Below are 72,089 nucleotides of genomic sequence, written 5' to 3' on the forward strand. Positions count from 1 at the left end.
CCCTGCTTCTCCCTCTCCAAAGTAAGTGTCTTAGTTAGGGTCTCTGTTGTTGTGAAGAGACCCCATGACCACAGCAACTCATACAAAGGAACACATTTAATTGGGGCAGGCTTACAGTTCAGAGGTTCAGTCCATTATCACCATGGTGGGACATGGCAGCGTGCAGGCAGACACGGTGCTGTAAAGTTAGCTGAGAGTTCTACATCTTGTTCAGTCAACAAGAAGTGAACTGAGACACTGGCTGTGGCTTGAGCATAGATATCTCAAAGCCCGCTGCCACAGTGATGTGCTTCCTCCAAAAAGGCCACATATATTCCAACAAGGCCACACCTCCTACTAGTGCCACTCCCTTTGGGTAACATTTTCTTTTCACAGTAAGCAATTTTATCAGTTGTTCTTGCTTTCTTCAGAGATGCTTTATATCTTTACAAGCAAATGTTCATCTCTAGCCATCTATTCTGTCATCAATCTCTTTAGTATATAAATAGTGGCACACAGTTCTTTTCTTTATTTTTTTACTTATTTATATGGTATTTTGAGACTGTTTCTTTGTATAGCCCTGGCTGTCCTGGAACTTGCTCTATAGACCAAGCTGGCCTCTGCCTCCCTTCTATGCAGACACTACACAACTTAAGGGGCTTGAGCCCCTAAGGACATTTGGCTATTCAAGAAGTTCCTGAAACCAAACTCCCCAAAAACAGCAGGGGTGCTATCACTAAGTTGTTTAACTGGAAGTCTTTATCAGTGCACCTTCAAGGGGTGTGCAATTCAACTACTAAAGACACTGTGCTATGTAAACTTACAAACAGAACCCAGACAATTTTGAATGAGCAACTGTTCTTGCTCAGAGATCATCAGGCATTGCAAACAGAGGGAGTATTCTGCTGTCTAAAGTAAGGAATGATAAAGCGGTGGTGCACATCCAAAATCCCTGTGTGTGTGTGTGTGTGTGTGTGTGTGTGTGTGTGTGAGTGTGTGTGTGTGTACAAGCACATGTGTTCACATGCAATGTGAAAGGCAGAGGTCAACCTCTGATAGCATTTCTCAGGTGCCATTTACTTTTTGAGACTGGGTATCTCATTGGCTTGGAGTGCTGGTTAATGAGCCCCAGCAATCCACCTGCATTTGTCTGCCCACTGTGGAAGTTGCAAGTACATACCACCACATCTGGCTTTTTCACTGGGTCCTAGGGGTCAAACAGAGGTCACCATGCTTGTGTGGCAAACAATCTACCAACTGAGACATTTCCCCAGCCCAAGAAGACAGAAAGTTTGAAACCATCCTGAGTTATATAGTGAGACCGTATAGAAATAAATTTAAAGATAAAGGGAAATTATTCTACAGGGCCAGAAAAGACAGGATTGGCTTTCAATTGGCTGGGGCTTTGGAGGAAGAGGTATGATGAGTGTAAAGAATGTGATCTGCAGGAGGGAAAATCACAGAATGATTCATTTAGGAAAACATTAAGTTACATTTTGAATGTAGCTCAGTGGGAGAACATTTGCCTAGATTATGCCAGGCCCTGGGTTGGATTCTCAGCACAGAAAAAAAAATTAAGTTACACTGAACTATGTATCCAATATAGGGTACAGGGAGGTGAGTTATTGCTTCAATTAAATGCCTTCTAGCTTAAAGATTAAAGTATTAAAAAGGCATTATATATACTGCTTGACTAGTAATGTATTAGGCACTCCAAAATAGATAATATTGCAAAATATGACCCAGTTCTTTGAAACACAGACCATAAAACATTGTGCAATGGAGCAAAAAAAAGAAAGAAAGAAAGAAAGAAAAAAAGAAAGAAAGAAAAAATCCACATCAAATCTCTTGCCTCTGAAGATTGGGTTTAAAGACAACATTCCTCCTTAGTATTTATCATTAAGATGAGCTTGTCATTTCTTGGGGACTATTGCTGGATTTTTGGTTCCCTTCTTCATTGGCAGAGCAATGTAAAATGCAGCAAAGAGAGCAAAGTCCCCCATGAGCAGGAAGTGGAGGTCTGACATCCTTCCAGATTGCACTAGATGCCCTGAATTATTAAGCAGGGCATGGAATATATTTCTCAGTGTGAGAGATTATAGTTAGTTTTCTGTACTGACAATTTGAGCTTTGGGCCATCACAAGTTTAAAGATTAATTTGTAATGATAGGATTTCTTCTCTATTTGTTTGGGGGAAGCCATACCTGTAACAAAGATAGCAAATCATTTTAAAACTTACCCGGAAAGGTTAAAAGACAATTAGATCTGGAAACATTGCTACATATAAGAACTGGAAAAACAGCACCATCTATTTCTAACTTCTGGTACTTTCATTTCCAGGTTCAATCTTCCAGAAACCTTGTTCAAATTGTACTGGGAAAGGCTTGGCTTCTAGCATTGGCCAGGACTGAGTCCAAATCTAGATTTAGGCAAACTATTGTAAAATGCAAAAATTTGTTCGGTTATTAAAATTTTATGCAGACTTTTAAATAGATGGTGCTGCAGCATTTCATGTAAATAAATGCAAAATGTCAGAAGCATTTTACATGTCTGTGAAAGTAGGTTTGGGAAAAAAAATCCAAATTATTGGCATTATCTTGTGAACCGACTGGAGCCATTTCTGTCTGGCACACATGAACCACCCTTGCAGCCACCATTAGTCTGAGATAGGTTGCCTACTTATTCCTTACCTTGCCTCTCAGTTCCAATGAAAGCAGGTACCTGGACCAATCCATCCACATATATATAAACAAGCAGGTACAGCTACAGCTTTACAAGCTCTTCCTGGACTCAGAGAACTCAACTGTCTAACTGGGGCTGTGGCTACAGTGTTATTATTGGGGCAGTGGCTACAGTGTTATTATTGGGGCAGTGACTACAGTGTTGTACAAATAGGACACTTTTAGCCTTTCAAGTTGCATCAGAAAACTAGAATGTCCAAATTAATGGTTGGACAAAGAAGCAATTTGACATTTTGTTTCATATTTGGCTTCTCCTGAAACCAAGCTGCCCCCAGACACACCATCCTTCTGGCAAGAGCTGTCAAACCTGGAACCCCATCACAGATCCAGGTTTAGGTGTCACTTAGCACATACTACATGCCAGTCTAGATTCAACTACCCTGTCCATGTAAAAGTAAGGTGGTGTATGTCTAAAAGAGTGCAGCATGTTTCTCAATTTAACAATAAGCTGTTTGCTTGCTTGTGGTGGTGAAGACAGAGCCCAGAGCAATGTACAGCTAGGAAAGTACTCTAGCACCAGTGTGCTCCCAGCCTAAGAAGTGCTAACTTCTAGGAGGCATTGGGCAGATTAACCTATGATCAGTGTCAAAACATCTATTGTGGTTGGGAGAAAAACTGTGGCATTAGAAGAGACTGGGGAGATGGCTCTGGAATGATGTTTGCTGTAGATGCATGGAGAGGACCAGGGTTGGATGCTCAGATGGAGTGGCCTGCTCTTCAGAAGGATCCCTGGAGCTTGCTGGCCAGCCAGCCTAGCCAAAACCCAGCAAGTTCCAGGTTCAGTGTGACAACCTATCTCAAGATAATTAAGGGGGACATTTGGGATCTCAATAAATGACAGAGTGACAATAAATAAAAACAGTATATAATTAGCTAAAGGAAATTTATTTACCACTTCCTAAAGAAATTCTCAAGAGAAAAATGAGCGTTGGAACCTTTCAAAGAATATTGTTTTCACACAGGCTAACATCTGGCTGGGGCTGGAATTACAGATGTGAGCCACCACATCTGGCTTTTTAATTTGGGTTCATGGGATAGAACTCAGATCATCAGAGTTGCATGGCAATTGCTTTTACCTGCTGAGACTTCTCACTAGCAAATGGAGTAAGAAGTATTCAGAAAAGCAGAAAAAGGGGTTATTAATGTCCTGTTGTTCGCTGACGCACACAAAATTAAACATACATAAATATACTTATATATAAAATATATATACACACAAATATATTACCCTAAAACTAGGTAACTAATGGTATGTAAGTTTCTGTGAAGAATAACAAACTGGGGTGAAAAGGTCTGGGGATTTGTTGTTGTTGTTTATTTTTATTTAATTTTTATGTTGTGTGATCCCAGTGGTTCTGAGGTTGAACCCCCATCCTGTTTAGGCAATCACTCTACTACCCCAAGCCCCTGAGAGGGTGGCATAAACTAAGTAACATATACCATATTGACTGTACTTAAACACATTTCTATGGCTGTCAGGAACGTTGGCAGGAAAAGCTTAAGAGGCACAGCACCAACCGAAGCTCCCAAGACAAACTTCCGGGGGGTGTGGGGCGGAAGCTTGTGCAGGGCACCAAGCCTCTGAGGTATAGGAAGTTTCTAGGTTGTGAAGCTCAAAAAGCTTCTGAGGGGCTCAATGTCCCCAAGAGTGGGAAGTTCCTGAGATTCGACGTCCACAAAGCTTCTGAGTCACAAAGCATCTGAAGGGCTCAGAGTTCATGAGGCAAAGATGGTTGCTGTGCTCAGTTGTAGCACTCTTGTCCTTGGAGTATCAGAAAGCCCCTGGGGGGAATGTCTGAATGAGCTTCTAAGTCATCCACCCCTCTTCCCCCTACTGGAGGCAAGGCAGTTAGTTGTTCCTTATTCCTTCCACCAGCCAAAACTCATGAATGAAGACTTCAGGAAACTTGCGAAATCTCAATCGCTACCGTCTATGTCTCCCCAGCGTGAGTTATCAAGGGGGCACACTAAAAAAGGAAGACCCAGCCAAACAAAAGAGGAAAAGGAAACATTAAATTATGTCACGTTTTAGCACCAAAAACGGGAGAGGAGAGAGAGAGAGAGAGAGAGAGAGAGAGAGAGAGAGAGAGAGAGAGACCCTGAGAAGCAGAAAGTAGCATGACCAGACCAAGGAACCTAGAGAGGGCCTGAGCAAGAACGCCCAGGAAGCCCAGCTGTTTGGAGCTATCTATGGGGCTGCCAAAGCCAACAACAAATACATTTTTGCAGAGCAAAGAAACCGATTAGGCCCTGAGTCCAAGTTGGATGGTATCATTCAACACACCCAAAGGGTGAAAGGCTTGGATTTTGCTGTCCTTGAAAAAAAACAGAAGAATTTGCCATCAAAGAATGAGAAATAGGAGCTGATATAAAGAGTGGAAACTAGCCAGGCGTTGGTGGCACAAACCTTTAATCCCAGCACTCAGGAGGCAGAGGCAGGCAGATCTATCTCTGTGAGTTCTAGACCAGTGGATCTCTGTGAGTTCGAGACCAGCCTGGTCTATAGAGCGAGTTTCAGGACAGCCTCCAAAGCCACAGAGAAACCCTGTCTCGAAAAACAAAAACAAGGAAAAAAAAAAAAAAAAGAGTGGAAAGTCAGAGAGATAAGATTTCTGAAAATAAGAATAAATTTAAAACATGCCTAGGCTGCAACATTTACCAAGTGCTTTCAGAGAATAAGACATGTAAACTGAATGACTGCATGATTTATGTGCTAAACTTTAAAGATGCTAACACTGATATCACCATCAATACAGCAAGAATGACTGTGCTTGAAGGTTCATAGCACACTAACTCACAATGACATTGTCATCAGCAAGCTCATACAGGTCCTGGCATGCCTAAGACAGAGACCTAATCAAGAAAGATAAAGTGGGAGAGGAGAACTTTCCAAAAAAGCCAACATGGATATCCTTGAAAACAGAAATACGTACTTTCCACCACCAAGATACCTCAGTATCAGAGCTACCAGGAGCCAGAGCATCACAGGAAGAGATACAGATGCTGGCACAAGAGTGGGAATGAGGGCCAGACTTCCAGATAAAAGAGGCACGGCTGTTCTGAGAAATCAAAAGTGGATGGTTAAGTCCCTGGTTGTTGACAAAGGATCTGGTGCTGTCTAGGAGCTCAAGGGCATCAATTAAAAAGTCTGCTCTTTCAGCCAGCTGCAAAAGCAAATTATTGCCAGAAGACAACACTTACCTGGGGTGCTATGCAGCCACAGGGGTTAATGAAACTAGATAGCAAGAAAGGAAGCATAGTGAAATGGTTCAGGGCAAAAACAAGGGCTCCTTACTATACTGAGACTTAAATAGCCAGGAAGAAAACAACAGATATGTGAAAAACAAGGTTTTGTTCACATCTGCTTTCCCATGTGGTGTCCACATGCCTGAAGGATGGAAAACCAGGTACTCCAAGGAAAGTAGTGACTCAGACAAGCTTTCTTTCTCGTGGAAGATTCATGCTGTCATGGGGGGGGGGAGGTGAAAGTGACAAAACAAAGCCTAGCCTCCAGTTCCAGCTGGAGAAGCTCTACAGAAGGGTATGCTCTCAACGGAAGGGTATGCTCTCAACGGAAGGGTATGCTCTCAACGGAAGGGAATGCTCTCAACGGAAGGGTATGCTCTCAACGGAAGGGTATGCTCTCAACGGAAGGGTATGCTCTCAAGGGAAGGGAATGCTCTCAACGGAAGGGTATGCTCTCAACGGAAGGGTATGCTCTCAATGGCTTGCTTTCTATAATTTCCAGCAAGGTTGCAAGGACTGTGCTCATGTATGCATGCATGTGTAATTTTACTATATGATCATTTGGTTCTGCTAAAACTGGTTATTTTGAAAATAACAAATTACAGGAACCATAACAGGGACAACGGAATCCTACATAATTATTTACAAAAGAATAAGATGCAAGGAGCTAGAGAGATGTCTTAGTGGTTAAGAGCACTGTGGCTCTTGTAAAAAACAAGACAAAACAAAAAACCCTGGGTTCTGTTCCTAGCACCCACATGGTGGCTCACAACGATCTGCAACTCCAGTTTCAGGGGATCCAACACCCTCTTCTGACCTCCTTGGGCACCAGGCATGCACATACATACAGGCAAGACACTCACACTTGCAAAATGAGAATCTAAAAAAAACTTATTTTTTACAACAGTAGAAAAAATAAGATATATCTATACTTTTTGTTGTGGTACAATAATCAAAAGTTTTTAAAGTAAAATAAACAATATGGAGGAAGTCTAGACAGATACAGATTTTTTTTTTCCCGAGACAGGGTTTCTCTGTATTGCTTTAGAACCTGGCCTGGAACTCGCTCTATAGACCAGGCTGGCCTCGAACTTACAGAGATCTGCCTGCCCCTGCCTCCCAAGTGCTGGGATTAAAGGCATGCACCACCACCGCCAGGCCGGATACAGGTCTTAATGTTACTTCTTGAGAGTGTTATTATGGAAAAGACAAGAAACTATGTTTTTATAAATACTTTAAACTGTGGTAGTGGTTCATTGGTAGAGTACTTACTTGTATGCATAAGCCCTGTGTTCCATACCCAATATTTAAAAAAATAGAGAAAGAGAGAAGCATAAAAAAGAAAAAATAGCACTTAAGTGATATATAAGAATTTTTACCAAATTATTTGCATTAGCTATGAAAAAATTATTATCTTTTTAACTATTCACATGTATGAAACCTCCTCCTAGTGGCAAATTGAATTTTCCCAAAACTGCTATGTTAATGATATTGCAGAAGAATGTAGTGGGATGTTTATAGACCTATTCGTAGGGGAAATTACATTGGGTGTGGTTATATAAAGTATAAGAACTATTCACTTCTTATCTACATGCAAGGCCTTATGGCACATTGTATTTTCCAAAATAGCCATGCTGACTGGAAATATAGTTCAGTGGTAGAACACTTATCTCAGATGCACGAGGCACTGAATTCTATCTCCAGCACTACCAAAGAAGAAGAAAAAAGGTATAGTCCTTACTTAAATGAAGTCTCAGAAGAATGCCATGAAATGTTTATAACTACACTGTTGCGTAAAATAGTATTGAGCATTATTACATTTTATATTGTTATATTGGATTATGGAAATTATAAAGGAAAATAATAAGTTATATATATTATTAACCATTATCTAATTACCCCCTGTGGTAGATCATTTTTCCCCCAAAAGACATATTAGTTGGGATATAGATCAGTGGTAGAGTACTTACCTAGTATGTGTGAGATCCTGAGTGTGACCCCCCAGCACCATTTTTAAAAAAAAACACAACAGTGTAAATGAAAGTCAGCCATACTGACATATAGCACAACTCATAGGCTCTCATGAGAGAGACCCCATAGCTTTAAAAGAGGATGAAATAACCCCTTACTGCCTTTTTGTTTTTTTCTTGATATACTTCCAACTCTATGGGTTAGTGAGATGGCTCCATGGGCCAAAGTGCTTGCCATGCAATTCTCACTGAGTTCCATTCCCAGAGTCCAAGCAAAAGAACCAGATATGGTGGCTCATGTCTGCAGTCCTGGCCCTGGGAGGCAGAGCCAAAACAATCTGCTGGAAGCTCGAATGTCCCACCTAGCAGTAGAAATAACAAGAGATACCCTGCCCCAAATCCCAGATGGAAGGAGAGAAGTGACTCTCAAAAAGTGGCCCTATGATTCCACATGGCATGTGTGCACGCACGCGCACACACACACACACACACACACACACAGTAAAATAAACAAGACTTTTTAAAAGACACCCTTATGTACCTGATAGGGGATGTCCTTATATATGCTGTGAATATATGTTTCTCTTATTGGTTGATGAATAAAGCTGTTTTGGCCAATGGACAGGCAGGATTTAGCCAGGCAGGAAATCCAAACAGGGATAGAGAAAGATAGTAGGCAGAGTCTGGGAGATTCCATGTAGCTGCTGAGGAAGCAAGACCTGGGCATCACTAATAAGCCAAGACTTTGCAGAGATACACAGATTAATAGAAATGGATTAATAATTAAGAGAGAGCTAGCCAATAAGAAGCCTGAGCAATAGGCCAAACTGTTATAATTAATATAATCTTCTGTGTGTTTATTTCAGACTAAACAGCTGCTGTACCAGGAGGGACAGAAACTTCTGTCTATATGTGCCTACATAATGGTGATCAAGACTGTATCTAAGAATAAGTGCTCAGTGGATAAGTATTATTTTAAGCATTTTACCCATATTAACTCATTCAACCCTCATGCAACCTATGGAATCCACACCCTTCCTTCTCTGCTCTAGTTTATAGATGAGAAAATTGAACACTGAAGGGTAACTTGTCCAAGGTCCCACAGGCAGTTCAGTGTGCTGCATCTATATCTTATAAGGTATTTACAAAGACACACCTTTACAAACACACCTGCTAGATACCATTGGATCCTGCCTGTGCAGAGTCCCCTTTTTATTAATGCCTTATGGTGAACAAATGAGTCACTTGCAACAAAATTGCATCTGACCCAGTCCAGCATATGTAGGCCATTTCAGTTCAGTCAAGTTTGGTATGTGTACATTTAACATGAAATACATATAAAAACAATGTGTTAGTTGTGGGAAATATTGGGATAGCTCTAGCTCCAAATGTCACTACAGGTCACTGAGTCTTCTAGGATTGAGATTTACCTGCTGGTGTTATACTTGCCTGTGGACAAGAAGCAGGGAGGTAATTCTCAGACTAAGAGCATTCATCTCCAAGCAGAGGCAAGTTCAGAAGCAGAACATGGAAGGGAATGAAGCAAAACTCAAGCTGGGGACTGGAGAGCTAGCTCAGCAGTTAAGAGCACTTGCTGAGCTTCCAGAGATTCCCAGTTCATTTCCTAGAACCCAGGTCAGGTGGCTCATGATGGCTTTTAACTGGCTTTTTAACACACATGGTATACAGACATATACAAAAATAAAAATAAAATTAAATCTTATTTTAAAAAAAATACTATAATTGGTCTGGCGCCAGCCAAGGCTACATACCAAGACCCTGTCTCAAAAACAAACAAACAAAAGCAAGATACAGCATCATCAAAGCCTGCCAGTTGGATTCCAGTTGGCATTAGGCAAAAACAGAAATTATTTAAATAAAGTGTGGACTTTAGTTAATGTGTGAATATTGGTTGGTTGTCCATGATTAATGGACACATATTAATGGATACATACTACTCTTGCAGAGGAACAGAGTTCAATTCCCAACACTCAGGTCAAGCTGCTCAGAATTGCCTGTAACTTGAACTCTAGGGGATCTGATGCCCTTTTTCTGGCCCCTGTGAAGACTTGCATGCATGCTGTGGAAACACACACACACACACACACACACATGCACGCACGCACTCACGCATGCACACACGCACGCATGCACACACGCACGCATACTCACACACCTCCCTGCTGGATCCCCTCTCCTAGTTCTCACTGTAACCCGAGGTCTGTGCAGGGGCAATGTGAACTAGGGCAACACATGACAAGCTCCAAGTTTCCCCTTCCCCTTTCCTAATGTCCAAGAGTAGCTAGTGTAAGGTATCCCCCACAAGCTCAGACGCAGGGTTCCTGGTGTGGCCCTCCTGAGAGGGTAAAGGAGGAGGTGTGGGGATCAGAGAGGTTTTTTTTTTTCCAATACATTATCATGATCACAGAGGTGATAGGCAGAGAGACCACAGGTTTCCTGATGCTGCAGATAGGTTGATAATGAACAATTCACACTCCTTAGTGAGTCCCTCAAGTGAGTCCTATCTTTTAACATTGACTGGTGAGATTGTCATCTACACATTTCATGTTCCAGAGTCACACAATCAAGATATAGGAAAAGAAATTACTACCACCACTACACCTCCACCCTCCCAAGTCTCATTTTAGGGGAGTTTACAATTTTGTGTTGGGTTGCATTCATGTTTGTCCTGGGGCACATGGAGGTCGGCCGCCACAGGATGAACATGCTCCACAGAGACGTCCCCCTTTCGGCCAGCAGTGCAGATATACAGCAGCTAAGCGTATGTTCTCCCAAGACAAGAAGACTGGGTGTGTCAGATCCTGTGGCAATGGGGGTTAGTTTTGGGCCTCTTCTTACAGTAAAATCAAGCACTAGGTGTGAGTCAAAGAGCTTTAACAACCTTGAGGTCAGGCTTAAAGTACGTTTTAAGTGTTACAACTTTTGCTTATAGGATGTTCGGATGTTTGTGAAAGCCTGTGGCTGATAAGCTGAATTTCACTGTCCCTGAAAGAATGCAAGGCAGAGAGTATAGTCACCTAAGGAGGACAGTTAAAAATTGAGAGACTACAATGCAGAGAATCCCATAGAGGCAATAATTAGAAGCCAACCTTTGTCCACTGTACCTGCCTAGCTGGGAAGCTGGGAAGCACGAGACAACTATTAAAAGTACACAATGGCTGCCACAACGTCTGCTCTTAAGGCAGAAAGTGGTTGTTAAAGGTTAACAGTGGCTGTCAGCCTTGTTTCTTTTTAATGTGTTTGGGCTAATAATTTTATATTTCTATATTCCTGGACCCTTCACAAAACAAACAAGCAAACAGCCTGGCCGGTAAATCACTGATTTTCCTTCTCACTACATGACTTCTTTTGCATGTTTCCTACCTCTGTGATGCCAGCCTCATAAAGCTTTCAGCAGAGGCTGAATAGTGGGGCTCTTCCATCCAGGACTTGTAGCTTCTAAAACTATATGCTATATAAATCTGTTTTCTTCATGCTCAGCGTAGAGCATCTTGTTACAGGAATAGAAAGCAAAGGCACTTGACTATCAGACTGATTTCCTATTTGACATACTAACAGAAACACCCACTCATTCATTCCTTTGTTCTTTCTTACCTCTTCAGATAGAACATACATTTTAGCTTAGTTTCCAAAGATTCTGCTCTGAGTTATCAGGACCAGCATTCAGAGTACATTGCAAACACACAATATTGTATGATGAGTGTGCACACTTTGTAACCATGTGAATTTAGATATGCTCATCCTATATGCAAAAAAACCTGGGTGGGTGTTGGTGGCCCACACCTTTATTCCCATTACTCAGGAGGCAGAGGCAGGAGGATCTCTGTGAGTTCCAGGCCAGTCTGATCTACAGGGCTAGTTCCAGGATAGGCTCCAAAGTCACAGAGAAACCCTGCCTCGAAAAAGCAAAACAAAATGAAAACAAACAACAACAACAAAAATCACATGGTAAAATGCATAAATATTTTTTCTTATTGTGCTGGGGATGAAATCTAGAGCTTTGAGGATGCTTAGACGAGTGCTTTTCCACTAAGTTACATACTCAGCCACAATACACGCAAATCTTAGGCAAAGAACTTTTGCCTTTGCCATGTGTATCCCCCATGTGACCACCATTCATATGAAAATACAGAAAATTTCTAGTACCCCAGCAAATTCCCTTGTTCCCTTTCCAGGTCTGCCTGAGTTAGCCTCAAAAGCAGTGAATATTATATTGTCATAGTGGATTGATTCATATTATGTGCGTGTGTGTATGCGTGTGCACGCACGTGTGTAGAACCATTCCAAAACTATGAGAATTAACATCCAGTGGCTCAATTAGATGATACAGCCATGAAAACTCATGTGAGATTACCTTCTGCCTTAGTTGAGGTAGAATCAGGAAACAAAACATTTCAGGAAGAAAGATTGCAGGTTGAGAATTGAAGTTGCTGAAGAGATCGCTGCAAGGGCCAGAGGAGCAGAAGTTAAGGGACTGTCTCTGATTTCAAAATCGCAGGGATTCAGCTGCAGTCCAAAGATTAGGAAGCTGGGGGTGTGGTTGGATGAAAATGAGGACATGACCATTCCTAGGTGTGGTTGAAGGAGAAGGGTTTTATTATAGGCACGAGGGAAGAGTACAGCCAGAGGCATCTGGAAGAGTCCAGACTGAACATAGCCAGCAGAACAGACCGGGGCCATGAGATGAGAGAGATGGGGAGAGAAAGAGAGGAAGAAGAGAGAAAAGAGGGCCAAGAAGACTAAAAGAGGACATGGAAGCCAAGAGGCCAAGAGAGAGCCAAGATGGCTGGTTTATATAGGAAAGGGATGGGGGAAGGGAAGATGAAGCCCAGCCCCTGGGCTGGAGAGATTTAGGGTGGGGGCCAGGTGAGAAGTGCTGGGAGGAGCCACATATACTGAATGAGACTATCAAAGGAACTGGACAATGGTGTCTGTAACCTTTGCCTCATCCTGTTAGCCAGTATCACAACAGCAGGAGCATGGCTTTTGTCTTGCTTTTGCTTCCCAAAACACCACACACACATACACACACACACACACACACACACACACACACACAAATGCATCACAACACTGAAAGTCAAACCATAGCTGGAAACCTCCAGTGAAAAGGAGTCTGGGTAGTATAGTTTTTAACTTTCCAGCCTGAGATATGAGAGAAAAAAATAGGTGGGGGTTGACAATGGATACTGAGTGTCACACACCTTGCAAGTACTAATTTATGCGCAAGGTCTGTCTTAGCTGTTCCTTGGATGTGTTTCATTTTTCAGAGTTTAAAAAATTAAAGTATGTGCATCGTACCATAGATACATATTCAGGATCTCAGTGGCCAACTTCTTTGAGTTCTGTAAAGGCTGAATCTGTAATTACACATTAGTCAGAAGTTATGGCCATTATGGGAATGCCTATGCAAATTAAGACTGACAATGCTCCAGTATATGTCTCTAGTAAAATGAAACAATTTTTTGTATATTACAACATAAAACATTCTACAAACATATTGCACAATCCTACAGGGTAAGAAGTTATAGAAAGATCTAATTGAACTCTACAAGATAAGCTTAATAGACAGAAATGCGAGCCCGGAGGTGGTGGTACACATCTTTAATCCCAGTACTGGGGAGGGAAGGAAGTAGGAAGGAAGGGAGGGAGGGAGGAAAAGGGTGTTAATAAGGACCCCCAGAGATAGATTACACAATACTTTATCAACTTTAAATTTTTTAAATGCTAATGAGAAAAGAATGAGAAGAGACATTGGATTATAGAAAAAAAAACTGCTGAATGAAATTAGTCTGTATACTTCAAGGATGTGTTGACCTCAAAATGGAAACAAGGATATGTGTTATGTTAAGGAAGAGGTATTGTTTTTGTTTCCACAGAAGAAAGGGTGAAAATACCATTAAAGTTGATAAAGGCTAGATTCAAACAGGAGAGACCTCTTGACTAGGAAAGGTAATAGTTCATCAAACAGTGTGGTCATTCAATCAAAACTAACTTATAAGACTAACAAATGTTTTTCATTTGATCAGATATAACACATCACAAAGGGAAACTCCCCAAAGCTAGGGTTGAGGCAGGGTTTTGTTTCTGTCTTTCCAGGAGAATAAAAGCATCCAACTAAGGAATCTGAAGACCACTGGACAAATGAGACATCTGAAGGAGAAGGGAGAATTATCCAGAGGAAATGTCCCAAGAAAAAGAATAAATTGGCATAATGGTATAGCACATTTCCAATAGGTAAAATCTCATAAATCTTCCTAGATATTTGTTTCTGCTGTTCCCTACAGACATATAAGGCAAATGATGTTTTTGTAATCCCAATTCAATTGAAAATTAAAGCTCACTTTGTAGTTGGAGCATGGACCTCTTCTTCTCTAAACCCAAGCATGCTTGTTAAAGGAAAATCCAAAATCTCTGTCTCATGTCAGAAGAACCCCATGGTGTGGAACAGAAGAAAAACCAAAATGAAGGAAGTATTCTATTGCCACTAACCTCATAATCCTTTGGTTTTATTTTGACTCTTTAAAACTTTTCCTAAGGTATAAATATATCAAATTTTATAAGGTTAATATATACATATATATTTAAACTTTCTGTCATATTAATGGTCATATAGAGTACTAACTAATTCTAGAAACAGGCTTCATCTACCTTCCTGTACATGATTTCAGGTTTGAGTCTGCAGCAGGTAACTAGGTATTCACAAGTGTATGGAGGTGTCTTCGGATGCTAAAACAAGGCATCAGTGACCCCAGAGCCTGATGTGGGTATTAGGAACCAATCCTATCTCTGGTCCTCTGCAAACTTTCTTAACTGCTAAGTCATCTTTCCAGTCTCGGCCTTAGAGTGTTGAAAGGCATCTTTGTTTCCTGTCTTCCCTTAGGACATGAGTGGGTGGCTCTCTGGCCTTGGTTGAAGCATAGTTGTTGCTATTGATTAGGTGGAGGGTTTCTTGTAAGATATTGTCCTGCCACATTTCCACCTCTAAATATTTCCATGCACATCACCAGTTCTTTAGTAAAATTACTAAAGAGCACTACAAATTCAGTGAGGGTGTTGTGTTCATAAGCAGAACTGCTGGTGAGGCATTATGTGACCTTGAGGACATTTGCCCTCCCCTAGGTTTCAACATCTCCTTCTGTGCCACAAAGAGAAGGCTTCCTAGTACAGTGTTTATCTTTCTGAATTCTAATGTCTCTTTGATACCTCAGCTAAAAAGAGGCCTTTCATGTAAAAGACTTACAAGTTTTTAAAAAAAGATATTTCTCAAGACAATGAAAGAGTGAAGTTGACATTGGTGTGTTATTTTATATTCTAATCTGCTTATTGAATTTTTTCTATTTATCCAACTAAAATAAATCATAATGTTCCAGAATCCTCTTTTTTTTTGTTTGTTTGTTTTGGTTTTGTTTTTGTTTGAGTCATGGTTTCTCTGTGTAGCCTTGGCTGTCCTAGAACTCACTCTGTAGATCAGGCTGGCCTTGAATTTACATAGATCTCCTGAGTGCTGGGATTAAAGGTTTACACCACCACCACCTGAAGAGAATTCTTTTAAGAGCAGAAAAGAGTGTATGTTTCTTTAGGTTGACATTGTGAAAACTCTGTTGCATTTTCCTTGATTCTGTCTGTAAAGAAGACTCATTTGGATACATTCTTGCAGGGCCACCTGCTCAAACCTCTTCTCCAACATGCCAGAGATAGACAAAGAATGGAACTTAAGTTGGCATGCACAGAAGTGACTTTATGTTAAATTATTTTTTTTATTTATCTATTTTGTGGTGTGTGTGTGAGTGAGTGTGTGTGTAGGTTAGAAGACAACTTTCAGGTGTTGGTTCTAGCCTCCAACCTTCTTGGAGCAGGCTCTCTCTTGTCTCTGATACTATGCTGTGTAGTCCAGTCTAGCTGGCCCTGAACTTCCAGATAATTCTCACATCTCTGTCTGCTATTTTTACACATATTGGTTCGGGAATCAAACTTAGGTTTTCAGGCTTTCACAGCTAGTGCCTTCACCAGTTGAGTCATCTCCCTGGCCCTTAGGGAAAAAAACAATTTTTTTTTTTCTTTTCTTTTCATCCCAGACAGGGTTTCTCTGTGTAGCCCTGGCTGTCCTGGAACTCACTCTGTAGACCAGGCTGGCTTCAAACTCACAGAGCTCTTCCTGCCTCTGCCTCCTGAGTGCTGGGATTAAAGGCTTGCACCACCACCTCCTGGCACAAAAAAAAAGATTTTTTTAACACAGTTTGTGTTTTGAAAATTAGCTGCTTTAGATATGTTGGTTCCAATATAATAATTTTACATTCCTAATAGAAAAACACACACCCCTTCAGATTTCTTTAAAGTCACATTTGTGCAAATTCTGTTTGACAAAAACACAAAATTGTGAGTTGAGTTTCCTGAGGCTGAGTGAGGAAATCCGGGCTGCACTATAAATTCAGAGTGGCTTTGGTAAACAGTGCTTTCTAGAAACTGCATTTTAAGGATTTGGGGAGTGTACTTCTGATTCCAGTTCTTAGGTTAGCGAAGTTGTACCTGGAAAACTGGAGGTGTTGAAATTAGTTTTGTTCCCCTTCACTGAATTCCAAGAAGAAACCAGTCTGTAAACAGAATCAGTGAGCCTTTCCCCGATGCCTTACTTGTGTACATTGAACCACCTTCAATGGCTCCCCATTTGTACTGAATGAATTGTAGTTCTTCTGTATACAAGCCAAGATCCTAAAGAAAAAAAAATTCTAGCTGAGGTATAGCTCAGTGGTAGAACACTTGCCTAGACTATGCAAAGCTCTGGGACTCCATTCCCAGAATTAAAAAAAAAAAAAAAAAAAAAAAAAAAACCTAAAATTTAACCTAAAATTTAAGCTCTGTTCTTTCTTTCTTTCTTTATTTTTTTGTCAAACTAAACAGTTAAGGGCATTCTTCCATATATACTACACTTTTTCATTAACTGGATCTTTTCACACCCTTCACTTACATATTAAATCATATTGGTCTTTCAAGGTCATTATCTGGAGCATTGTTTTCTAACCACAGATGCTGGACAGTGGCACTTCTTGCCTTACATCATAGATAAGAGCCCACAAGGTGTGGGAAGAGACGATCCTGGTCTAATTCTTATGTCTAGCCCTCATATAGCCTTCTTGAGCACTTGCTCAGATTAGAAAAACCAAAGGAGGAATGGATGAAGTAATTAATATTCTGTCGGATCACTCCTTGTAGATGGCAGTGCTTGGGGGCAGGGTTGTTCGACACAGCAAGACTGGTTCATAGAGAAAGACTGGACAGCCAAGGCTACAAAAAGAAACCCTGTTTCGAAAAAACAACAACAAAAAATCGAAACTGAATACCTAGTTGTGTTTGACTTTCAGACAATAGATACTTATTTTAGTATACATGAAACAAATAATGCAGATACACTAAAACATTCTTTATGTACAACTCAAATTCAAGAACGAGTCCTGTTTAAGCAGCACCTCTACTTGGCGGACAGGGGTGCCCCCCCCCCCCCCGGCGACAGGCTTCCTCCCAGCAGGTGCTCAATGTCTGTGGAGCAAAACCTAAGCTGGCCCAGAGCTTGCCACAGCTGTCATTGGCAGTGAAGGGAGGAGGCACAAGATCGGGAAAGACAGACACACGGGTTGAAGATCGTCACCCGAGGCTGGACAAAGGGTCCACACCTGGGAGGTAGCGTCACAGTGGGTTCGCGCGAACCTGCAACCGGTGGGGCCACCTGCTCTTACTGCTGGCCCTACCCTTCATCTCGTGACCGGTCATTGTGGGCCGGCGGGGCGGGACCGCCCAACTCTTAAAATCGTTGATTCCTATTGGCAGAGAATTCCACTCATCACATTAGGCCCTGCCCCAATCGCTGACGTTCCCCCGGCTACGTCTCTCCCGTGTAGCGGCGTAGTTGACGATTGGCCAAGCCCTAGTCTTGGAGCGGCTAAAGGGGAGGGGCCTAGGAATCGGAACCTTCGGGAGCGCGTCACCCGGTCGGGCTGCGGTGCTCCCTCGAGTCCCAGCGTCCCTTTTCGCATAGCCCATCTCGGCTTAGCTGCCGTGGTACCATGGTTGTGTTCGTCGCTCTCCTGTCCTTGCTGGTGACGGGTGAGCAGCCAGAGCATACTGCGGGAGGCCGTGGAACGTGGGGACCCTGGGCGGGCGCGGCTGCGGGCGGGGGCCGCAGTGGGGGCGGCCTGGGCTAGGCGGCCCTCTTCGGGGCTCCGGTCTGTGATCTGGCCCGGGCGGCGTGGCCTCGTGGTCTCCGCAGCCCGGCAGGGCCATCTGGGAGGCTCCGGAGCCAGCATGAGCCTTTTGAGGGAAGGAGCGTCGCTGGATGGGACCCTGTCCTCCCATCTGCCAGGTCACTTCTTCCCGGTTCAAGGCCCTTCAGAGGACTGGTTGCGTTTCTCAATACACTGTTGAATCGCAGCCCACTACCAAGAAGGGAAGGTCGGCCAACGACTTAGCCGCCACCGGCTGCTGTCTCGTCTCACCCCCTTCCCCCTCCCCCCCCCCCGTTTCTAATGATGTTATTAACAATGGATGGAACCTTGCACCCCTCATATTTGCCTCCATCGTATATCGTATATGTACATTTCAGGATGCAAAGTTGAATACTCGTTTTTTATGATTGTTTCTTCAGGTGAACACAGGCAAGCTCTCAATATTGATCTCAGTTCCTAATTTGAAGGATTCGGAGACTAGGGTGTGAGTCATGCGTTTAGGGTCACATGTCAAATTGTAGCTTTCTTAGTGGAACCTAGGTTCTCTAACATGGAACAAGAAGAATGGAAATGAGCTAACATTTGGCCTGTGGCTTGCGAATCATGTGGTAATGTGTTTCTTTTTACAGTAATCCTGAGAAGAGAGTTTCCTCATTTTGCAGTTTTAAGCTGGTATGACACGGGTAGTGTGTAGTAACAAAGCTGGATTTGAAGGCAGATCAGTTGAGTTCCAAGTACTGAGTATATTTTCACTGTGTGTGTTATGGCACAGCGAATGCTGTGTGACAACTTGGGAGTAGTGGGGCTGAGACTGGGGTTGCAGATAGTAGGAAACAAGAAGTCAAGAGGAACCAGGGGTAAATGGCTCATAACTTTAGTCCCAGAAGTCTGGAGACAGAGGTAGGCAGATTGAGCGCTGAGTTCGAGGCCAGCCAGGTCTACAGAGTGAGTTCCAGGACAACCACACAGAGAAACCCTGTCTCGAAAAACCAAAAACAGGAAAAAAAAAAAAAAAAAAAAAGTCAAATGGAAAACAACTAGAAGGAATGGGTGTTTTGTGGCAAGGATACTTCATGCCTGTGCTATGTGAGATTCTAGGAGGTCCTACCTTTGGAATAGCAGTTGAATGGGAAAAGACTAGTGATGTTTTTGAAAACCAAAGCTCTCCGCCCCTGGAGGTGCCCAGTATTCTGTGTTAATAGTTGTAATTATTTCCAGGCCTCCAAAGTCTTGGGGTCTTTTTCATTACTGTTGTCGGCTCTTGACAGGCCATTCTGATTTATTTATCAAGGTATTTGGGGAATTTTCGAAGCCCTTGCTGAGTGTTTGCCACCAAAGCATGAGGGCATGAGTTTGAACCCCCCAGCACTCATATAAAAAAGCTGGGTATAGTGATGTGAATTTATAATCTCAGGGAGTGGAGATGGAGGGGTGTTAGTAGAAGTTCCTTGCTGGCCACTGTAAGCCTACTGTATGAACTTCATGTCTCAATGAGAGATCCTGTCTGAAAAACAAGGCGGACAGTTTCTAAGGAAAGGCATTGGAGGTTCACACACACACACATACACACACACACACACACACACACACACACACACACACGTTGGAAGAATTCTTTTGTTTTAATTCAGTTTTCAAAGTTAAAAAGTTAAAAAGCAAAATCTTCCCATTGACATTGTGGTTTAGCTGGGCATCTGTTTAAATTTCATGTTTTAATATCATGCCTGACATTTTTTGAAATCCAGGTTTGCCTTGAACTCAGAGATCTGCCTGTCTCTGCCTTCTGAGTGCCACTATGTTAAGCTCTATGGCATTTTTGAGTCAGTAAGGTTTAGGGTTTTGGTTTAGTTTTTGTCTGAGATAAAATAATTGCTTCTCTACATGGTTTGGGCATGCTGTCCTTGCTAAAATGGTCTATCTAGTTCATATAACCATCTAGGCTTCTGCATTGCTGGGTCTTGTCAGGTGAGTATACAGTATTATTTTCCACAATGACTAAGTGTGATTTAGTGGAAAACATCTTTAAGAGCTCTGATTTCACTGTTCACTTCAAAGCAGTTTAAGGGAACTAGAGAGAACTAGGGAACTTGGACTATGAGTATCATGTTCTGAGGTACATTTGAAAAAGTTCAGATATTTTGCCTGGAGAACAAGGACCAAGAGCTAACACATGGGGTTTGTAGAGATGGGATGTAAAGGAGGGAACTGGTTTGGGTAACTGATGTCCTCAAGGACAGATGTAAGTCTCCACCCCTTTTTAAAATCGGTTGTTTCCAGCCACCATTTATAGAAGCTCACTGCCCAAGACAGTGGGGTTCTCTAAGGGGGGCACTAATTCTCAAACCCAAACTGGAGAGGCTTAAGAAACTTTCTCAAGGGAGGTGCCGCCCAAGAAAAATATGTGAAAGGTTGAGGTAGGGAAAGTAATTGAGGCAGAAGAGCTTGTCCATGGGAGCACAGAGTGATGAGAGCTGGAGAGCAGACAGTTTGTTGAGATCTCAGAAATCAGGTGAGTGAGATGTCCAGGGGACAGTTTGCATTTTCCAGCTAGGCCCTAGGAGGTGAGCACAGACATTTAAGCAGTGGGTGAATAAACAGATTTGTATTTTGAAAATATGAAGAGAAAGCTGGATCTGAGGGTGGTATGACAGGGTAAGAGGCAGCCATCTGTTGCAAACCTGGTGAGGGACAGATGTGGTGGAGGGGGGGGATTCAGGAAATAGTTACGGAAAAGAGCAGCCAAAAGCAGCGGCTGATTGCTGTGGTGCTGCAGAAGGATTTAAAGAGATTCAAGCAGCTGGGTGGAAGAGACAGCAGAAGTCTGGAAACTCGTGAATCCAGGTTCAAAGCAACTGTGTAAGAGTTGAAAGGGACAGTGAGACCTAGAAGGAAATGTCAATAGAATGTTGAGTGTGTAGGCCTAAGACTGGGGGAGATCTAGAGTGGGAACACAAATCTGGGAGCTGGAAGTATTTGCAGCCTCAGGGGTATATGGGCTGCAGTCAGGGAGCGTGGCGCAGAAATGGGTCCTCTGATCTTTCAAGTGGACTGTGCTGCAAGATTCAGTTGAATACTGGGAGAATGTACTAGAATTTCCATGTATGTCTTTTTTTTAATCCTTTTATCTTAAATAGGAATGGTCATGTTTTAAGTTTGGGTTTGTATCCTGATTACATTGGGAAGAACGTTATAAGTTGCTTTCTATGCGTGTTTGGAATACAGCACAGATTGGTAACCAATTATCGTACACACGTACCGTATGTATTATATAGACAGGTAGATGTGTGGGCTACTTTCCACTTTGATGTTGACAGAGCTGATCTCCAAAGCCTGGCACCACAACTGTAAAGAAGGAACAGAACACAGCAGCAGTCAAAGGAATTGGAAGACCAGGGGCATTGTTTTTATCAAGGTTATGACAGGATTTCAAGGAGGGCAGGGCTGATAATTGTGTCTTAGGGTTTGGCACGCTGTTTCAGTGCTGTGGGCAGAGACTGGGGGCCAAAGCAGATGAGGTAGAACAACAGAGGAGTAAACGGTACAGTTCCTGTGTTCCTCCCCTGAAGGGAAACATTTGATTTAGAGATGGTTTTGTTTTGCCAAGACACTGGTAGGGGTTTGGTGGTTCTAGGTTCAGAATGGCAGCACCTAGGACTCATTTTTATGCTCTTGAGCGGGGTAAATTGGTAGTTCCAGTTGTGGCTTCACTCACTCGTCAACTCAATAGCATTTACCGAGCTCTCCTCAGCCCTGGGAACGTATGAACAAGACACACTGACATCCCCGCCTTCCAGTAGCTTAGGTAATACAGGAACACGTTGTTATGCCTTCCTCTGTGTAGTCACTTATCTGTTGATACATATCTATCAAAAAGCTGAATTAATAAATGGTAAGTGAACAATTTCTTAGGTGGATGAATGAAAGTCTGGAGGAAAGCTGAACAGAAGATTGTGTTAGACTAGGTATTCTTTTCTCATGACTAGAGGTGAAGAGATTTGGCTTTTGATGAGGAGAACAAGCAGGTAGCCTCTAGGCTTTCTCTCTGAAGCTGGGGTTATCTGGAGACTCGCTACAAGGATCGAAGCCTAGGAAGCTGGAGGTTAAGAAGCCCAGTTCAGTTCAGGACAAGGGAAGGTTTTTCAAAGAACAAGAATGCTAGGACAATGGAGCTGACCTCATTGAGGTGGCATTCACCCATCACTGGTGGCACTGGAGAAGGACAGCTGTCTGCCAGGCATCCCTGAGATGTGATGCCTGCAGTGTTCAGAAGTTTGGACAAGATCACCTTTCTTGTGATCCCGACTAAGGCTTTCTGAGCAGTGGGCTAGTAAAGGATGTGATGCCTGCAGTGTTCGGAAGTTTGGACAAGATCACCTTTCTTGTGATCCCGACTAAGGCTTTCTGAGCAGTGGGCTAGTAAAGGATGTGATGCCTGCAGTGTTCAGAAGTTTGGACAAGATCACCTTTCTTGTGATCCTGACTAAGGCTTTCTGAGCAGTGGGCTAGTAAAGGAGTATTGTGCAGCTGCTATGACTCTAACCACAAAGGTGGAGCCGTTATATCATAGCAGCCCATGAGGGTTGAAGGCATGGGGCCACATCTAAGAACAAGGCTACCTCCAAGACCAGATAGATTCCTCAAAGGTGTGCATGCTTGGGAAGTCTCTGCTTCTTGCCTATTTCCCAGCCATTCCAGACTAAGGCTGCTGTCAAGGTGCCTGAGGTGTTACATTTTGAATTTGCCCTGAGGGCTCTGTGCAATATTGCTACTGGGTAACAGACCAAGATGTCTGTTGGTTACAGACACCATTCCATTCTGCTAAGTTTTTTTTCACTTGCCTTCAGCTGAAAGTTTAGAAAACCTTGCTCTGGCCCTGGGCTGAACTGAAAGTCCTAACTGGCCCTACTGCATGTGTTCCAGCCTGGGGCCTTTTATGTACTGTCAACACTGCAAAACCAAAACATTGACTGTTGTTGCTTCCTAGTTCACTCACACAGCATAGGCTCAAGCATGTCTTTCTTTCTTTTTGTTTTTTGAGACAGGGTTTCTCTGTATTGCTTTGGAGCATGACCTGAAACTCACTCTGTAGACCAGGCTGGTCTCAAACTCACAGAGATCCACCTGCCTCTGCCTCCCAAGTGCTGGGACTAAAGGTATGCGCCACAAGCATGTCTTTCTTGAAGTCAAGGGAGTAACACTGATGCTTTACCAGAGTCTCTTTTTCCATGGTAGGCAGGCCTGGCCAAGATTGCTTTTGGACTTGGAACTCACTCCCCCGCTCAGGAACCCAAAAGTTTCCCTTAGCTACTTGCTCTGGGGGTGTGGCTCAGAAGTGGGCTGCTTGCCTTAGCACAAACTTCAAGCTTTGGATTCCATCCCCAGCACCAGGAAGACAGAACAGCACTCAAACATTGGTGAAGAAGCAAATACTCCATCCTTAGGGGAGGCCGTTAAAGCAGCCCCTTTTCTTCTGGTCCTTGACTTTTAGCTATAGATGCCGTACACTCTCAGTAGTTAGTAGCGTACTTTTGTTTACCTACCTCACGTGACAACTGAAAACACTATCCCTGATCCCTGGATTTAGTGATAGTGCACTTTCTGAGACTGAACCGTTTTATGTCCCAACTGGTAGGTAACACATGCGCGCACATACACATCCTTGACAATCCTCATTTTACTAAGTTGCCTATGAAGCGTAAGGAAACACTGTATCCTAAAATATGCTAACCTGGAAAGATGTACTGGTCTGTCTTGTAGTGAAATAGGAATGTCATACATTTGCATATTATAGAAAAGTCTAGGCAGAATAACTCAAAGATTTCAGGTTCCCTTCCTTTTTAATACCAGGACTTTGGCTTTTTAAAAAAATTTTCAATTCCAGAGAACTGTCGCTGAAAACTAATTCTTGTTAAACTGTTACGTTCCCTTGTTAAGGGCCATCTGATGAAGGAGGTTACCTACATCATTAGTAAAGCCCTTTCTCACTCCTCCAAGGCTCAAGGAACATTATGGAAGGGAGGGCAGAAAGCATGTGAGAGCCCAGGGCTGGAGAGAAACTCAGCAGTTAAGAGCACTGACTGCTCTTTCAGAGGACCTGGGTTCAGTTCCCAATACCTACATGATGGCTCACAGCCATCTGAAACCCCAGTTCTAGGGGATCTGATACCTTTTATTGACCTGAAGGCACCAAACACAAACATGCATTCAGGCCAATACTCATACATGTATAATAAACAAATATATATTAATAACATAAGAGCCAGCAGAAGGGCTGTTGTGGAACACTGTCTTCCACACATAACATGATCATGGCAGTCTTGAACTCACAGCAGCTGTAATTAGATGCACAAGATTGGGCCCATCAACTTCCTGCCATGTACTGTGGAGGGTCATGAGGTCTCACTGTTCCCTGAGGATTTAGTGGCAGTTGGCAGGAGCTGGGGGAGGGAGTCTCATGAGGCTCCGCCCATCCCTGAGGCGCTGTAAGCAGTTAATGGTTGCAGGGGCAGGGGATTTTCTTGGTGTAGCCACTGGTAAGGTACCCATACACCTGTAAATAGTCCTTTGCTCATGCTCCAGCCTGCAGACATTATTAAATTCATTGGTGCTTCACTTCACCCCAAAAGACATGAAAATGGAAGGAAAAGAGTTAAAAAGAATCAGGAAGAGGGTCAGTGGGAATGGGGGAGGTGAGAGAATAATGGGTAAATATGATCAAAATTCACCGTGTATCTATAAAAATGAAAGTTATTGTTATACAGAAAGAGCTAATATTTGCTAATTTAAACTTTTAAGAGAGAAAATCCTCTTGCACAGACACCCTATTCTAACAGAACAGATGTACTTAGATTCTCAGAGTGATACTTTGGGGGAAATTGTATTTGGGGTATAGCTCCAGTCTGGGACTAGCTGTTTCATGTCTGCCGAAGCACGTGTGCCTGTGCCATGAAGACTTGGCGTTGCCTCCCTAGCATCCTGCCCCAGATTTCTCCATGTTTATGATTCAGTATTTTGTCCAAACATAATTTAGCATGCTCAGCCAGTGAAGAATGGGGGAAATGTGTTATGTTTAATAAACTTCGAGGTGGCTATGAAAGATTTATAATGTTGATACTTCACTCACCTATGTGTTTTCTCCTCAGGTGTTTTAGGGAATGAATTTAGCATATTAAGATCACCAGGGTCTGTTGTTTTCCGAAATGGAAATTGGCCTATACCAGGAGATCGAATCCCAGACGTGGCTGCACTGTCCATGGGCTTTTCTGTGAAAGAAGTATGTGTGCTTAAAAATGATTGTAACTGCTTCTAAAACATTTTAGTTGATTTCTTCCTGTAGTCAAAGGGAGCAACAAGCACACAGGTACATTTGCCACAGATTACAAAACTTTAAAGGCTCATTGGTATGTGGGGTAATCGTAGGTAAATGCTTCTGAAACCAAATCTCCATACATCGTTATCAATATAACTATGCATTCATCATTGTAAGAACCTTTATGTGTAAGGATGCATCTACTTAGTATGTCAAGTTTATTTTTAGTTTATATTGACATGTAGTACTTTACATATTAGACATATGCTGCTATTAATGGGCTGTGTCATTTTTTAGTGCAGGAAATAGATTTGCTACAAATGCTAAAGTACCTACATATCTTATCTGAGGGTAGAATAATGCAGCCAGTGGCTATTTTCCTAGAATGACACTCTGGCCTGTGGCAGCCCCTGACTACTGATGGAACTGTAGTGGAGGGGCCTGGATCCATTCACTCTGAGAGGCCTCAAGCACAGAGGAGGAGAGGCTACTTGCTATGTCTTGTTGTTATACTCTCTTGCCACTCCAAGTTGGCTGCTGATGTCATCAGTCACTTCTAGACTCCAAGAACTCTCAAAACCCACAGCTTTGCTTGGCCACTGCTTGGCTTTGGGCTGCCGGTACAGCCCATGCGCTCCAGTTCCTTTGGACAACCAGGGTGCACAGGATTGGTTGTTTACACTGAAGGGTGAAATTTGTACCTAGTTCTCTACAAGCTTAAATTTGACCACAAATGGCTGTTAGATTAAGCTTCATAAATAATTACTAGTAAAGCAGCACAAGTCACTGTTAAAGGAATTTGATGTGTAACTTCATTTTGACAGTTCTTGCTGGCAGTGCAAGGTAAAAATGATGCTGTGCAGAAAGGAAAAAGTGATGCAGGAGAAGGGAACAATAGTCACAGTCTGGAAAATGCAAAGCACGTGGGTTTTGTTCACTCACTTGCTTTTCACACACAAGTTGTGAGTGAACTTTCTGATAAGTATAATTTAAGGAAGTGAAGAAGGCAGACATTCATGCAGCTGCTTAGGAGATTGTAGCTGTGGCTTCAATACGATGTTTATTTCCCCTTTGAATGTCCCAGCCAATGTCATCCCAGAACCCCTTCACTCTGTTGTTAGATGTTACTGGGAAGACACTTTCCAGACTTGAGAATTAAGCACTGTTTTGTGCTTTTCAAAATTTAGGACCTCTCGTGGCCAGGGCTTGCCGTGGGTAACCTATTCCACCGGCCACGGGCTACCATTATGGTGATGGTGAAGGGAGTGGACAGACTGGCTCTCCCCACGGGCAGTGTCATCTCCTACCCTTTGGAGAACGTGAGTATTTCTTATATAAACTGGGATATTAGAAACTTTCTCTGTCAACATGAATGCAAATGATCTCTGCCTAGTAGTTTAGACAGCTCCCAGGATTAGTCTTATTTTTCTCTTGCCTATTAACTCAATATTACCTATGCAGTCTTATCGCGCAGTATCTCCATTGAGTGTGTGTGTGTGTGTGTGTGTGTGTAATTTCAGTCTCTGTATCCTTTGAACTGGCTCTACTATCTTGCTTGTCTTCTCATTTTTAAAAAAAAATGAAGCATATTCTAAACACAACTCTTTTTTTTCTCAAAAACTTTTCTAGAACATAATTTCCTTTTAAATTCTTTTGAAAGTATCTTTTTACAAACAAAAAATTCCATGGTGGTTCTCCGCTTACTGGAAGTTGGCCATGCACTTTGTAGAAGAGTTCTAAGTTAAGACATACACCTCTTGTTACTTTTCTATTGTTATGATAGACTTCCACAACCACGTGTACTCATAGAAGGGAAGGTTGGGGGCTATGGTTCCAGAGGGATGAGTTCATGATGTCAGGGCAGAGACATGTGGCTGCAGCAGGAAGCTGAGGGCTTACATTTTCAAACCAAGAGTTAAAGCAGAGTGAGCAGGTGCAGAAAGGCCCAAGTCTTAGCTGTCCAAGGCCACTCCAGTGACATACCATTTCCAGCAGGGTGCCAAAGAGGAAGTGCCATGAGCAGGAGTTGCCACTGAAATTTTACTCTCTGCACAAGGCTAGAGGCCATAAAATAAATGCTTCCTTCCATTTGCTCTTGGGAAGACTGATAAAACTCCAGCTGCCTCAGAAGGGCTAGCTTGCCATTCTTGATAGCGAGGCCCCAAAGGGTCACTTGAAAAAAGTCAGAATTACAGGGTTAGAGAGGTTCCTTCCAAACTCAAAACTACCTTTGTTAGGGAGGGGAACCTCTACAACCAGGGCTCCTGTGGTTGAAAATTGAAGGTGAGCTGGGCATGGTGATGCATGCCTTTAATCTCAACACTCAAGAGGCAAACACAGGCAGATCCATGAGTTGAGGCCAGCCTGGTCTACAGAGCTAGTTCCAGGACAAGCTCCAAAGCAATACAGAAAAACCTTGCCTTGAAAAAACACAAAACACACAAGAGAGAGAGAGAGAGAGAGAGGAGAGAGAGAGAAAGAGAAATTTGCGTATGTATTAACGTTGAAGATGTGTAATGGTGTAGCCTAGGTCCCATCCCCAGCACTGCAAAAATGACAATAAAAGACATACATAAAAACTGTGGAAATTAAAGAGAAAAAAGGTTTACCATGAAGCAATTATAGGACATTTTTGAAGGTGGTATTTTTGTTTATATTTTAATTCAATTTATATTTAAATTAATTAACTTGTAATTTAATTTATAATGTAGATTGTGATTCTTTAACTCATTTGTTAGCCATATTTTTCATTGCCAAATGTGTGAGTCCTTTTTCAATAATTACTGTTTTAATTTCTAATTGCATTATATTGTAAGATGATCTGTATGATGCTCACTTTGGGAAAATTTTTTCAGACTTTGCTGTGATCCTGTTTCCAAGTACATGTGGCATGCTTACAGAAACAAAATGATGTGGGCTGGAAATGGATTCATGGCTCAGTCGTAGAGTGCTTACCTAGCATGCATGAAGCTTAGGTCCAATTCCCAGCTCTACACACACACACACACACACACACACACACACACACACACATACACACACACACACACACACACGGCCATGAACTCAACCACAAGGCAAACCTGAGCATGCCATAAAAACCAGTGTCTATATAATCATAGCCTTGGACAGCTGAGGCAGGAGGAGCGCTGCAAATTTGAGCCCAACCTGGGCTACATAGTGAGTTTGAGGCAAGTGTGGGTGGCATAATGAGACCCTGTCTCAAAAACACCAAAACCCCGTGTATTTGGGTCAGCATTTCCTTTCCCTGTTCACTTCCCCCTCAGTCCTGATAACACACCATCCTGCTTCTGACTTGTGTGAAATCAACTTCCTTAGATCCCACACATCAGTGAGATTATGTTGTTTGTTCGGCACCGGGATTAGTTCACTTAACATAATGTTCTGACTTACCCATGTCACAAAAGACAAGTCTTGCTGTGTGTCATCCACCCTGACTTCCTGTGGCCCTTTGAGAGTTAATGGTATTTCTATTGTGTATATGTGTTGCTGCTTCTCTCTCTCTCCTGTTTCGGTACTGGGTTAGAAGCTAGGATGGCTTCTACACTAGACAAATACTCTGCCGCTGACGTGAAGCCCCAGTCCTAGGACATTTCCTTTAGCTGTTTTGTAAAGACTCTGTTTGATCTCATATCTTCACTATGTGTTTAATGCTGCAGTGAACACAGGTGTATAGTAGATTTCTTTAGCATATTGATTTCTCCTTCCTTTAGATATGCACCAAGTGGGCTAGAGAGATGGCTCGGGGCTTAAGAGCATTTGCTGCTCCTGCAGAGGACTGGCTTCATTTCTCCCAGCATTCACAACAGCTTACAACTCCAGTTCTACATGATCCTATACCCTCGTCTGGCTTTGTCAGGCACCTACCTGTACACACATGTTAGACGCACATACATTCGGGCCTCTCCCCCTCATACACATAAAATTTAAAAACATAATAATAGACCTTTAGATATATCCCTAGACGTACCATTACTGGAACATGCTTGAGTGATGTAATGCCAAGAATGAGGGTGACTATAATAAACAAAAATATCGTTTGGTTTGCTTTCTATTACAGTGATAAATACCATGACCAAAAACAATTTGGGGAGGAGCGGACTTATTTCATCTTATAGCTTACAATCAATCCATCATGAGCCTTGGCAAGAGCTAAAGCAGAGAGAGCCTGGGCAACACTGCTTCCATGGCTTGCTCAGCTTGTTTTGTTTATACAATCCAGGCCAGCCTATCCAGGGGTGGTACTGCCCATAGTAAGCTCGGCCCTCTCACATGAATCATTAATCAAGAAAATGCCCTACAGGCATGCCTATAGGCCAATCTGATAGCAGCATTTCTTTTCGACCAAGGTTCTCTCTTCCCAGATGGCACTGGGAACGGTCATTGGTTTAATGCAGACTCCGTCAAGAACTGGTGTAACTGTTGGAGGTGGGTGGAGTGATTGAAACAACATGGATGGGGCAGGGAGTGGGCCGTGGTTGGTGATATGGGACAAGCTAACTTCATGTTTTGGTAGTGGATGGTAAATGGATGATGCCCAAGCTGGAAAATCAAGATGAAGTAATGAAAATGTTTTATTTGGAGAGATGGTGATAAAAACAAAAGGAGACCATTGAAGGGATGTGAAAATGAATGCCTCTGAGAAATGAGAAAGGAGGAGCCAGGCAAACATTTTTTTTCATGAAAAGTTTCAAAGTACTATTTCTCTTTAAACCACACTCAAGCAGCCATTTTTAAACCAGGAAAACGTAATTGCAATACACTCTTAAATATTTGATGAGTTGAAGAGGAAGGAAATCACCAGAAATTTCTAAATTACTTAGAACTGAATAATGATAAATGTTCAGTATGTTTTAAAACTGCAGGGTGCAGTTGAAGTGGTCCAAAGCGGAGCTTATAGCCGGGAACGCGTGAACTTGCATTTAGATTTCTAAGTTTGGACATTAATGAGCTAAAGAAAGCAAAAAAGTGTTGAGAGTAAATGCAAGTAAAGTGAAAGAGAGAACAATAAAGATCAAATAGCAGATTCTTTTCTCAAGGACTATTTCTGAAATTATGTAATTTCTGTGAAGATCACCATGTATTTCATGTATTCATAAATGAAAATCCAGAACACCATTTTAAACTTACAGCATAGATAAAATACCAAATTTGTTTTTTGAGACAAGATCTCATGTAGCCCAGGTTGGCCTTGAACTCTGTGTTGCCAAGGCACGATCCAGCAGTGGGTGTGGAGCTAAGGATTGAACCCAGGTCTTCATGTATAATAGTGTATAATTAACACCCTACCAACTGAGCCCTATCCACACTAAACATTTTGAAGCAGACCAGCCTCACTTTACACGAGAGGGAGCTATGACAAGAGCTCACTTTATTGATTGATCTTGAGTTTCTTGGAAGAAAAGGGGGAAAGAGATAGAAGGCTCAGAGAACAAAGCCCTCACAAAAATCTAAAGGCAGAACTACCTTTGAATTCTACTTGGCAAGGCTTCCTTTTGTCAGCTAGCTCTTGCAGTTTCAAGTGATACTGATGGAGAAACTTTTGGACAGACATGTATAGTTGTCTAAAACAGTGTGGGAAAACAGTCACACCATGTTCCGGCCACCCAGGATTTTCACCCTTTGAACTTAGCAGTCTATATAATTCTTTTTCTTTCCCCATCTGATATTTAACTCATTCATTAGCTTCTTCTCCAGGTTGATTGCTCTGGGCATATCCTTCAGTCTTTAACTTTCCTCACCTAAGTGCTACTCCACTAAATCAGTGTTTTTCAACCTCTGGGTCTCCACCCCTTTTGGAGGTTGAATGACCTTTTCACAGGGATCACCTAAGACTATTGGGAAACACAGATATTTACATTATGATGTATAACAGTAGCAAAATTACAGTTGTGAAGTAGCAGTGAAATTTCATGGTTGGGGGTCATCGCAACATGAGGAACTGTACTAAAGGGTCACAGCATTAGGAAGGTTGAGGACCACTGCACTAGGTGAAATGAGGTAGGCAAGTTTGCATCATTGTGTTTCCACCCAAGCCTGAGGAGGTGAACAGGAGTGTTCACAAAAGGCAGGGACTTGCAGAGGCTGGTGACAACATGCTTTTGCAAGCTTGATTGCTCTTTCTCCTCTCTAGTTTCCTGTGACCTCATTTTAGAAGTTTGGGAAGAGTTAATATGCATCCTGAATAAGATAAAAGCAATATGTCTGTTCTAGTCCTAGAATCCTGAAATTGATGCTTCGTTTGGATACTGGTATTTCATCCGTAAGGTTTCTTTACTTAGTACCTTCATTTCTGCCTATACTGCTTTGGCATTCATTTGCTGCTTATAGACAGTAATCTTTAAGTAGTAAACGAAACTACTGGAAGAAGAGTCTCCAAGATCTCTCCATTAAAACAAAAATACACTGGGTACAGTGTAATTCAAACACTTGAGAAGCAGAGGCAGGAGGTTCACAAGTTTGAGACCATATAAGGAAGCTATATAAAAAGTTTGATGCCAGTTTGAGCTACTGCATATTTTAAAGGATACTACTGCTTTTAAAAACTCTTTGAGTGTATTGTCTGCATGTGTGCATCATGCGCATGCCTGGTGCCTGCGGAGGTCAGAGGAGAATGTCAGCTGCATGTGGATTCTGGTAATCAAACCTGAGTCCTCTGGGAGAGCTAGTACTTTCTTTCTAGCCTCTTCTTATTTTAATCCTGCACTATCACAAGTTCTGGGGCTAAAGGTGTGTGCCACCACTGCCTGGCTTGGAATATCAGATGTAAAATACGTTTTGAGAGAAAATTTTTTGAATGTACTTTTTAAAACATAGTATAGAACAGAACAAATGTAGCGTAGCATAGACATCCCCATTTTGGTTACCCCTAAGGGTAAAGGTGGGTACTTTGGGTCACTGCTAGTATTCTGTGTCTTAATCTAGTTGGGTTAGGAGAGTTCACCCATTTGTAAATGTTTGTCAATCTCCTTACCCCGGATTTTATATACTGTATTATATGTATATTGCACTTTAATATATTCAAGGGGCTAGAGAAATGACTCAGCAATTAAGAGCACTAGCTGCTTTTGCAAAGGGCCTGGGTTTGATTCCCAGTACCTACATGGCAGCCTGCTCACAATCATCTGTAATTCCATATTCAATGCCCTTCCTCTGGTTTACTCCAGCATCAGGCACACAAATGGTACACAGACAAAATACCTATACACATTCAATAATAAAATAAAATAAAAATGTTAATTTCAAATTAAAAAGTAGCTCTTGGGGCCAGCAAAAAAGGTTTAGTGAACAATGGCACTTTGCCTTGCAAGCCTGGCAACCCGAGTTTGAACCTCAGAACCCATGTAAAGGTGGATGGAGAGAACTGACTCCACAAAATTCTCAGGCTTCTCTATATATGTCATAGCATATGCATACATACAAGTAATAATTTTTAAAAGTCTTTTGATAGGGCTGGGGAGGTGGCTTAGTAGGTAAAGGTTTAAGAGAGAAATACCATAAAGTTGGATGGGTAGCAAGGTGAATACAGTTTGGGGAGAGGGAAAAACAAGATCAAAATATATTGCATGAAAAAAACATCACAAAAAAATTGCTGGTGGTTTAGTGGTGCCATAAAGAAGGATGAAAAATCATGCCAGTTGCAGAAAAAGATGAGCAGAACAAGCCAGACTGGGAAAGGAAACTATTACATGTTTTCTCTCACGTAGAAAGCAGACTTCTAAAAGACAGCTAAAAAAAAAACAAACAAACAAAAAAAAAAAAAAACCAGTAGAGACCCTGGGCAAGGAAGAAAGAGAAAATGAAAGATGGTAAGATGATAGAAGATGTATATGGAAGCATGGGCATCATGATGAAACCTACTAGTATACATAGTCACTATATACCGATAGCAATGTAAAATGCTGGTTCCTCCTGCGAGCTCTCCTCGGACTTCTTGCTTATACTATCTGTATGATTTTTCTTTCCACTTTGTTTCAAACAATAATTGCAGTTTTACTCTTGCCTTTCAGGCGGTTCCTTTTAGTCTTGACAGTGTTGCAAATTCCATTCACTCCTTATTTTCTGAAGAGACTCCTGTAGTTTTGCAGTTGGCTCCCAGTGAGGAAGTAAGTAACAAAGTTTTTATTTAAGATCCTTATAAAGAAGTGTTATTTAATGACAAATTTTAATGTAATTATATGAAAAAAAAAAAAGCTATGCAAAGCCTGTAGGTTGGAGTGAATCCACAGCAGGCAGTTAACCTGGAGTTCTGGATTCTTCTTGTAGAGAGTGTATATGGTGGGGAAAGCAAACTCCGTTTTTGAAGATCTTTCAGTCACTTTACGGCAGCTTCGTAATCGTCTGTTTCAAGAAAACTCCGTTCTCAACTCTCTTCCCCTCAATTCTCTGAGTAGGAATAATGAAGTAAGTGGTTCAGTTGTTGAGTGGATAAGTGAATGTCATTATTAAATTCCTATTCCATAACACTACTTACAACTTCAGCAAGACTGAAAGTTATAGAAAATGAAACCCTGGTCACATTTACTGCTGGGTACATTCTTCAAGAATGAACACCTTTGCTGAGTTGCACTTTTTTTTTTTGGTGGGGGGGGGTTGGTTTTTTTCGAGACAGGGTTTCTCTGTGTAGCCCTGGCTGTCCTGTCACTCACTCTGTAGACCAAGCTGGCCTCAAACTCACAGAGATCCTCCTGCCTCTGCCTCCTGAGTGCTGGGATCAAAGGCATGCGTGACCAACGCCCTGCCTGAATTGCACTTTAGTAAATACTTTTAGATTCCCGGTTGATCCAGAAAAGCCACAAACCAGTCAGTCTTCTTAGTGGCTGGTTAAGCTGTGTAGGCCTGGTGACCCGATGACGTTATTCATAGCTGTTGCTAATATGGAATCACATTTTTTCCCCAGGGTGTTGCAGTAGAGAGAGACATTCCTACCTGGTCAGGAACTTACTGTGTAGATGAGGCTGACCTCAAACTCACAGACATCTTCCTGCCAACTCTTGGGTCCTGAGGTTAAAAGGGCATGTACCACCACGCCTGACAGCCATCCCTACTTGTGGCTCTTGTCTTTTGTAACTATTGTGGGTGGCTAGCAGCCACTGTTCTTAATTCTCTGCTTTGGAAAGTATGCAAGGCAAGTTAGTAAACTCTAGTATAGGGTCCCTTGGTCCCCTGAGGGCAAACCACAGTAGGGTTCTATCAGAAGTTGAGCTGGCTGTCAAGTGGTGGTCACTGTACTAGGTAGTGGCCATCACCTGTTTGTTAGGAAATGTTTTATGTGTATGTTTTCCTGATGCTGGGCCTTGAGCCCAGGGCCTTGCACACATTAAGTACCACTTACCACTGAGCTGCCTCAAGTTTCAATTACAGTAAATCTGCCAAAGGGAGGAAAGTAATATAAATTTACTTGATTAGTATTATTCGTATTATGTTGTACTTTACTTGCTAAATGGCAGTACAGATCTCTATTGTGTATTTCAAGTAATGCCCACTTTCTGGTTTCTGAAGGCTGACCTGCTCTTTCTTTCTGAACTGCAAGTGCTACATGATATTTCGAGTTTGGTAAGTAGGCTGCTCAAGCTTTCAAGTTCTGTCTGTTTTGATTCCTAGAAAATTTTTCAATGACAATGAGGCCAGTTGAAAAGTTTAAGCATGCCCCCGATTTATGATCCCATGAAAACTGAGAAAATGGTGGTGGTGGTGGTGGTGGTGATGGCAATTCTGGATTCTGTCTCATGTTAGTAGCCATTTCTTTTGCATAGTTGTGCCTTTAGGAGAGGCTATAAATCCTCAAAGAGCATAGTCCAAAGAATAAAACTACCCTGCTGGAGTTGCAGTTTGGCCACCCATTCCTTGTCAGACATTGAGACTTAATTCCTATATCTGTAGCTGTGTGTCAAAAATAGGAACAATAGTTTGGATGATTGATAGCATTAACCAGGTTGAAAAGGAAAAAAAAAAATCTATCTGCAAGTTATCATTTGGTGAATGCTTTTTAAAATCACCATCAGGACTGCAATAGGTTTTCTCTGTTGTCTGCTAGCTTCTGGGAGGCCATGCAGGGGGAAGACTCTGATGGTTCGTGAACTCCTGGCATTATATTGGTCCAACCAGTTATTATTGCTTCATGCCTTGTCTCATATCCAAGTTTTTCTTTGTTTTGTTTTGTTTTTGTTTTGGCTTTGGGTTTTTTTCAAGACAGGGTTTCTCTGTGTAGCCCTAGGTGTCCTAGAACTCATTCTGTAGACCAGGCTGTCCTTGAACTCATAGATTTTCCTGCCTTTGCCTCCCAAGTGCTGGGATCACATCTGAGTTTTTACAATTAAAGCAATGAGATTTATATTGGATTTATTGGTTGTATTTAGCATCTCATTTCTGTTATCCGTTCTAAGTTGTCTCGTCATAAGCATCTAGCCAAGGATCATTCTCCTGACTTGTATTCACTGGAGCTGGCGGGTTTGGATGAACTTGGGAAGCGCTATGGGGAAGACTCTGACCAATTCAGGGATGCTTCTAGGATCCTTGTGGATGCTCTCCAAAAGGTAAATTCCAATGGTACCAGTATAAGAGAGTTTGGTGTGTTACCGTTTTAGTCTCTTTATGGAAAAATCTTTTGTGGAATGCTGTTGATTGAAATCTTTTCTTTTCCCTCTATGCAAGGGTGGAACTCTGGGACTCACACATGCTAATCAAGCAAGCGGTCTACCGCTGAGCCACACCCCCTGTCAAGTTTTACTTGACTTGTTTTGAAGGTTTTCTAATTATTATGTCTAAGAATAATGTAGGAGGTAGGGTTGGAAGTATAGCTCAGGGTTAGAGTGCTTGCCTAGCATGCATGAAAACTGAAGTTCAATTCCCAACACCACCACCATCATAACAAAAGAATGGTATAGGGCCAGAGGTATGTATTGGGAGAAGGGAGAAAGTGTGGTGGCAGTCTGTAATCCTAGCACTTGGAGGGGAAGGTGGGGAATCTGAGGCCTCCCTGAGCTACATGGTAAGACCCTGTCTCACAAGATCAAAGTCAACCAGTCCTCAGTAACAACAAAACAATAGTGTGTGTGTGTGCGTGTCTGTGTGTGTTGGGAATCTCTTTCCAATGCTAGCAGTGGCAGCATTATGCATTTGTGGATTCTGACTATATATATATATATATATGTATATATATATATATATATATCATAAAGCATACCATTTTAACCACTTTTAAATCTACCTCAGTGGTGTTAAGTATATTTGTACATTGCCGGGCGTTGGTGGCACACACCTTTAGTCCCCTTGGGACAGGCAGGCAGATCTCTGTGAGTTTGAGGCCAGCCTGGTCTATAGAGCTAGTTCCAGGACAGGCTTCAAAGCAATACAGAGAAACCCTGTCTCAAAAAACAAACAAAAAGTGTATTTATACATTGTGCAAAACCATCACCAGTGTCCATCTCTAGAATGTTTTCCTCATCCCCATCTGAAATTCTCATTCAGCACTATGAGCTAATGAAGTTGCACATTAGCACAGTAGCCTTCACACAGTTGATTTGTAATAAGTAGGAGTTTATTAATAAATGAAAATTATAGCTCTTTATCGAGGCCTCATTCATAAACCTCTGTAAGGTCCACAAGTAACAAAATACCACTTGGACAGATTTCTTCATTTCTCCATTCTGCTTTCATCCCCAAATTTATATGCCATCGAGTTCAGTCTCCAGTTTGATTTAAATATTTGAATATATATTAAGGCTTAACTCTTTACTGAATACTTTAACATAAGCAAACCAGCAAAGCTTTCCTATTTTAGACACTGTGCATTAAAGCTTATACATATTTGTATTAATGTATATTAATATTACATGCTATGTAATTATTTGTAAAACTACAAATAATTGTAACATATTTGACCAGACATAAAAATGATCAGTTGATGGGAGATGTCATTCTGTAAATATGTTTCTCTTATTGGTTTATGAATAAAGCACTGTTGGCCAATAGGAAAGCAAGAGAGGAGGGACTAGGAGACAAGGAGGAGAAAGGAAGTAGTAAGGAGGGGTCAAGATGGAGAGACCAGGGAGAGCACAACGCCAGCCCATTCCCCGGTAAGAAGAAACCACGTGGAAATATTTAGATTAACAAAAATGGGTTAATACTTAAGACAGAGCTAGCCGATAAGAAACTAGTATCTGGCCAACAGCATTAATATCAAATACAGGGTCTCAGTGTGTTAATTGGGGCTGGCGCGGCGGTGGGACAAGACCAGCGGTGGGAGGAAAAACCTTACTCCTTACAATCAGTATGTGAGATAGTGTATATGTTAACTAGCTAATTTATCCATTCCACGATGTATATGTATTTTGAAACAATACCTTGTATATGAGTTTTATATCCATAATTCTTGATGCTAGTCCCTAGTCAGTATAGTATAACAACTATCCACACAGCATTTCAATAATGTTAAATGGCATATATCTTCTAGAGATGATTTAGGATATACAGGATGCTACCCATAGGCTCTATGCAAATAATATGCCATTTCATAAAGAGTATAGAGTTTATAATCTGTAGAAATTCTAGAACCAGTGCCCTGTGGATACCAAGGAAGAGTTTTATAAAATTTTTGTTAACCCAAATTACAAATGTAAACAAAATGTATGTATTTTGCCATTCATCATAACGCTAATTGCTAAATTTCAGTTTGCAGATGACATGTACAGCCTCTATGGTGGGAACGCAGTGGTAGAGTTAGTGACCGTCAAGTCATTTGACACATCCCTTGTGAGGAAGTCAAGAACCATCCTTGAGGCAAAACAAGAGGTGAGTATGTTTTTAGACCCTGTTTTAAAACTGTGAGATTGACCTACTTTAAAGAATAAAAACTCTGCCGGCACTGGTGGCTCACGTCTTTAACCCCAGCACTCAGGAGGCAGAGGCAGGTGAATCCCTGTGAGTTCGAGGCCAGCCTGGTCTACAGAGCTAGTTCCAGGACAGCCAAGGCTACACAGAGAAAAATAACACAAAACAAAAAGAGTAAAACCCAGGGCTGGAGAAGTGGCTCAGAGGTTAAGAGTACCAGCTGCTCATCCAGAGGTCCTGAGTTCAATTCCCAGCAACCACGTGGTGGCTACAACCATCTATCATGAGATCTGGTGCCCTCTTCTGGTGTGCAGGCAGAATACTATATATGTAGTAAATAAATCTTTTGGAAAAAAAAAAGTAAAACCCTGGGCTACTGGCAAGATTGCTCATGATAGAAGGAGACAAAGGAACTCTTAGTTGTCCTCTGACCTCCACATCCCCACACTTGCTAATATACACCAACAAAATAAATGAAGTGTAATTAAAATATTAGAAATCCTGAAGCTGAATGAGGTGGTGTAGGCCTATAATCATAGCACTTAGGAGGTAAAGACAGGAGGCTCAGGAGTTCAAGGTCATCCTTGATTACATAATGAGTTTGCGGTCAGCCTGGTCGATGAGGTCCTGTCTCGGTAACCTGCCTACAAGAGAAAAAAAAGCAGAAAAACAAAGAATGAAACTCTATATTACCTATAGGTGACATTAATGAGTATTTAGCACATCAGAAAGAATTTCGGTGATAACCCAGGTTTCCTGTTCACATAGGTTTGTATTTTTGCCAGTGCTACTAGGTTCCCTGGGCTTGCCATTAGGGAATCTAAATACAAATTCTTGAGCTGGGAGTGCAAGTGAAGCTGTCAGTGCTGGTAAGATTATTAAGGTTAAAGAGCCATGAGAAGTTATTGCAAGGGAATAAATAATATGCCTCTCTCAGCCTATAAATTCTGCTTTTCTAGAGAGATTATTTTTGTGACCCAGTCCCTCTTCTTCTGGGACCCTCTACACCTCTTTAGAATTTTGATTTAGCTCATCAGTATTTCAATATGGATCATGCTTTGACTAAAAGTATATAAGATAGAGCTTCGGTTCTCAACCTGAGTCACAACCCCTTTGAGACCATCAGAAAACACAGATACTTACATTAGAATTCATAACAGTAGCAAAATGACAGTTAAGAAGTAGCAAGGAAAATAATTTTTGGTGGGGGTGCCCCACAGCATGAGGAACTGTATTTAAAGGTTTCGGCATTAGGAAAGTCGAGAGCCACTAGCATAGAGGGTCAGAGAGAAACTCAGTGGCCATGGTAAAATGTGCCTGGCTCTCACACATACAGTGTCAGCACACTTGACAGTGCTGGGAGAATGGTGCAGGTGCTCCGTAGCAGCACCAGTTAAGAATGTTACTGGAGGGGTTGGAGAGATGGCTCAGAGGTTTAGAGCACTGATTGATCCATCTTCCAGGGGTCCTGAGTTCAATTCCCAGCAAATACATGGTGGTTCACAACCATCTGTAATGGGGTCTGGTGCCCTCCTCTGTCTTGCAGAACATGGTATACATAATAAACAAATCCTTAAAAAAAATCTTTAAAAAAAAAAAAGAATGTTACTGGACTGGCGGTCCACACCTATATAATCCCAGCACTTGGGAGGCAGAAGCAGGAGGATCAAGGACTGAAAAGCCACCCTTGGCCACAGAGTAGGTTGGAAGCTAAGCTGGGCTGGGCTACATGAGACTTTGTCTAAGAAAAGTGAAGATTACTTATGGTTAGCCCCACCACTTGCTGCCAGCAGATACCCAGCTGAGTGTATGCCTTCCCCTGTAGATCCATTTACAAGGCCCTCCATGCTCAATCGTAAGGATCGGTGTGGGAGTTGGAGTATAAAGGCTGTAGCCAGATCTGATTGTCTAGAGCTGCCAGCTGGAGATTGTTGCCTTCCAGATTGAACTCAGATGGAAGGGTATCTGTTTAAGACAGTATTTCAGAATCAGGTGTGATGGCAGAAAGCTGAGTCCGGAGGATTGGTGTGAGTTCAACAGCAAGACTGTGTTTCAAAAAAAACAAAAAGTCCAAGCCACTTTGTAGTCCTGGACTCCTTCCTTCCTCCTCCTCCAGTTTCCACAAAAAAAAAAAAAAAAAAAAAAAAAAAACTCTAGAAACACTAGATTAAAAACTAAATTGTTTCGGGCTGGAGAGATAGCTCAGCAGTCAAGAGCACTGACTGCTTTTCCACAGGACCCAGGTTCAATTCCCAACACCCACATGGCAGCTCACAGCTGTCTGTAATCCAGCTCCAAGTGATTTGTCAGCTTCATTCAGATAGACATGCAGGCAAAAACAGCAATGCGCACACACACAAAAACAGTAGTTTCCAATGTGTAGCTCGGCTCTGAGATAAATAAGGGATTCCCACAAAGAGGAGGAACCTGTAGTTAATAGTTGGGGCTTCCCAATTGGCTCTCTGTGAGATTGAACCAATACTTCTTTATGAAGCTGGGGAGCAAGAAAGTCTGTCTGCACCCCAGTAAAAGGGAACAGTGATAGTTTACCAGCCAGCAAAGAGAAACAGAAAGATACTCTATGGTGCATGCATGTGTTGGGATAGAGCTGTTTCCCAGGGCATTGGTAACCCAGGACTCTCTTTGTATGGATTTGAGAATTATATTTATATGGCCTAGAAAGCCTCCAAGCACGAAGTTAACAGAAAAGCTGCTCCCAGCTGAAGTAAATGTAAAAGCTCTGCTCTGCCAGGCCATGCCCTCAGTGCATGAAGTGCAAAGGGAATCCCCACTACTCCCCCAAATACAGACTCAAAAATGTATTAAAACACAGGCAGGACTAATTGACCGTGGAGTTCAATATAGCTAAAGCAACAAACATCAAAATTAGACCCCAAGAGCATCAAATACCATGGGTGTAACCATAAGGTAACACTTAGAACTAATTAACAAGATTGCGTGTATTTGGGGTATGAAACATTCCCTGGGATATCATTTCAGTCTGGTTGGGCATCTGCCATCCTCACCCATCACTCTCCTGCATTTACAGTGCCCTAACACTGCTGTCCTACTTCACAGAGGACAAGAGGCCCCTGTGTAAGGTTTCTTCCCAGTGTGTGATGATTTCAGATTAGGTTGTTGTGAGGATTGAGCAATTCTGTGCCATACATAAGCACTCAAAATGGATGCAAAAAGGAACCGATTTCGTAAATCCAGGAAAGAGGTGCTTGATGATGTGAAGCCCTTTGTCAACTGAGCCTCCCACAGGAAAATGCACCTGTCTGTGAGCCCATTGTCTCCTCTCTTCCAGTTGAAATCTGTTTTTTTTTTTTTTTTTTTTTCACTTCAGGCAATGGCAGGAGTTGAGAGCACACAATTATAATCCCAGACTGTAAAGTCCAGGCCAGCTAGGGTTGTATGGATCACTTGCCAAGTGTACAGGGGCTCTGGGTTTGTCCCCTAGCACAGGAAAATAAAAATAAAAGGAGCAACAGCAACTTAGGCTTGTGTGCCACGTCCACACAGCTGCGGGAGCTGTTGGAACACTGCCAGACATGTCTCCCACCTTATCTCTGCTTTCCACCTGGCCCTTTCCACGTCATCCTCTCATTGCCATCGTTGTCTTTGGTTTTGCTTTCAGTCAGGGTCTCTCTGTATAGCCGTGGCTGGCTTGGAACTCACAGAGAACCGCCTGCCTCTGCCTCCTAAGTACTGGGACTAAAGGCGTGCACCACACCTTTATTTATAAGGTAGATCTGATCTTGTCACTTATTTCCTGCCTATAATTGGTCAGTGGTGTCTCATCGCTTATGGGTTTGAGTTCCAGATGCGCTTCCCTAGTTCCAGCTTCATCTCCTGCCATTGTCCTGATTTTGAGATTTTTTTCTAGCCAGAATGAATGTCCCGAATGATGTCTTTTGTTCCCAGAATAAATCTAGCTTTTCAGATATCATAAACAAGGAATTGACCCTCATCCCCTAAGGCCTGGCATGTATACCATTTTAACATGGAAAATACAGTAGAAACAGCATGTCTTTTCCACTTTAAGTAGACCATACCTACATTCTTCCCCCCCACCATCTAGACATGTTACATAACCTACATCCTTAAGTAGGTAACCTTTAATATAATTAAAGGATAAAATATTAATACTATATCATTTGCAAGAATGCTTGTTCTTGGCAGGTCCCCTTATCTGCCCTCTCCTGTACAGAGGGGAATTTTTCTCCTGAGTTTGCCTCCTTCCCTATTTTTAAGTGGTGCTGGAGATGGAACCAGACCTTCAGGCATTGTAGGCAAGCTTCTACCGCTGAGCCACCCCCTTAACCTGCTATCCTCAGTATTTATGTGATTCCCTTGCTTTATAGTTTGACTGTGTGTGTATGTATGTATGTATGTATGTTTGTATGTATGTATGTATGTATTTGTAACAAGGTCTCTCTATCCTGGAACTCACCATTGTAGACCAGGCTGGCCTCGAACTGGTAGAGATCCTCCTGCTTCTGTCTCATGAGTGCTAGGATTAAAGGTATGCTCCACCATTCCCACACTGTCTAGTCTTAAACAGTGCTTCATTTGACCCAGGTTTGAATTCTGTACACATGGAACCACGCTGCATGAATGTTTTGATGTTCTTTGCTCCATGTTGTCTTTTAAAATAGTGCTAGAATGGAGTCATTTTACTGCTCTGTGTCCTATTGTGTGAACATGCCACAGCTGTCCATTCTGTTGAAGATATTCTTGTACATGTCTCTTGGCACAAATAGAGATGTTTTGTTAGGGTTAGTGGACCACAGGATCTGCAAACCTTCAGTTGCATTGGTTACCACTGAATCTTTGCTTGAAGTTGGACCTTCTGCTTTTAGCAGCAATGTCTTCTCCAGGAAGGGACCGGTTCCTGCCCCCTTCAAGGGTAGAAAGGTAGCTTTTACTCCGCATAGGAATCCCTAAGTATCTGTTAGACAGCAAATCATAGCCATTAAATCGGAATAATTTTTTTTGTATTCTTAAAATTCTTTCCTCTTTTTTTCCTTTCTTCATTGTAGACCTCCCAAAGTCCCTATAACCTTGCATATAAGTACAATTTGGAATATTCGGTGGTTTTCAACTTGGTACTGTGGATTATGATCGGCTTGGCCTTGGCTGTGATTATCACCTCTTACAACATTTGGAATATGGATCCTGGATATGATAGCATCATTTACAGGATGACAAACCAGAAGATTCGAATGGATTGAGTTTTCCTTATGCTACACTTAGACAGCAGGTTTGGGAATTTCTGTTAAAGTATATCTTTTAGTGTAGTTTAAAGTAGACAGTATACCTTAAATTTATTTTAAAGAAAACATATTTTGTTCTCTATTTTGTGTGTGCCTGTGGTTTCTTTAGAGTGATTTGTAGTGTTGACACAAATTGAATTGTGATATAGATTCTATAGTATGCTTAAATGTTGTTGACATAACCATTTAATAATGAAATTTCATTCCATTTAATACATTTGGAAATATGCACTGAAAGAAATGTAAACCACTTAGAATAGTTGTGTTATTCACATTGGAGAATGCACTGGGGTTCTTAGAGAAGCTTTCAAATGCTCGAGTTCCTTGCACAGGATAGATAAATTCTAGTGCAGCTGTTATTCACTATGAACCATTTGTAAATGTCTTAATCTGATGTAAATATCTCTGAGACAAGAGGCAAGGTTTTAACTAAGAGTAGCCCAAAAACTGGATATGCTTATACAATCGCTTAGTTTTGGAAGTGTGTGATTGGCAGGCTAACTGTTTTTAATCTCTTCTGCAAGCTTGGTGATCTATGTGGTTTAGTAGAGATATTAAAAATATTAAAAATACTGTGTTGATTTCAGAAGAGAATAGCTTTGTGAAGTATAGATGCTTGTAATTAGATATACAAAAACAAATCTGTGGGGGATATCTTGAAGCATGAATATAAAATATTTTTATTTCCCTAACTTTTCCCCCTGTGAAGTTACTCTGGTTTGTGTATGGTACAGCTTCATTCTATAGAATATTAAGTAGAAGTGGATGATTGCTACTGTTCATGTGGAAATGGACCAATATCTATATAGAGTGACAAATAAAGTTAATGATTCAAAATCTGTGTCATTGCAATTCCAAATTTATATTATGAAAACCTAATTAAACAGGCTGTTACTTCACCAGAACGGGCTGTTTTATTATACAAAGGGTTCATACTGTTTTCTACATTTGCTTATTCTCTCGTTGCCTCCTGGGACTTTGTACCAATGTACAGAGGGTATTTTAATTCCATTCTTGTTGTTTAATTTGTGCAGTATACATGATGAATTCCTACTTGGCTATGTAGGAAAGATTTAAATTTTCCTGTAGCATTTTAAAAGATGAACAAGCAATTGGTTAAAAAATAAAGAGCTTTCTAAGGTGAGGAATTATGGTTACAATTTTGTTTCCTAAAACATGTATTTGAGATTTTAATTTCATGTTTGTATTATGTAGTAGAACCTCCCAGAAACCTTCCTTAGTAAGTTGTAGCTGACTCTGCATCTTTGGAAACAATCACCATCACAGTTCTAGACAACATTGAGCATGGCAACTTTAAAAAGGGACAGTATTTATTTTATTTTCTATCACTTAACCGCCAGATGTTTTTAACAGTGTATATTAAATTTCCATGCAGTGAAGGAAATATTTTTCTTCTTGCCCTTTTGTCAAAGTTAAGCAAGAGTAAGTTGATAGTGTCATGGGGAAGAAGTCAACGCTGTTCTAAAAGTACACACACGCTCTGCATGCTTAGTCCTCTCCAGGTTTACGAGAATAAGAGTCATTCAGTTCCCACTCTGACAGGACCTGTGGACAGAAGCAAGGTTCTCAGAGTCCATTTTTCTTTCACAAGTATCTGCCATAAACTTTACCATGGAAGTTAGACTGTTCCGATTAAATACAAAGTAAACCAATGTCTTCGGCACTTAAAACTGATGAGACTAAGTTCTAGGGGAAGAAAAATGAATTACATGACAGCACTTATCCTTATAGGGTAAATGGCATCAACATCCCTCTATCCACATTAGGCAGAAAGCAATTAATTAAAATAAATGTTCTGCCAAGATTATTATACCTGTTGCTGATGATTTGCTCTGAAATTAAGTCTAATTTGTTCAGGAACATAAATCACGGTGTGAGAGGCAAGGCAGGAAAGGCAGGCAGACTCATGCTGTCTCACTTCCCATTGTGTTGATATCTGAGATTCCACTTGTAGTAAATATCATTGACCCAACCCCAAGGAATATCAGAGAATCAATTTCAATTTTCTGCAGCTATGAGTTTTTCTTTCACCCCCACTCTGATTGGTTGGAAGCCACAAACCATTTTTTTTTTCTGAGATATGCTCTCATTATGTAACCTATGCTGGATTATATGATCCAGGCTCAGCCTCCTGCTTTAGCCTCCTGGGTGCTGGGACTGCTAGCGAGTGAGTGCTGCCACCATGGCCAGCTCATGAGCTTTTTTGTCATGTAGATCAAGTTGGCTTTCAAACTTGCTAAATATAGCAGTGGCTAGCCTTGAACTCCTAATCTTCCTGTCCCCACACTCACACCCAGCTGCATAAATTTACTTTTTGGCCAACAACTCAGCAGTTCTTTATTTTCTTGCACTTCTGGGAATTGAAGCCTGGGCCTGACACATACTAGGCAAGTACTTTAGCTTTGTCTGTGATCTGTAAACTTCCTAATGGTTGTGAGCAAAGGCACAAACTTCCCTATAGCTTTGTCCTAATGTTTTCCTCCTAGGTTGAGGTCCAGTCCAGGAGCTATTTAGTTGTCATGTCTGCTTAGTCATCTTTAATCTGGGACACATGACTGTTTTTGAGAATAGGCCAGTTATTTCAGAGAATGCCTACAATTTGGGGTTGATGTTTGCTCATGATTAAATTGAAGATATGGGGCTGGAGAACTGGAAAAGGTGTTTGCTGCCAAGCCTGACCACCTGAGTGCATGCAGCCGGGTGATCTAGATTGTGGTAGGAGAGAACTGACAACTGTAGGTTGTCCTCTGACCACTATACATGTGCAATGGCCCACATGCCTGCATGCATACACAAACTTTTAAAAATGTAAAAAGCCTAATGTTGATATTTTTCTCCCTGTTGGGAGGAGGGTGTAAACAGTGTATACCTCCCTCATGAGTTTCCAGTAATAAAACAAAGTTTGATTCCACCAATGTTCACCCTGGGCTTACTTACAAAACATGGAGCCAGGTGGTGGTAGTACATGCCTTTAATCCCAGTACTTGGGAGACAGGCAAGCAGACCTCTGTGAGGTCAAGGCCAACCTGGGCTACAGAGGGAAACCCTGTCTCAAAAAAAAACAAACAAAAAATAAAAACAAAACCAAGAAAAAGCCCAAATGGGAAAGGGGCTGCCTACAGGACCATGAGTGACCCCTAAGTAGTCCCATTGGAAAATCTTCACCCAGCACGGAAGATGGTTTCGCTAAAGATGCTTTCATGGAACCCCCTTCATCTAGTCTTCCTCAGTCTATTACTCTAGCACTTCCCTAGAGCCCCCAAGGCCATGTTAGAAAGAGTTGCATACAACTGACTTGGGATGGCTGCCATGAACTGCTTCCTCTCCTTCTATGAGGGAATGTCAACAGTCAACAAGCCCAGCTGGGAGGATCTTCTGCAAGCAGACATAGCTGGTCTCAAGAAGATAGTGACTGTTTGGCTCAAACCTTCAGCCATTCATTGGGGCATCAGCATCCATCACTGACTTTTGCCTGACACTTCTATGGTGTTTTCCAAATGACGATTTTCTATTTCCATCATTCTTTCAAAATATTAATTTTAATTGTATAAAAAATGAACTTTCCTTTCCCCTCCATTAATTAATTTTAGTCTTCATATTGGTATGACCCCAGGAAATCTGTTTTAGTCTCTCCATTGAAATCTGTTATCATAATTTTATTTTGTGATTCAGTTGTCTAAGATTTTAGACTAAAATGCAAAAAGAAACAGGCAAATAAAAACAGGGGAAAAAACAGAAAACCCATACAAGGCATAAACACACACACAAAAACAAAGCCCATAAAAACACAAAATCAGAAACCATAATGTACAATCGAAAGATCAATAAGACAAAACATGCCCAAACATAGTGCTATGAGACCAAAAACTCTACAAAAATACCTTGAGTTTGTTTTGTGCTGGCATGGGGTCTCTATCCATAAGTGTGGTTAATAAACCCCGAGACTCCATGGAAGAAAATTAATGTTTCTTTTGCAGGCAGATGTTAACTGGAGACAGCTTGCTTCTTGGTTAGTGGTGAGGTCCTGTATTCACTTCCCTTTCTTAGCACTGTGACTCCGTCTTGGCTTGAATCTGTTCATGCCTTGTACATGAATAGTCTCTGTTCTGCCAACAGTCTCTGAGTTCATATGTACATCAGTCCTGTTGTATCTTGGGAATACAATTTTGTCCTTGAAGTTATACATCCCCTTTGGCTGTTAGAATGTTCCTGCTTCCCTGAGCCATAAGAGAAGGAATTTTGATGAAGACTTCCCATTTAGGACTGGGTGTTCCAAATCTCTCACATTCTGTACACTGTCCAGTCTCTTTGTTAGTTGCCATCTCTTACAAGAGGAAGCTTCTCTGATGATGGCTGAGTGAGGCACTGATCTCTGGGTATAGCAGAATGTCATTAGGAGTCATTTTATTACTATGCTCCTTAAACAGAACAATAGTAGTTTTCTCCCATGGCCTGTCTGTCTAATCTCAGGTTCTTGGCCATGCTAGCAGCATCAGGCTTGGGTTCCATCTTGTAGAGTAGGCCATAAATCTAATCAGAGAGTAGTTGGTTACTCCCACATTTGTGCCAGTACTGCACTAGCATATCAGATAGGCAGGTCACCACTGTAGATTGCAGGACTTGTAGCTGGGTTGGTGTTTTGCTTTCTCCTCTGGTAGAGTACCTTCCAGTACCATGAACACTAGTCAGTAGGGGTGAAGCCTCTAGTTAGATACCAGCTAAATTTCTCTGTGTTCAATGAGATATGTAAGTGTTACCTTCAGCAACAGAGACATACCACGCATTTTTGAAGAGCAACCAATAGCTTTGGCAATAGCCTGATATGTTTGGGGATTTCCATGGGACCCCTTTGGCCAATGAATCAACTAGATGTAACCCATTCCTGGTACTGGAGGTTTCATTTGGCAAAAGATGTCTAGTTGGGGCACCATTTCCCCTGTTATTTGGTGACTTTGTTTACATTTCTTTCTTATATGTATATATTTTAAGAAGCTTCTACAGTAATAGGTTTCCATATGATACCTCAAATGGCCCTTAATTTTAGTTGTCCTTCCCCATTATTCCCTCTCTTACCCTTCTCTTCCAGCCCCCTCCCCACTTAAAAAATCTTCCCACTCTAGTCTCTCCACATCTCTCTATAGCTATATATTCTATTTCCCATTCCTTGGGATATCCTACTTACCCCCAGTCACTTACTCTTACTCTATACCTAATCTCTGTGGTTATATGAATTATAGCATGCCTTTTGAAGGCTTAAAAGCTAATAGCCACATATAAATGAAAACATAACAGTATTTGTCTCTTTGGGATCTGGGTTACCTTACTCAGGATGTGTTCTTCTAGTTCCATCCACCTACCTGCAAATGTCATAATTTTTTTAACAACTGAATAGTATTCCATTATGTAAATGCACCACAGTTTCATCATTCATTCATGTATTGATGGACATTTAGGGTATTTCTGGCTATATAGTGTCTGTATAGTAGGATATAAAATCTTGGTATATGCCCCAAAATGGTATAGCTGAATCTTCAGGTACATTGATTTGGAGCTTCTAGAGGAACTGCCACACTGATTTCCATAGTGACTGTACAAGTTTACACTCCCACCGCCAGCAACGGAGCAGTGATTCCATGTTCTCACCAGCGTGAGTTGTCATTTGTTTCATATTGATCCTAGCCATTTTAATAGGTATAAGATGAAATCTGAAAGTAATTTTGATTAGCATTTCCCTGATGACCAAGGATGCTGAACATTTCTTTAAATGCTTCTCAGTCATTTGAGTTTCCTCTTTTGAAAACTCTCTGTTTAGGTCTATACACCATTTTTAAAAATTGGGTTATGGTTTTCTTAATGTCCAGAGGTTTTTTTGTTTTGTTTTGTTTTGTTTTGGGGGGGGTTGGTTGGTTTTTATTTCTTTATATGCTTTAGATTCTAATCCTCTACCAAATGTGTAATTAGTAGAGATCTTTTCCCATTCTGTAGACTGTCTGCTACTTTGTCTGAATGATGGTGTCATTTGTCTTAAGCTTTTCAGTTTCACAAGGTCTAGTCTATGGATTGTTGCTTTCAGTGCCTACACTATATGTGTTCTGTTCAGGAAGTTGTCTCCTGTGCCAATGAGTTCAAGGCTGTTCCCCACTTTCTCTTCTATCAGGTTTCGTGTATCTGGAGACTTGGACTTGAGTTTTGTGCAAGGTGATAGGCATGTATATATTTGGATTCTTGTACTTGCTGGCATCCAGTTTAACTAGCACCGTTTGTTGAAGATGCTGTCTTTTCCCCAATTTGTAGTTTTGACATCTTTGTTCGGACTAAACTTTCAAGTTAACCACAGGCACATCTTTCTCAGATGGGGGTTTTAAGAAAGCAAAAGTATTGTCAGTTGGAAATGAACATTACATGACAAAGTGAGGAGGTAGGAAGGCACATTCTTGTTGCTTTAAGAAACAAGGTCACATTTCCATTGTATAGCTCTTTTGTCCATAACTCCTTCATGTCCCCTATACACTCAACTGACACAGTTCTCTTGTCACTGACACACCTCTATTTCTCAAGATAGAAGGTGACTTCTAGACTAGGGGACTACTCAAAATGGACTGGTATAGTCTGGTAAGTACAAAAAGATGGAGTAAGTGTTGAGAAGCTGTCTACCAACATACTTCCTTGAATAGCCCTGGTCTTCTCTGAGCTGGAAAGCTAAACAGGCTTGGACCTGGTTAGTACTCAATTGAGAGAAGTTTGTCTGAGATAGGGTCTCATGATGTAGGTCTAAAACTTGCTAAGTAGCCCAGGCTATCTTCAAACAGGTCTCATGTTGGCCTCCCAACTGCCAGGATTGCAAGCATGTACCACCACTTGTGGTAAGAAAGTTTTACAACAATTTGATATTCTATGATTGCCAAGCAAAACAAAAGGCTGGTTGAACAAGTTTGGTTGTTGTAAAGCTTGCATAGTGAGTCACACATAGAAATGATCTATAACCTAGTCATGCACAGTGAAACCATGTCATAAAGGCAAATGTGTTAAAGGGAGTTGCAATTATCACCACAAATATTTAAAATCTAGAATTCATATTTAACTCTTAATTTTTGTTTTGTTTTGAGACAGGGTCTCTGTATGTAGTCTTGGCTGTCATGGAGCTTGCTTTCTAAGTCAGGCTGGCCTTGAACTCCACAGAGATCCTTCCTTCTACCTCTACCTCTAGGATTAAAGGTGTGCATCACCATGCCCTTTGAGGCAGAGTCTCTGTATATAGTCCAGGCTGTCCTGATACTCACCTTATAGGCTAAGCTAGTATCATATCCTTCTACTGTCACCTACTGAATGCTAGGATTATAGGCATATGCTACCATACCGTGCTTAACTCCAACTTTGTGTGTGTGTGTGTGTGTGTGTATGTGAGAGAGAAAGAGAAGAGGATTCTTGCATGCATTCATGCACTTATGAATATGTATTTTACTGAGGATGAGTTATATCCCAATTTGTTTTTTAACTCCAACTTCAACATTATAAATTGTTGGGTATATCTGAAGACATGGGGAGGATATTGTATCTTGGATGAGTATTTCAAATGAGTATATTGAACATGATGAATTACATTAAAATGTCCTTTTTTCATTGCCATTAGCATACCTATGTAAGACTAGTTACAGCCAGGCATGGTGGTGCACACCTGTAATCCCAGCACTTAGGAGGCTGAGGTAGGAGGATTGCTGTGAGTTTGAGGTCAGTCAGGACTGTCGGAAAAATAAATTAGTTATCAAGGCAAAACACAGAATATTTAAACTACATGTCATTCTCTGCATGTATAATCGTTAACAATCCAACCCTTTATGTTAAGAATCCATAAACTTAATTGCCACTGTAAAAAGTTGATTGGTATAAACTAGTTCTGTTGAAAGTGAACATATGGCGAAATAAATGGCTTTGACTCCTGTTTGGTTGTATGTGTGGAACGGAAAAGTTATGAATTATGTGAATGTGTGAGGTCCAGAGGTCAACACTAGGTTTCTTTCCTCTAGTGCCATCCATCTTGGTTTTTTGAGATAGGGTCTCTCATTGACATGGAGCTGGTGAGTAAGCTAGACTAGCTGCCCTGCAGGTCCTGGAGATCTTCCTGTCTCTGCTTCCCTCACCTGGCTTTATGTGAGTTTTGAGCCTCCAACTCAGACCTCCTTGCTATCTCCCCAGCCACACCAATTATCTTTTGATAATCTTTATACCCTTTCAAAGCTACAAGGCTTTGTTTCTTTTAATTGTATTTATTTAAAATGCAATGCTATTTCTTTAAGTATAAGGAAATAATTGGGTCAGGTGGTGGTGATGCGATGGGGAATGCTCTTCTGTGTAAATGTTTGTCTTATTGGTTGATGAATAGAATACTGATTGGCCAGGCAGGATGATAGGTAGGACTAGGAGACAAGGAGGATTCTGGGAAGTGTAGGCAAAGAGGAGTCATCATGTGATCCCAGGAAGTGAGGTAGCTAGGCAGAAACTGCCACTAGCTAACCATAGAGGTCTGGAGGTCTGTACAGACAGGCAGGAAGTGACATAGCTGGGCAGAATCAGAATATAAGCAGGGACAAACATGAAATCTTGGTCTTCTTTGTGTAGAAGCTGATCAGTTGCTGTGTAGGCTGCCGGAGGAATAACACCATGCTGGGCGTAACTGGGTTAGCCACATCCTCGTAGCAATACATAGATTGATAGAAATGGGTTGATATTTGGGACAGAGCTAGCCAATACGAGGCACTAGTCACTGGTCAACAGCTTTATAAGTAATATAGCATCTGTGTTGTTTCTTTGGGACTGAGAAAGGTGGTGGGGCCTGCAGGGCCAGAAAACCTCATGTTACAGTGATGCACACCTTTATTCCAAGCACTTGGGAGGTAGACCTCAGTAAGTTCTAGGCCAGCCTGGTCTATAGAGTGAGTTCCAGGACAGCCAGGACTACACAGAGAAACCCTGTCTTGAAAAACCATAAAAAGAAAGAAAATAATTGGGCCATGTGGTGGTGGTGCATGCCTTTATTCCCTTTATTCAGGAAGAAGAAGCAATCAGATCTTGGTGAGTTCAAAGGCCAGGCTGGTCTACAGAGCAAATTCCAGAACAGCCAGAGCTACACCGAAAAACCCTGTCTCAAAAAATAAAATAAACAGGGGGCTTATGTTCTATGTTATTTTTAAGATTTCAACAAAATAATCAATTTTATTGTATTTTACAAAAATATCGGTCCACCTTGGACTTTAAATTAAAAATGAAGAAATAAGTTCTTGGGGCTAGAGAGATGGCTCAGCATTTCCTGTTCTTCAAGAGGACTCAGGTTCAATTCCCATCACCTACATGGCAGCTCAAAATTGTCTGTAACTCCAGTTCCAGGGGATCTGATGTCCTCTTGTGACCTCCATGGGCATTGGGCACATATGTGGTCCACAGACATACAGGCAGACAGAACACCCATATGCATAAAATAAAATTTAAATAAAAAAAAATACTGGTCCTTTAGCACAGACTGTTGAGTCCCAGTTGATTCCCAGCCTGTTCTAGTCCCCCTTGCCTCATCTGCATGAACTCTATTTCGTCCTTGAGGAGAAGCGCAATGTACTCACCTAGAAGCTAACTCAGATGGGAAGGGAAGGGCAGGCTAAACCCATTCATTTGTACTTCAGGAAGAAATGCAGGAAGAAAGTGAGTCAAGGTGACTCACATGCACAAACCTCAGGACTTGAGTGCAACCCCTGCAATTCTTGTCAAGGTAGAAGCGGGAAACTGACTCAGGTTGTCCTCTGACCTTCTCAAGCTGTACCAGGCATGCACATGGCCCCACCCCACTCCCCCCCCAGCCACACACTAATATGAATTATTAAAAGCGGAGAGGTCAGGTGTGGCGGTGCACAGCTGTAGTCCTAGCACTTGGGAGGCAGAGGCAAAGTGGTGAATACAAGTTCAATGGCAGCTTTGTTCCACGGAGTGTGTTCCCAGCCAGCTGGAGCTACACAGTGATACTGTCACAAAGCAAATGGACAAACCCCAAACAAACAAAAACAATGAAGTGTCTTCATAAAAGTCAACCACGAAGCAGAAAAGTAACCAAAATCCAACCTAAATTAACTACTCCCTTTTTATGATATTAAAAAGTCTTGGAAGACTGGAGGGCTGGCTCAGCAGCTTGCTACTCTTTCACAGGGTTTGATCTCAGCACCCACATCGTGTAGCTTACAATTATTTGTAACTTCATCTCAGGTGTCTGAGGACACACGGACATGCTCACGGACATGCGCACATGCACACCATGCACTATACGTAAAAGTAAATTGTGAGTCTGGAGAGGTGACCCAGCAGTTCAAAGTGTTTGCTGCCCTTCAAAAAGATGTGGATTCAGGGCAGTGGTGGTGCCCACCTTTAATCGCAGCACTTGGGAAGTGGAGTGAAGGTGGATCTCTCTGAGTTCGAGAACAGCCTGGGTTACAAAGCTACATACACAGAGAAACCCTGTCTCAAAAGACAAAAACAAAACAAAAAAGACCTGAATTCAGTTCTTGTACTCATATCGGGTGATTCTGGCGGCTCTTCCAGACGCCCCAGGTTCAATTCTAAGCCCCTCCTTAACGGTTCATAACTGTTTGCAAAACCAGTCCAACACCCTCTGCTGGCCTGCAAGAGCACCCACAGCTTACATGGCACAGAGACACGAAAATAAAAATGGAAATAAATATTTTTAAAATGTTTTTGTTTGTTTTTAAGATATGAACTCCCAGCTGAGTGGTGGTGGCACGTCTTTAATCCTAGCACTTGGGAGGCAGAGGCAGGCAGATCTCACTGAGGCCAGCCTGGTCTACAAAGTGAATTCCAGGACAGCCAGAGCTACACAAAGAAATCCTGTCTTGAAAAAACAAAAAATCGAAAACAAAACAAAACAAACAAACAAACAAAAAGGCACAGACTCACTATGTAGTCTTGTCTAGCCTGGAACTCACTCTGCAGACCAAGCTGGCCTGAGAGTCCTAGAGCTCCTCCTGCCTCTGCCGCCCGAATGCTGGGATTAAAGGTGTGTACCAATATGCCTGCCCCTTTAAATTTTTTTTTTTAAATTTGAAATTAAAAGCTAAGAATAGAAATGAACAATAAAAAAGGGAGGGACAGGTGGGAAGAAATGCATGAGCACTGATTGAACTCAGGAAAGCAGCTACCTCAGAGATGACTAAATTCCTGGCCATTCACAGAAGAAGGGATTCTAATGAAATTTAAGAAAGACTGTTTGAATAGAGTGGGAAACAGAAGAAATTAGAAGCAGAAAAGTAACGAATGGTAAGAGGAAAATAGGGTGGAGACAGAAACTGCAAAATCACCAACATGTGTATTACTGAAGTCCCCGAAGAGAAATAACAGGGGAGAGGTAATTTTCAAAAGCCTAATTCAAGAAAACATTCTAGAATAGAATTACATCTCAAATGGATCCCTCAGGGACTTGGGGAACTGACCTGTAGTAATTAACTGTGAGACACTTTGACAAAAATTTTGTGCTTTTTTTCTTCATTTTACCCTTTTTTATTGGGGGGGGCAGCTTTTGGGAGTAGGTTCTGCTTCTATCCCATGAGATCCTGGGATCTAACTCAAGTTGCCAGGCTTGCATGGCAAGTCCATTTACACCCCCAAATTTAGATAAAGTCAAGGATTAGGGGTGTGGTTTGGTGACATGATCTCTTTAGCATGGGTGAGACCAGTTTCATAGCTAGCACACACACAAATCCACACAAAAGGCCACATTATAGATCGGAAGAACAACATATTATTAAGAGACACAAGGAAAAAGGCAAGCCAAGAATTCTCTAATTAGCCTGGCTGCCATGTGTGTAATAAAATGATTTCAACTGAAGCGTTCTTTTTGAGATTTATTTATTTTTATTTTCCGCATATGGGTGCTCTGCCTAAATGTATGTCTATTTATCACATTCATGCAGTACTCACAAAGGCCAGACGAGGGCGTGGGATTTCCCCCCCCCTAAAAACTAAAACTTACAGAAGATGATTGGGAGCTGCCATGTGGATGCGGGTCCCTCTGCAAGAGCAGCAAGTGATCTAAACCACTGAACCATCTCACCAGCTCCAACTGAAACCCTCTTAAAATGAAAAGCTATCACATGGGACTGGGAGTATGGCTCAGTGGTGGAGTATGTCCTCAGCATGTTCAAGACCCTGGGTTTGAGCCACAACACTGCAAATAAATAAATAAATAGTTCATCCTTCTATAGCCCCACACAATTTCTATGAAGAATTGCTTGCATGGATTATTAAGACAAGGGAGCATGCTAGAAACTCAGGTGCTGTTTCTGTGTTACAGGCTTGAAGAAGAATTCTTTAAAAGAACAACTGCCATTGAATTAAGGTTTTATCCTACTTCAGAATGACTCTATCTGTCACAGTGACCCTATACCCAAATAAAGGTTACACCGAAATAACCTCAACATATCTTTTTGAGGGATGTGAAGCCCACAAATGCATTAAAATGTGTCCATTTTCTCCAGGATTTTTTTATGTGGAAGACTTTGAAACTTTGGACTATAAAAAAAAAATTGAATGTTGTAAGCAGAACTTAAAGGACGACTCTTGCATTCGTTGATGTATTAAAGAAACCCCAGAGGGGGCATGGAAATGCCTTACTGTCCCATCAAGGAATTTTAAAAAGCAACTTCTTGATATGCTCAGTCCAAGAGTGAGCTCAAATTTGAACTTTCTACCTCTCCCTGTGTCTTCTGTCTGTCTGTAGTTGGTGCTTACTGGGCTGTCTGGAGTCTGTTGTGCATGTCTGATCTGTCTGTCCATGTTGCCTGTCTGATTTGCCTGTGTGTTGTGCCTTTGTGTGTTGAACCTGTATGTCTTTAACAAATTACTGAACAGCACAGAAAAAGTTGAAAAGAATGAGGGATTCTTTACAAACTTTTTTTAAAAAACACTTTTACAATAGAAGAAGTTACTTTACTGACTGCACCTGACCCAGAATAACCTATGCCCACATGCTGCTTCCATAATTTACAGTGAATATTTCTTTTTTAAAGTTGCTTTCGGTGAACAGTTACTACAACATACAAGCACACACAGAAATAGTATTCTGGGTCAGGGGCATGGGAGAGTACATAATTTGAGAGATCTGCATTTAGCTTAGCCTGTAAAAGCTGATTGCATGGGAAATCCAAGACATAGTCAGGTTGGTCGGTCCCATTGGTCTTAAAGGCAGGTTACACTTAGAGTCTGAGTACACAGAAGGACAGAAGAACAGCACATTAAGTGCACAGTCCAAATGCTCTTGAGGTATATTATTAACTTAACTGCAAGGTCTGGAAAAAAGTTCAGTCTCTGAAAGCTAGGGGTATATTCAGAAAATATATCGCCACACATTCCAGTGGCATCCCAGAAGATTATTAATACTTTAACAACAACTGGGTTAGCGGCCATTCCTGTGATTATTTTGGCTAATAATCTAGCTGCCTTTTGCCCTTAAATTAAGAACTTGCCTGAAGCTAATTAACTCATTTCTTTGGTGGAGGAAATTTCAAGAAATCATAACATTGAACTTGTAGTATGGTTGTTATTGATAATACTTATGCTGGTCTAATTGGGGCATTGGTGGTGCACGCCTTTAGTCCCAGCACTAGGGAGGCAAAGGCAGGTGGGTCTCTGTGAGTTCAAGGCCAGCCTGGTCTATAGAGCTAGTTCCAGGACAGGTTATAAAATAATACAGAGAAACCCTGTCTTGAAAAATCAAAACCAAAACAACAACAGAAACAAAAACAAACAAACAAAAAACTTATGCTGGTCTAGAATGAAAAGGAACGAATGGGCCAGAGAGAAAGGAGATTTAGCACAGTTACAGGGAGGCCTCCAGCTCTGCACTGGAAACGGAGGTAGGGTACCTTCAGGCCAATTCCCTACTGAGCTAAGCTTCTAACTTGTGAAAAGCAGCAAAATAAGAAAAGGCTGATGCTAGCTGGGCAGTAGGCAGAGGCAGGCAAATCTCCGTGAGTTCGAGGCCAGCCTGGTCTTCAAAGAGAGTTCCATGACAGTCTCCAAAGCTACAGAGAAACTCTGTCTTGAAAAACAAAAACAAACAAAAACTGAGGAAAGGATGATGCTAATGTCATTCCAGAAGGTCAGGGTCCATCCTAAACTGGCAGCCAAACTTGGTGCTGGCTTTGGAGTCATGAAGAATGCAAGAGTGAAGGGACCATGTATTCTTCCTCCATGGTTTCAGAGGGTCATTGAGGCCATGGGTAGGGAAGGCCCTGAGAGATCACTGCATGAAGGTATGAAAGTGAAGTCTTGGTTGTAGTAGAGACCCCATGATGCTAGAGATGCTAGAGCTATGAGACATCTGCAGAGGAGCGCTGCAAATAGGAAATGGAACCAGCTCAATAGAGAGATGGATGCTGTAGGCAGCAAAGCTGGAGGGTTGAAGCCATCTATAAGCCCTTTGCTACTTGATATGGGGCTACAGGATTTGGTGTTTGCCCTGCAGGGTCGCAATCTTACTTTGGTCCAATATTTCCTCATGATGCCCTGCCCCCAATTCCTCTCTTTTGGAACGGTAATGTATCTTCTCCACCACTTATGTAGGAAGTATGTAATTTGCTGCAGTTAAGAGGTTGCCTTGAGTTCCAAAAGAGGCTGGACTTAGAAATCATTCTGAGACTGAGTTTGGAGACTTTTGAAGTTGGACTAACTGCATTTTGCATCATTATGTGGCAAGCCTGTGTGGGTCAAGGAGTGGAATGTTGTGGTTTGGATCAGGAGGATACCTCACAGGCTCAGGTATTCGAATACTTGGTTCGCAGCTGCTGCCACTGTTTGGGGAGATGTCAGTGGTTCGGCCTTGGTGTAGGAAGTGCCATGTTTTGGGTGGACTTGGAGATCACATGGTCTCGCTCTGCTCTCGCTCTGCTTCCAGTTCACTCTCTCTTCACGCTTCCTGTTGCAGATGTGATTTCTTGCTTTCTTGCTTTGGCTGCCATGCCAGAAGAAACTCTTCCTTCTACAAATAATTTTTGGCCACTGTGTTTTATCACAGCATCAGAAAAGAAACGAATACAGAGTTTGAGGCCAGTCTGGGTTCAGAGACTCTGTCTCTGTGGTGGGCTGAATGAGAATGGCCCCCATAGGCTTAATCTCTAGTTGATAAACTGAACTGCTTAAAGGGATTAGGAAGTGTGGAGTAGGTGTGATCTTGTTGGAGGCAATGCGTCACTAGGAGTGGGCTCTGAGGTTTCAAAAGTTGTGCCACATCCAGTCTCTCTCTCTCTCCCCCCCCCAGATGCTTGTGAATCAGTATTTAATGCTCTTTGATACTGCTCTAGCACTATGCCTGTCTACTTCCCATCATGAGGATAGTGGACTAAACCTCTGAAACTATAAGCAAGACTCCAATTAAATGCTCCCTTTTATAAGAGTTGCCTTGGTTATGTTTGTTGGAGGAGTGGGGTAGACTTCAGGACTTTGGGCCAGAAAAACAATTGAACATTTTAAGTAGGGTGCCTAATCCTAGTAGAAGCATGGAAGACAGTGGCACTGAGGGTGATGTGGAATATGGGGGCTCAGCTCAAGAAGTTTCAGACAGGAAGAATATTAAGTGTTCTACCGTCATTCAAAATCTGCCTGAGGCTAAGTCGAAGAGTTTTAGACTAGTGGCATCGGCAGAGGAAATGTTAAGAAAGCCCAGTATCGGCTGTGTCATATGGTCATTGTGTTGATTGATCAACTGGTTGTTATGGCCTATAGGCCTTCCCTCCCAGGGTGGTTGCTATGCTCTGCACATCACTGTTACGCCATGTTTAATGTAAAGTGCCATAAAGCATGTCCAGAGTCTGCCAGCTAACTTCTGATTGGCTCCTTGCCACGTGGAGGCTATCTGACCCCCTAGTGACTAGGGCAGCTTCTATAAGGTCAGAAAGCTAGAAACTAACATGTGTTCTATGGCCCAGCATGGCCAAAGCAGGAAGCCGAGTGAGGGTCTGATCCCTTCAGAAAGTCCCTTTAAAAATCTCCCAACCCTGTTCCAGAAGCTTAACATCAGGATGTTCCAGCTAACTGCTGCTTTTTGCTTCTGTTACACTGTTCTCTTGCTCCACTTCCCCTGCAGCTGCCAAGCAGGGTGTGGGTTTTGCTTTAAAAGCTCCCCGCAGAAAGCAGTTGGGGCTGCTCTGTGACAACTGTTTCTGGCCAGCTTAATAAAGACTTTCAAATCTGGACTCTGATCTTGCTGAGTGGTACTTCGGCCTTTGTACCACAGCATCCTGCTGGGATTACAGATTTTGTATTTCTCCCTTTCCTTTTTTCTCCACCCACTTGGTGTGTGTGTGTGTGTGTGTGTGTGTATACACACACATGCATATATGTGGAGGGCAGAGGACAACTTTGGGTGTTGTTCTTGAGGGGTCACCCAGCTTTTTTATTGAGATGGGGTCTCTCACTGGCCTGGGAGTCGTCAAGTAGACTAGGCTGGCTAGCCAGCAAATCCTAGGAATCTGCTTGTCTCTCCCTAGCAAATATGCGAACCGTGCTTGGCTTTTTTTTTTTTTTTTTTAAGAACTATTTCATTTTTGGTGTGCACCTGAGTGCAGGCTCCCACAGAGGCCACCCTGGAGCTGGGGTTTTAATGTGATTGTGAGCTGTCTGACGTGGGTACCAGGAGTTGAAAGGCACTCCTCTTCTTTTTCTTTCTTTCTTTTGAGACAGTGTCTCGCTACATAGCCCTGGCTGTCATGGAACTCAATGCTGTTAAATAGGCTGGCCTTGAACACATGTTGTAGGCAGGAAAAATTGTAGGTCAAGGGTTTATGGCTGGGTTGGTGCCCCAATCCCTCCACTAGAAGTCTTGCCTGATTGCAGGAGATGGCCAGTTCTGGCTCCCTATCCCCCTTTGCTAGGAGTCTTAGCTAGGGTCACCCTCATAGATTCCACTGCTCTAGGTTTCTAGCTCATCCCAGAGATGATCACAGATTCCAGTTGTCTCTCCCAGTACTCTCTCCCTCCATCCCAGCCCCCAATCCTTCCTGTTCCCATTGCATAGAATATTTTTTAAATAAAAAGTTTTAGGGCTAAGAGTGTTTGTCTAGCAAGTACAAGCCTTTGGTTTCATCCCAAGAACCCATGAAAAGTTTTTTAAAGTCAAAATTCTGTTTTTATAGTTGATCATCTCACAGCAAAGTTACATTTTTATTTCTGGTGCAAAAAGTATGTAGTAGGGGGATCTACTGCTATGACAGTGAATATGCCACCCCAAAATGTGTCACTTAGCCATAGGGATTACTTTCTATTAAAGGCACCCAACACATGTCTTCAGAAAACAGATGAACTCTCCCATGTAAAGATGCCCTCTGCATAGCAAGAGAAACGATTTTCAGTGGAGAGAATTCTGCACACACAGATCTCATTAAAATAGTTATCATCTTCCTTTGGCCTCCTACTGATTAACTTTTCTACAATTGCCTCTCTTTGTTCAACCTAATACAGAAGCACGTTGGTCCTGTCACCTTCTTGTGGGTCATGTAAATCTCTTATTAAATTCATATGCTTTTCTCCTGTTAATCTCTCATGTCAACTTAAGTCCCAGGTCCAGCTGGGATGATATTTGGTGAGCAGTAAAAGTCTGCCTCCCCTGCAATAGGACCCTCCAAAGTGGGCATGAGCACAGAGGAGGTAAAGGAAAACCTTGACTTCTGGGCTCAGTTGACTGGAGGTTGGGGCCAGGTAGCTGTGTACCTGTGCATAAGGCAAAGGCAATCTGTGCAAAATATTGAAAGGAAGCAATGGTTCAACAGAGGCTGAACACTGCCAATCCCCTTTTTGCCATTTCAGTGCGCTGAGGGATGTTGGACAGCTGGGTAAACCGAGGCACAACACACCATACTATCATCATCATCCTGTAGCTCCTGGCAGATGTGAGAGGGGCACCCCACCTTTGGCCGATGTACACACATGAGAGAAATGATAAAGAACAAGAGATTCGAATCAGGGCCACAGATGGCTCGAAAATTGCTTTCAGTGGTGACCGAAAATAGCAGAGCCAATATAACGGCCTATTGTTTTATTCATCCTTATTCCCTTTGGTAGAGATGATGAGCAAATATTCCATAGAAATCAGCATGGGAGATGGCAAAAAAGAAATGTTTCCTAAAATACCCAAATCTTAAATGTCCTGTTTTTACAAAGCCATAATTCAGAAACAGTCCCCCCCCCCCACTCAAAAAAATTCTGACCAGCATTCCAGGCCAAATTCTGATGTTTTCAATTAGGAGAAGGAAACTCTTAAAAAGGAAAATGTTGTCATTATAATGCTTGATTCTAGAAAGAATCATCAATGGATGTTAACACTCGAGGGTTAAATATTTAATGAGGAGACATTTACTTGGTTTCAAAGTATCTTCCTACAAATTATTTATTAATTGCAAAGGGGGAACCCTGACTTTACAGGGGAGAAAGCTGGCACTCACAACCCACGTGCTTCCTGATACAATACCCTGGAGATACAACCCCTCTTCCATTGTGTGTCAGGCAAAAATGAACACCCTCAAGATAGCTGTCATAGAGATGCTATAATGAAATTACTTTGCCTGTGCAATTTATAAATAACAGATTATATATATATATATATATATTTACATACATATATATTCCTCACAGTTCTGGAAGCTAGGAGGTCCAAAATTAGGGAAATTCAGCATTTGGTGAGGTTTCTCTGCTTCTAAGAAACCCCCACGAGACAAGCCTCTGGCAGGCCTGTGAGCGATTTTGATTAGGTTAGCTGAAGTGGAAAGACCCTCAATGTGGGCAGCACTTTTCAGTGGCCCAGACATAAAGAGGTCTGAGGGAAAAATCTTTGGCTTTTTGCCTGCTTGCCTTTGCTGCTGAATGCTGCTGCTGGCGACAGCACTGCCACACTGCCACCATTCGTCAGTGATATCAGAATCTAGTTTCTTCAGGCTTCTAACGTGTGAACTGAAGACCGCCAGCTCCCTAGGGATCCTCCAGGCCACACTGAGACTGCTTAGTCATCTAGCTTCGTGAACACAGCAGCTAGCAGGTCCCTGGATCAGGAACTGAAAAAACTTGTTCTATGGGATATTACAAAGACAACTGATTATGGGTTGTAAACTAATTATGATGCTAAATGTCTTGATTTTGAGGTGGTGGTTAAGGTGCCAGGAAATACTCATCAACTTTAAGAAATACTCTTGGAGCCAGGTAGGTAACGCATGGCTATAACCCCACCTCTCAGAAGGTGAAAGCAGAAGGATCAGCCATCCTCAGTGTGATCTAGGGGGGAAAGAAAGACTGATTATCAGTATGAACCTACATAAAGGATATATGGGGGTATAGGGAACACTTTTTCTTTCTTGGGACTGTAAAAGAGTATTCCAACTTTCCTATACATTTAAAAATTATTTCAAATTTTTTAGTAAAAAAAAAATGGAAAACCCAAAAACTTCAGAAGAATGTGTTATGGTACATTCTCAAGACGAGGATAAGCTATGAATCTTTCTTTGCATTTGCTTGTCTCCTCCCACCATTGTCTTTTGAAGGATGATGGTGAGCTATCGTGTTCATGTTGCTATTGTTGGTTGAGTCCCACAACAGGCCACCTTCTTAAGCCCACTTAAAAGGACTTGATAGAAGGAAACTTTTGCTTCTTCACCCTCACTCTTGCTGGCAAGTTTGACTATCCTGTTGCTGCTGGTTTAACTCCAGTTTCTTGAGGATTCCAATGTAGAGCAAAGACCACAGCTCTCCAGGAAATCCTCCAGGCCTCCAGCGCCAAACAGACTGCTGAGTCATCCAACCTTCTGGGCTGAATGACTATCAGTTTCCCAGCCTTTCTATCCTGATGTTGGACTACTCAGATCACATCCTGTAAGCCAGTCTAATAAATCCCCTTTTAATATGCATTCATTCTATCTTTTAGCGAACCCTGACTACCACACTCAGCCTTTTAAGTGCAGGTGTCTGTCACTGTCTAGCTATACTATATATTTTAAAGTGTATTTATGAAGTAGCTGAGTTGTAAATATACACTGGGGGAGGGGTCTCTGCAGATGTCACAGCAGAGGGAAATGAACCCTCAAGAGGTGAGGAAAAAAACTCTGTTCAGGCTGATGTGTTAACCTAGATCAAACTTCTAGAGAGTTTGATGCCAGAAGATTTATTGCCAGCATATTTAAACATATTATGATTTGGGGGAAACAAACAAACAACCTTTTCTGGGGTAACACAATCCCCAGTGCACAAAGAGGCATAATTACACCAAAACTTAACTCAAAGTACATCTCATTTCTTCCAAGAAGACGAGTTCTAGAAATAGGCTACTTCTATTAGCTTAAGGGCCCAAGGAAGGATCTGGCCTGGTCTTGGTCATACAGATAGCGTAGAGGTCATTCTGGCTACTAGCTACCTCTGGCTCTGGTTCTGGGAGTCCCTGGCTATACAGGTAATAGACAGGTCATTTAGATTACTAGCCACCTCTGGACCTGGTTGTAGGAGCTTGATGTGGTCTGGCCCAAAAGATAATGCAGACCACCAAACTACTGATCACCTCCAAGTCCCAGCCTTCTGGAACAACAAGTTATATATCCTTCCCTTTGAAAGGACTATCCTGGGTGTTTAACATTCCTGGTTTCCCTGGGGACATGTGGGTGCAAGGACCTTTGTCTTCCCAACAATATAAAAATAATATTCATTTTTGAGGTTATTTGTAAGTCACCACAGAAGATATTAGTATTTTAATGCATATCCAATTACTTTTCAACATTTGCTATTTAAAAAATAATTACAATGTAGCCGGGTGGTGATGGCACATGCCTTATAGTCCCAGCACTAGGCAGAGGCAGGCGGATCTCTGTGAGTTCAAGGCCAGCCTGCCTGGTCTACAGATCTAGTTCCAGGACAGGTTCCACAGCAATACAAAGAAACCCCATCTTGGGGGGGGAAGATGTATTTCATGTGTTTATGTGTATATGTATCTTGCCTACAAGTACATATGTGCAACATGTATGTGCCTTGCATCCTTCAAGGTAAGAAGAGGGCGTCTGGAGTTACAGATGGTCACAAGAAGCCATGTAGGTGCCAAATTGAACATGGGTCTTCTACCAGCCCAACAATTGATGTTCTACTAGACAAAATAACATCATTGGGAAAATAACTACTAAGTTTGTCATTTTCAGTGGAACTGGGGAGATGGTTCAGTGGTTAAGAGTGCCTGCTACTCTTCCAGAGGACGTGAGTTCAGTTCCCAAACACCCACCCATAACTCCAGCCCTAGGGGATCAGTCACCCTCTTCTGGTCTCTGTAGGCCCATCACATCATAGGTACACATATACACATACATACATGTGCATAAAATAAGTCTTTAAAGAATTTTCATTAACAGGCATCAAAAATTTGTTATGGAAAGCTGTTGGTAAATAGGGTGCCCATATACCATTAAAATGCCTCTTAAGATTATCTTCTGACTAATGAAGGGAAAAAAAATCACCTTTATAATGGAAGAGTACCCAGCTTACCACAATGATGGAACAAAGTGACACCAGGAATATCACCTCCCCAGTGATGCACTAAGGATAGTATAATCTGTACTCTTGTTTTATAAATACAAAACAATGTTTTTTTTATATGAAATAAAACAACAAATCCAAAATAAGGACATTGTGAAAAGTCAATGGGCTGGACTCTTCAATAACATCAATGTTATAGAAGACCAAAAAAAAAAAAAAAAAAAAAGGAAAGGAAAGAAAAGAAAAAAGAAAAACAGGATGGGTGGGAAACTGACCTAGAATAAGATTAACCCAAGGAATAAATCAAATGTGAACTTTGGATTTTGAATGAGAGAAACAAAACAAAGGCCGTCAAATGCTCTAACATTTAAAAATGTATTGGTTATCAGCTAACAGTGTTGTATATAGACCTTTCTAGGGGACAGGCTTTTGGGTGTCCAGGGCAAACACGAATGACTTAATCAAATTTGGTAGTGACGAATCCCTACAAAGAGAGTAGGGCGGGGGCTGTTTCTGTAGGGGGAAACATTTAGAAGCAGGTATATAGTGAAATTCCAGTTTAGATTCTTAAGTACTTAAGAGTCTAGTGTGTCTTTGTGACCCAAAGTACTTATGGAAGCTGCAATGAAGGCAGGATAAAGGACTCAGGATGGTTGCTATCAATTCTTAAGAGTTTTAGGGAAACATGCCCAACCATAATTCTTTCCATTTACCCTTTAAAGGGAAAATTACAGCAGCTTGTGCAATTGGCCCTGCCCAAGGGATTGAAAACTAGCTAGGGATGGGGGGGATTATCTGGGTGCCAATAATGTCTTAAACCAGAGAACTTATAAAGAGGGAAGAAAGATGGAGGTTGGGTGTAGTGATATATTACTTATGATGTGTTAAAGCTTGCCTGAGGATTCAGAAAGCAAAGTCAGCCTCAAACTACAGAGATCAGGCAGTGGTGATACACACCTTTAATCCTAGGACTCAGGATGGACCTCTGTGAGTTCAAGGCCACTCAGATCTACACAGATTGATCCAGTCCTAAAGAGAAACAGCTCACACAAAGATGATCTCACCACCTGGGATCACATGCCTTTACAGCATTAGGGAGGTGTATTAGATAGGAGCAATGTCTTCAGTATCAGCCATTCATTCTCCAGCCCTGTCAGAAGTTTAAGAGTTCTCTAGTAGCTTGGCTGCTTTGCTTCCCTGACCTTCAGGTTGAACCCTAATTACCTGTCTCTGGGTCTTTTATTAATTCATGTTACAGTTAGGAGGTGAGATTATCACCATTAGGACAGGCTGTCCTCTGGGATTTGATCCTTGCCCAAGATTATACTGAACATAGGAAGGTCCAGGTACTTTCCATAGGGCCTAATAGTTTACAAATGCAAATAAAAAATGAAGGAAAAGTTCTTACCTTGTGCAGCATCCAAGCATTAGTTTTGTTTGAAATCCCTTTCACATTCTAAATATGAGGATGGAAGGTAAGGAACACATTATAGGACAGAATATCAGTTGCTGTATAACCAACCACCCCATAATTTAACAGTTTTAAACAAACTGTCTCACAGTTGTGTGATCTCTGAAGCCTAGACTGTGGCTGTAATATCTATTTCCAGGTTCATGGTTGTTTGTAGACTTCAGTTTCTAAATCTCCTGTAGACATCTCTAAAAGAGTGCTCATGACACAACATAGCTAACCCAACAATGGCATTTGCAAAGGATGGGAGAAGGGAGTCTTCCTCTGTTACAGCTTAATCACACAGTGATGCATCATCACTTTTGCTATGTTCACAAACAAACCCTGGTTCACTATGGAATGCCAGAAGACAGGGACTACCAGGAGTCATCTTTGGAGGCTGGCCTGCCACACAGGTTCTGCAATGCAAACTGCCATGATTTTTGGATAATGAGTATGAAGTAATAGAGACTGACCTCGAAAAGAGCTGCCACAAATTGATCAGTTTATAGAGTTCTATGCTCAATGCTAACGTGCACACATCAGAGCATGGGCTTGAGAAGTTTCTGGATGTTAAAAGTAGCTATTAATAGTGTAGATAACTCAGACTACATTGCAATAATACAAACTCTAAGTCCTTAAAGTTACAAAGTTATTAAGATCTTTAGTAAAACATTAAAGGTTTTTTTTTTACTTCACACAAGTAGAAATTAATATTTTAGGTATGTCTCACAAAGTATGTTTGTAATAAAGGCCACTGTGAAAGCTCTTCAGAGCAGGTAAGTTTCTAATTAATCTGGCAAAGGAAAGGAAGGTAATGTCTGCTGATAATTTCCTATCAGTATAGTTAGAACTTGGAGGTCAAATGCGTAGAAGTGATCTAGAAGACCACAATACTCCACTGTAATTTGATGCAGCACTCAGCTCATTTACCAATTCTAACATGCCCACGTAGGATAGCTGGCCCTTTGTTACCTACCATATTAGTGTTTAAAGCCATGTTAAGTAACCAATAAATCAATAAAAACCAACTCCAAATTACTACTATCCTAACAATCATTTCATAATTCTCCCAGGCAGAACCCTCCTGACCTTAGGAATGTAACCATCTCCAGAGGCCCCGACTCCCCACTGCTTTAGCAAGCCAGCAACCCTCTTAGATTTAGCAGAGCCAGCTTTCCATTAGTACTAGCCACCAACCCCTTAAGTCATTTCCTAGAATTCAGATGTTTTTACTGAGTTTAATATGTCACAGTTTCTTAAAGTTCTCTACAAATTCTTTCAAAACTATCAACCAACCACCTGTGTCCCAGGAAGAGGTTGAGTGCAAGCCATACTTCTGGACGGAGACAGGTATTCTACAGGGCGACGACGGCAGCCTAGGCGAAGGCAATGGCCTTCCTGGCTTTCCTCCCCTGGTGTTAGGGTTTGGAAGCACCCCTGCACATGCAGCTATGAAAAGGAGGCTACAACAATCTGACACAGAAGGCTTGTAATATGGTATATGTTGCTTGTGTATCTTGTTTTGAAATTAACAACGTTAATAAAAAGTTTCATAGTGAATACATGTTTATTATAAAAAGAATATACAAAATACAAAAGCCGAATTCTTTCTGGCTACTCTCCATAGCCCCAGTTCCTCTCAGAGGTAACACAATAGACAGACTTGGAAAAAAGCTTTCCAGACCTCAGTTATAATACAATCCCAATAGTACTATACCATGCTAGGTATTATCAAACATTTTGCTTTTCTATTTATTTGCTTTTGGCAGTGGAGCGGGAATCTAATTCAAGGCATCACACATGCTGGGCAAGCAAGTGCCCCACCACAGAGCTCCCCCACCCTCTCAGCCTTTTCCTTACTTCAGATGCCTTACAGGCAATTCACATTATTGCACTGAAGCACTGGCTCATTCTTTCCAACAGTTACAGGGTATAGTACATAGTACAGACATTCTGTGCCGTATTTAGCAGGTTCTCTCTACTGGTGCCTGGATATCAATGCTGTGGTGAGCATCCAATTGTACATACCCTCTGCCCAGATGTACAGTTCTGCTGAAGAGATGGCTACAGGATAATGCCTCAGTACAGGCCACACTTATTTTAGAGCCCTTAAAACAAAGAGTCTTCCTTCTCTGTTTCAAAGCAATGAAATGTTACTAATCCAAAGTTTTCTAAACAATACACTTGATTTGTCAGAGTGGAAGAATTACATTGTATCTACTTCAATGTCTGGCACAAGGTTGAAACTCAGTGTATGCTGGATTGATAAAGACAGACTAACTAGACACAGGTATAAAATGAAAGGTTCAGATCTCTTTACAGTTAGAAACCAGGTTTTCATGGATTAGTGGTGAATCAAGATTCCATGTTTTATACTTCCAGATCTGAGGTATAAACATGGAATACATGGAATAGTTGTTTCCCCCCTCCCCCCTTCGGCAATGTTGCAAAATAAATGCAAAATCTTGTTTTAGTCTTGAAGTCTTCTCAAGGAATTTGAGAAGGGAAAACAAATGAAAGGAGAAGGAAATTGTAAGACTGAAAACAAAACAGCAACGAGGAAATGAAATAACCAAGCAGGCACATTTGCATTCATTTTGGTTCTAAAGTCAAAATATATGCCAAACACAGTCTCTCTCTCTTTCTCTCTCTCTCTCCACCCAGTCTGCAGAGACCATCTTGAGCAGGCAGCTGACCAGAAGGAACCATCTCATCTTTGCTGAGCCTTGGCATGGAACATTTCTTCTAGGCAGTTTTGGGAACACAGCAATGTCTGAAGGTGACACAAAGCAGTCTAATGTCATTACCTTGGAAATGAGCAGATGGAAGGAAAGGTAGAAGTTAATCTGACTCCCATAGAACACTGCATAAAATGGTACAAGGCTTCTACACAGTTCAGAAGCATGTAGAACAAAGCTATGAATGAACCTATGAATATGTTGAAACTTAATAGTCTCGGGCATTAGGCCTAGGCCCATACTTGGCACAGGGAACACAACTACTCGAGAGGCATTGGAACCATGGGGACTTTGCTTTGTCTTTGGGGAAAAGGATGCTGAGGACTTACTCCAGGGTCTGATATAGTAAGTGATTGTTTCACAACTGTACCACACCTCCATTTCTTTATCATTTGTTTCATTTGGAGATAGGGTCTCACTAAGTTCCCCTGGCTAGCCTAGAACTTTGGATCCTCCCACTGCAGCCTTCCAAGTAGCTGAGATCACAGGCATAAGCCATATCATGTCACACTCAAGTTTACTTTTCATCTGTGCCCTATCCACAGCAAACTGACTGCTGACCTTTTCCAGCTATCCCTTCTGGGATAGCAACCTGGGCCTCCCCTGCACAGCTCAGTCAAGCTGTTTTCTAGCCAGCCACTGAGAGCCTGCCAATACCTTGCGCTCTGTCTCTGGCTACTCAAACACATTAGTAACAGTTCTACACTCAGGGGGAAATGGTAGGAAATGGCCACTTTTCTCTTGCCTTTGCAACTAAAGTTTTTCTATTTGGACACTTACATCCCAACCCACTCTTTGGCACTGTCAGGGTAAAACTTCCAGGCAGAGGCGGAAGTATAGTACACCTCTGCCAGGGGCAGAACACTCCGTCATACAGACCTAGTCCTCACCATGTAAAAAGCTATAGTTTAGGACCAGAGAAAGACTCTCACATTAGAAACAGCACAAAATCCCTGGGTTGTAGCAAAACACAACATAAGACTAGTATGTTTTGACTGTATACATCACATAACTCCAAAGTGATGAATATGAAAAAAAAAATCTCTGAAGCACCATGGGAAAGGCAGGACAACAAAAATCCCTATGTTTTGGAAATGTTCCCTTTTGTACAAAGGAGGAAGCCTGACCTGAAGTCAGGCTGACTTCCACAAAATATACCTGAAATTTGTCAAAGGACAATGTAAAATAAAAGAATTATTTCCATTTTTTATTTGGCAGAAATACAATAAAACAGAATTACTTAACATTAATCAGCTTTCTTATGGACACTAGCCAGGCACAATGAATGCCACAGTAAAAGCTGGGCACCCTGGCATCACCACGTTACAAATATGTTGGTTCACCTAAGAGCAGACCTTGACTTCAGGTATATTATTAGGATGACATACTGCATAGAGTTGAGGCTTCATAGGTATGTGAGCCATTAGTGGCAGAATACTCTCGATCTACTGTCCTTCCTTTGGTAAAGTTTGCATGTTTGTTTATTTCAAGACAGGATTTCTCTGTGTAGCCCTGGCTGTCCTGGAACTCACAGAAACTCCACCTGCCTCTGCCCCCCAGAGGCTGAGGTTAAAGGTGTGCATTACCATGCCCAACCTTCATTTGGAACAGTAAGGGCACAGGGAAAGCAAGTTAAGACTGTTGGTTCAATGTGCCTTCACATAAAAAAACAGACATTAAAGGGATGAGGCTATTGTGACCCCTCTTTACCATTCTGCATGTAAACTCACCTTAAGCCTTTCTTTCAGATGTCTCTCTCTCATTGGCCTCTGAAATCTGTTTCTGATGCTGTACATGGAGGCTGTCTAGCTTCTGCATGTCTTCTGTAAGGCCATTTCTAAGATCTGCGTTTTTTCTCAGAAATGCTTTCACCACATCCAGTTGATTTAAGATCTGCAAGAGGAAGGCGCACAAAATGCTGCTCAGGCTAATTTTACAACAGAACTCACTTCAGATGGAACACTGAGTAGTTTCAAGGTTGGCTCCCAAGGCTGGAGCTGGAGCTCAGCAGCAGGGGCATGCCCCTCAACAACCTGTTCCTGTCTAAATATCTACCAGGGGTCAGAAACACTAGCTAGTTGCACCCATCCACACACAGGTTACATCTGCAAACCAAAAACAATTTCTTTAAAACAAGGTACTCATACCCCATGTTGTAGCTCAAATCTTTGTCCTAGCACTGCGGAGGCAGAGGCAGAGGCATCTCTCTGAGTTCAAGTCTAACCTACTCTATATATTGAGTTGCAGGCCAGCCAGAGACACATGTCTCAAAAAACAAAAATAATAAAACAAGCTCCTTCCACTCAAACCAAACATGACCCAGTATAGCTAATTTTAAGATCACATAGAGGGTGTTGGCTTATTACCTCAAATTTTTTTGCTTCAAAACTTGAATTTATATGCAGTGTTCATCTTATACTTTTGAGCTTTTGTGCCTATACAAGTACTACTGATAGAAGACACAGCTATAAAACAACATTAAATGTTCAGATACAAAATTCCAAGCCAAGAGGGCATGAGGCTCATCCCAGATTGCCTTTATTAGTTCCCATGCTTATTACAAAAACACCAGATACTATTAGTATTATATTAATAATGCATGGGAACTGAATCCATTGTGAAATATTTAACTAAGCAAAGATGTGTTATAGCTGTTTATGCTGCATTTGTTTAACTATGTAAAGATGTGTTGCATTTGTATTGATTAAATACAATTAACT

General features: G+C 41.8%; 2 protein-coding genes across 2 annotated transcripts in view; one reads left to right on the plus strand and one right to left on the minus strand.

The window, feature by feature from the left end:
• The first annotated feature begins 17,889 nt into the window (after positions 1–17,889).
• On the plus strand, positions 17,890–44,454 carry Atp6ap2 (ATPase H+ transporting accessory protein 2). Its single transcript, XM_051179242.1, has 9 exons — positions 17,890–18,058; positions 25,320–25,450; positions 26,674–26,805; positions 33,517–33,612; positions 33,773–33,910; positions 35,009–35,062; positions 35,893–36,042; positions 38,180–38,299; positions 43,384–44,454. The coding sequence occupies exons 1-9, from the start codon at positions 18,019–18,021 to the stop codon at positions 43,573–43,575; spliced, it is 1,053 nt and encodes a 350-aa protein (XP_051035199.1). The 5' UTR covers positions 17,890–18,018; the 3' UTR covers positions 43,576–44,454.
• Positions 44,455–68,347: 23,893 nt separating this feature from the next.
• The window catches only part of CUNHXorf38 (chromosome unknown CXorf38 homolog), a 17,892-nt gene continuing 14,150 nt past the window's right edge, over positions 68,348–72,089 (minus strand). The window contains exons 6-7 of the mRNA XM_051179243.1: positions 71,100–71,262; positions 68,348–69,404 (exon numbers count right to left, since the gene is read on the minus strand). Coding sequence (XP_051035200.1) covers positions 71,101–71,262 — 162 coding nt within the window. The 3' untranslated portion in view covers positions 68,348–69,404; position 71,100. The remainder of the gene's footprint in view (positions 69,405–71,099; positions 71,263–72,089) is intronic.

Source organism: Phodopus roborovskii, unplaced genomic scaffold (assembly GCF_943737965.1).
Source record: "Phodopus roborovskii unplaced genomic scaffold, PHOROB, whole genome shotgun sequence".
NCBI lineage: Eukaryota > Metazoa > Chordata > Mammalia > Rodentia > Cricetidae > Phodopus > Phodopus roborovskii.

Excerpts from the sequence above, each read along its gene's own strand:
- Atp6ap2 (XM_051179242.1), top strand. The coding sequence starts at position 18,019 with ATGGTTGTGTTCGTCGCTCTCCTGTCCTTGCTGGTGACGG. Across the intron at positions 25,451-26,673 it reads TGGGCTTTTCTGTGAAAGAA|GACCTCTCGTGGCCAGGGCT; the intron begins GTATGTGTGCTT and ends TTCAAAATTTAG. Across the intron at positions 33,911-35,008 it reads CTCTGAGTAGGAATAATGAA|GCTGACCTGCTCTTTCTTTC; the intron begins GTAAGTGGTTCA and ends TGGTTTCTGAAG.